This window comes from Thunnus thynnus, chromosome 2 (assembly GCF_963924715.1).
Source record: "Thunnus thynnus chromosome 2, fThuThy2.1, whole genome shotgun sequence".
In the NCBI taxonomy this organism is placed as follows: Eukaryota; Metazoa; Chordata; class Actinopteri; order Scombriformes; family Scombridae; genus Thunnus; species Thunnus thynnus.
The window spans coordinates 3,621,915-3,694,003 of record NC_089518.1 but is presented as its reverse complement, the minus strand read 5'-3'; the positions used below and the strand labels follow the sequence as shown (position 1 = coordinate 3,694,003).

General features: G+C 41.6%; 1 long non-coding RNA gene and 1 pseudogene across 1 annotated transcript; both read left to right on the top strand.

Moving 5' to 3' along the window:
* Window positions 1–16,949: 16,949 nt before the first annotated feature.
* On the top strand, window positions 16,950–22,894 carry LOC137190211 (uncharacterized). Its single transcript, XR_010930047.1, has 3 exons — window positions 16,950–19,791; window positions 20,158–20,318; window positions 20,406–22,894. It is a non-coding gene; the product is annotated as an uncharacterized lncRNA (long non-coding RNA).
* Window positions 22,895–47,648: 24,754 nt separating this feature from the next.
* On the top strand, window positions 47,649–52,948 carry LOC137190195 (uncharacterized; annotated as a pseudogene).
* Window positions 52,949–72,089: the final 19,141 nt, after the last annotated feature.

Here is a 72,089-nt window from a genome sequence, read left to right as displayed (position 1 = left end):
CCTAAAGACCTTGGAGATGGTATATTATGAAGTTGGTGACTTTTCGTGGAAAGGTGTTGCCATGACGACGCGGCGAATTTCGATGTCTCGCCATGAAATTTCAAAGCCTTATAACTTGACTCCACATGGTCTGATCTTTTCCAAATTTCATATGCTTGTTAAGAGTCCCGGTCTGAACACATTTTCAGGCCCATATTTAGTGAGAGTCATAGCGCCACCTACTGGCAACAGGAAGTATCATGCGTCGTTCTTTGTTGTATTACTCCTAGGAAATTTGGCTGATGCATCTGAAATTGACTCAGCTAAGATGTAAGACCTTGGTGATGCTACATTGGGTAGGTCATGACCCATGACCAAACGCCGTTGCCATGGCGACACATCCTTCGCCATGAAATACGATGCTGTATTTTAGGGATAAGGGATGGGTCTACAGTCACGAAACTTGGCACACATGTCTGGAGCGACACCAGCTAAAATCCTGGATAGGTCATTTGCATAGACGTGACAATATGGCTCAACAGCGCCCCCTTGAAAATTTCAAAATTGTAGCCCCGCCTTCCAGATGAACCTAGGAAAATGAAATTCGGGAGGCTAATGTATCATGTCAAGACGCACAAAAAAGCCTCTTGGAGCCATATCGTAAGTCCTACAGGAAGTCGGCCATCTTGATAAAAGTGGTCATTTTTCGCGTTTTTTTGGCCATTTCGCATACCTTGTATTTTAACGAACTCCTCCTACAGAATTCATCGTAACGACTTCAAAATCAGTGTGTGTCATCTGCACTAGTGTGTGATCAAAAGTTATCAAAAGATTTAGTTATCATTGAAGCGTGTGGCCGTGGCGTGGCGTTGAGTTTTGATGTTTCGCCATGACAGGCGAAATTGCTATAAGTTTAGTGTAAATGCTGGAGTCTACACCAAACTTTACATGTTTGATAAGACTCCCAGCCTGAACACATCTAAATAGCAATATTCAGTCAGTGATGAAAACTGGCTCCATAGCGCCCCCTACGACATTTCAATGCAGCAGCCCCTGCAGCAGGCAGAGTAGGTGATTGAGGATGTGACGTTAATCTCCCCTTGCACTGTCTGAAAACAGCCCAGGTCTGGGGACATCTATATGCCCCTGACAGAAGCTCTTCACCAGCGCCGAGCCCCGACATACGCAAGGACGCGAGGGCCCGATCATCGCTGCTTGCAGCTTTAATTATTAGGGCCCGAGCGCTGACCAGCGCGAAGCCCTCTTGTTTCCAAAGGAATTATTATTATTATTATTATTATTATTATTATTATTATTATTATTATTCTTATTATTATTATTATTATTGCGACTCTTTGACCTCAAATAACTTCTACAAACGTGTACCAAAACTCACCGAAATTGGCGTGCGCGTCAGTTCTGGTGAAAATCGCAGATTTTATGCGTCTCGCAAAAAATGCGGGGAAAAATGGCTCGACAGCGCCACCTAGAAAATTAAGAAAAGCGAGCCCCACGATACAGATGGTCGTAGAACAATGAAATTTGGTGTGCTTATATATCATGACCAGACGCACCAAAAAGTCTCTTGGAGCCATACCCTAAATCCAACAGGAAGTCGGCCATTTTGGTTCAAAGTTGCGATTTTCAGGCCAATTTTGCCGTTTTTAGCCCGCGTACTTTAACGAACTCCTCCTAGGGATTTGACCTGAGCAACTTGAAATTCGGTCAGTATCATCTACAGACCTGGGAGATGAAAAGTTATCAAAACGGTGAGTTTTCGACATTGTTGAGGGGGTGTGGTCGGGCGGCGAATTTCGATCCTTCGCCGTGAAAATTCAAACAGCCATAACTCCGGCATGCACGATCCTAAGAGACCCAAACCTTTTGTGCTTGGAAAGAGTCCCGTCCTGAACACATCCATGTGTCAATATTGGATGTAAGTCATAGCGCCACCTACTGGCAACAGGAAGTTACATGTTTTACACTTTGACGCTCTGTGGGTGGCACGGTGATGGGATCCACCTCAAATTTACTCAGAATAGCCTAAAGACCTTGGAGATGGTATATTATGAAGTTGGTGACTTTTCGTGGAAAGGTGTTGCCATGACGACGCGGCGAATTTCGATGTCTCGCCATGAAATTTCAAAGCCTTATAACTTGACTCCACATGGTCTGATCTTTTCCAAATTTCATATGCTTGTTAAGAGTCCCGGTCTGAACACATTTTCAGGCCCATATTTAGTGAGAGTCATAGCGCCACCTACTGGCAACAGGAAGTATCATGCGTCGTTCTTTGTTGTATTACTCCTAGGAAATTTGGCCGATGCATCTGAAATTGACTCAGCTAAGATGTAAGACCTTGGTGATGCTACATTGGGTAGGTCATGACCCATGACCAAACGCCGTTGCCATGGCGACACATCCTTCGCCATGAAATACGATGCTGTATTTTAGGGATAAGGGATGGGTCTACAGTCACGAAACTTGGCACACATGTCTGGAGCGACACCAGTTAAAATCCTGGATAGGTCATTTGCATAGACGTGACAATATGGCTCAACAGCGCCCCCTTGAAAATTTCAAAATTGTAGCCCCGCCTTCCAGATGAACCTAGGAAAATGAAATTCGGGAGGCTAATGTATCATGTCAAGACGCACAAAAAAGCCTCTTGGAGCCATATCGTAAGTCCTACAGGAAGTCGGCCATCTTGATAAAAGTGGTCATTTTTCGCGTTTTTTTGGCCATTTCGCATACCTTGTATTTTAACGAACTCCTCCTACAGAATTCATCGTAACGACTTCAAAATCAGTGTGTGTCATCTGCACTAGTGTGTGATCAAAAGTTATCAAAAGATTTAGTTATCATTGAAGCGTGTGGCCGTGGCGTGGCGTTGAGTTTTGATGTTTCGCCATGACAGGCGAAATTGCTATAAGTTTAGTGTAAATGCTGGAGTCTACACCAAACTTTACATGTTTGATAAGACTCCCAGCCTGAACACATCTAAATAGCAATATTCAGTCAGTGATGAAAACTGGCTCCATAGCGCCCCCTACGACATTTCAATGCAGCAGCCCCTGCAGCAGGCAGAGTAGGTGATTGAGGATGTGACGTTAATCTCCCCTTGCACTGTCTGAAAACAGCCCAGGTCTGGGGACATCTATATGCCCCTGACAGAAGCTCTTCACCAGCGCCGAGCCCCGACATACGCAAGGACGCGAGGGCCCGATCATCGCTGCTTGCAGCTTTAATTATTATTATTATTATTATTGCGACTCTTTGACCTCAAATAACTTCTACAAACGTGTACCAAAACTCACCGAAATTGGCGTGCGCGTCAGTTCTGGTGAAAATTGCAGATTTTATGCGTCTCGCAAAAAATGCGGGGAAAAATGGCTCGACAGCGCCACCTAGAAAATTAAGAAAAGCGAGCCCCACGATACAGATGGTCGTAGAACAATGAAATTTGGTGTGCTTATATATCATGACCAGACGCACCAAAAAGTCTCTTGGAGCCATACCCTAAATCCAACAGGAAGTCGGCCATTTTGGTTCAAAGTTGCCATTTTCAGGCCAATTTTGCCGTTTTTAGCCCGCGTACTTTAACGAACTCCTCCTAGGGATTTGACCTCAGCAACTTGAAATTCGGTCCATATCATCTACAGACCTGGGAGATGAAAAGTTATCAAAACGGTGAGTTTTCGACATTGTTGAGGGGGTGTGGTCGGGCGGCGAATTTCGATCCTTCGCCGTGAAAATTCAAACAGCCATAACTCCGGCATGCAGGATCCTAAGAGACCCAAACCTTTTGTGCTTGGAAAGAGTCCCGTCCTGAACACATCCATGTGTCAATATTGGATATGAGTCATAGCGCCACCTACTGGCAACAGGAAGTTACATGTTTTACACTTTGACGCTCTGTGGGTGGCACGGTGATGGGATCCACCTCAAATTTACTCAGAATAGCCTAAAGACCTTGGAGATGGTATATTATGAAGTTGGTGACTTTTCGTGGAAAGGTGTTGCCATGACGACGCGGCGAATTTCGATGTCTCGCCATGAAATTTCAAAGCCTTATAACTTGACTCCACATGGTCTGATCTTTTCCAAATTTCATATGCTTGTTAAGAGTCCCGGTCTGAACACATTTTCAGGCCCATATTTAGTGAGAGTCATAGCGCCACCTACTGGCAACAGGAAGTATCATGCGTCGTTCTTTGTTGTATTACTCCTAGGAAATTTGGCCGATGCATCTGAAATTGACTCAGCTAAGATGTAAGACCTTGGTGATGCTACATTGGGTAGGTCATGACCCATGACCAAACGCCGTTGCCATGGCGACACATCCTTCGCCATGAAATACGATGCTGTATTTTAGGGATAAGGGATGGGTCTACAGTCACGAAACTTGGCACACATGTCTGGAGCGACACCAGCTAAAATCCTGGATAGGTCATTTGCATAGACGTGACAATATGGCTCAACAGCGCCCCCTTGAAAATTTCAAAATTGTAGCCCCGCCTTCCAGATGAACCTAGGAAAATGAAATTCGGGAGGCTAATGTATCATGTCAAGACGCACAAAAAAGCCTCTTGGAGCCATATCGTAAGTCCTACAGGAAGTCGGCCATCTTGATAAAAGTGGTCATTTTTCGCGTTTTTTTGACCATTTCGCATACCTTGTATTTTAACGAACTCCTCCTACAGAATTCATGGTAACGACTTCAAAATCAGTGTGTGTCATCTACACTAGTGTGTGATCAAAAGTTATCAAAACATTTACTTAGCATTGAAGCGTGTGGCCGTGGCGTGGCGTTGAGTTTTGATGTTTCGCCATGACAGGCGAAATTGCTATAAGTTTAGTGTAAATGCTGGAGTCTACGCCAAACTTTACATGTTTGATAAGACTCCCAGCCTGAACACGTCTAAATACCAATATTCAGTCAGTGATGAAAACTGGCTCCATAGCGCCCCCTACCACATTTCAATGCAGCAGCCCCTGCAGCAGGCAGAGTAGGTGATTGAGGATGTGACGTTAATTTCCCCTTGCACTGTCTGAAAACAGCTCAGGGGTCCGTTTCACAAAGCAGGTTCAACAAACTCTGAGTCTAATCCTGAACTCTGAGTTGATCTACTCTGAGATAGAAAACTCTGAGTTTCCGGTTCCAGAACAGCTGATTTGAGTCAGTTTAATCAACTCGGAGTAGTTTCACCTGGAGTTAAGCGCGTGCACCACAACTATAAAAAGCCAGCATCAATGGAGCCCCGATTCAACGAGTCACCATGGCAACGGGGAAGAGGATGGCTGCGTTTTTCGCCCCCCTAGAACTAGACATCTTAATTCGCTCATACGACGAGTTTGAGCATGTTTTCAGAAAGAAGTGCAACACCGCTGCAGCTGCAAAAGAGAGGTGCTGCTCGGTCATTGCGTAAGTTTAAATGTAGTCCTTTGTAATCACAATAATATTACAGAGGAAAACTGCTTGAATGGTGGCCTATTAATTTATTTCATTTAGGTCCAAGCGCACTTGGCAGCAGTTTAGGATGAAATTTAAAAACATTGTTCAAACAGGTGAGACCTCGGCATAATCTCATGGGGGAACCTCATTTTGATCATGTTTTACATTGTAAAGTAAATATTAAGTGGCTGTTTGACTGTGCAGTTGTTTTATCCCCAACATAATGCTGGTTTCACACACATAAATGTCTTCTCATCTACATCATGTTCTGTTAAATAATTAATCCTATTTAAACTAACACAGACTTCTACTCAGCCAACAGAAAGAAGGCAGATGCCCGTAAAACGGGTGGTGGTCCAGCACCGCCACCTCTAACGGAGGCAGAGGAGCTGGCCCTAAGCCAGAATTTAGGAAGGCCAGTGGCTGGCTCCGACATTGTACAAAAAACTTTTGCAAACCATTTGCAAAGAAACGCAGCGCAACACACAATATCTGCTGGGATGTGAGAACATGATTACGATTGGTAATGTTGCAAATGTAAAGACGGCTTAGGTTGTGTATGTAGATGATGGACTGTGACGTGAAATGGTACCGCTCAAAAAGATAATGGCTGGAAATGCTAGAACATCTATGCGTGGTCTGATAACCATCTCTCGACGAATATTTAATTCTCTGCGCAGTAATGCTGCACCTTCATCCACGGGATCGTTATCAAAAGGACATGCCATGTTAGTGAAAAAAAGTCGCCACTTACTGTGCCTAATGGACTTCTAATATACTGACTCTGATTTTTTTTTAAATTTATTTATTTTTTTTAATGATTTCTTTAAATGACAGACGGCAGAACTAGGCTACGCCAAAACTCGCCTGCTGCCTGAATGAATGAGGAAATCAAATGGAGTGTGTGGCTCTGAAAGAGGGCGGAGACTGAGAGAAAGTCGAGGTTCATTGAGAAAAACCTGGTCCCGACCAGGTTAGTTTCATAGAGTCTGTTGCTACGGTAACTGACCGAGAGCTTAAGTTACCCCTCTCTCTGAAACAGGCTAGAGTTATCCCTCTTTCTCTGGTTTGAGTTACCTCCCTTTTTGAAACGGAAAACTCAGAGTTTCCCTCATTTCAGGGTTAACAGACTCTGAGTTTTCACTAAACCTGCTTTGTAAAACGGACCCCAGGTCTGGGGACATCTATTTGCCCGTGACAGAAGCCCTTCACCAGCGCCGAGCCCCGACATACGCAAGGACGCGAGGGCCCGATCATCGCTGCTTGCAGCTTTAATTATTATTATTATTTCAACTCTTTGACCTCAAATAACTTCTACAAACGTGTACCAAAACTCACCAAAATTGGCGTGCGCATCAGTTCTGGTGAAAATCGCAGATTTTATGGGTCTGGCAAAAAATGCGTGGAAAAATGGTTCGACAGCGCCACCCAGAAGATTAAGAAAAGCGAGCCCCACGATACAGATCATCGTAGAACAATGAAATTTGGTGTGCTTATATATCATGACCAGACGCACCAAAAACTCTCTTGGAGCCATACCGTAAATCTAACAGGAAGTCGGCCATTTTGGTTCAAAGTTGCGATTTTCAGGCCAATTTTGCTGTTTTCAGCCCGCGTACTTTAACGAACTCCTCCTAGGGATTTGATCTCAGCAACTTGAAATTCGGTCAGTATCATCTATAGACCTGGGAGATGAAAAGTTATCAAAACGGTGAGTTTTCGACATTGCTGAGGGGGTGTGGTTGGGCGGCGAATTTCGTTCCTTCGCCGTGAAAATTCAAACGGCCATAACTCCGGCATGCACGATCCTAAGAGACCCAAACCTTTTGTGCTTGGAAAGAGTCCAGTCCTGAACACATCCATGTGTCAATATTGGATCTAAGTCATAGCGCCACCTACTGGCAACAGGAAGTTACATGTTTTACACTTTGATGCTCTGTGGGTGGCACAGTGATGGGATCCACCTCAAATTTACTCAGAATAGCCTCAAGACCTTGGAGATGGTATATTATGAAGTTGGTGACTTTTCGTCGAAAGGTGTTGCCATGACGATGCGGCGAATTTCGATGTCTCGCCATGAAATTTCAAAGCTTTATAACTTGACTCCACATGGTCTGATCTTTTCCAAATTTCATATGCTTGTTAAGAGTCCCGGTCTGAACACATTGTCAGGCCCATATTTAGTGAGAGTCATAGCGCCACCTGCTGGCAACAGGAAGTATCATGCGTCGTTCTTTGTTGTATTGCTTCTAGGAAATTTGGCCGATGCACCTGAAATTGACTCAGCTAAGATGGAAGACCTTGGTGATGCCACATTTAGCAGGTCATGACCCATGACCAAACGCCGTTGCCATGGCGACACATCCTTCGCCATGAAATACGATGCTGTATTTTAGGGACAAGGGATGGGTGTACAGTCACAAAACTTGGCACACATGTCTGGAGCGACACCAGTTAAAATCCTGGATAGGTCATTTGCATAGACGTGACAATATGGCTCAACAGCGCCCCCTTGAAAATTTCAAAATTGTAGCCCCGCCTTCCAGATGAACGTAGGAAAATGAAATTCAGGAGGCTTATGTATCATGTCAAGATGCACAAAAAAGCCTCTTGGAGCCGTATTGTAAGTCCTACAGGAAGTCGGCCATCTTGATAAAAGTGGTCATTTTTCGCATTTTTTTGACCATTTCGCATACCTTGTATTTTAACGAACTCCTCCTACAGAATTCATGGTAACGACTTCAAAATCAGTGTGTGTCATCTACAGTAGTGTGTGATCAAAAGTTATCAAAAGATTTAGTTATCATTGAAGCGTGTGGCCGTGGCGTGGCATTGAGTTTTGATGTTTCGCTATGACAGGCGAAATTGATATAAGTTTAATGTAAATGCTGGAGTCTACACCAAACTTTACATGTTTGATAAGACTCCCAGCTTGAACACGTCTAAATACCAATATTCAGTCAGTGATGAAAACTGGCTCCATAGCGCCCCCTACGACATTTCAATGCAGCAGCCCCTGCAGCAGGCAGAGTAGGTGATTGAGGATGTGACGTTAATCTCCCCTTGCACTGTCTGAAAACAGCCCAGGGGTCCGTTTCACAAAGCAGGTTCAACAAACTCTGAGTCTAATCCTGAACTCTGAGTTGATCTACTCTGAGATAGAAAACTCTCAGATCGTCGTAAAACAATGAAATTTGGTGTGCTTATATATCATGACCAGACGCACCAAAAACTCTCTTGGAGCCATACCCTAAATCCAACAGGAAGTCGGTCAGTTTGGGCCATATTGTAAGTCCTACAGGAAGTCGGCCATCTTGATAAAAGTGGTCATTTTTCGCGTTTTTTTGACCATTTCGCATACCTTGTATTTCAACGAACTCCTCCTACAGAATTCATGGTAACGACTTCAAAATCGGTGTGTGTCATCTACACTAGTGTGTGATCAAAAGTTATCAAAAGATTTAGTTATCATTGAAGCGTGTGGCCGTGGCTCGGCGTTGACTTTTGATGTTTCGCCATGACAGGCGAAATTGCTATAACTTTAGTGTAAATGCTGGAGTCTACACCAAACTTTACATGTTTGATAAGACTCCCAGCCTGAACACGTCTAAATACCAATATTCAGTCAGTGATGAAAACTGGCTCCATAGCGCCCCCTACGACATTTCAATGCAGCAGCCCCTGCAGCAGGCAGAGTAGGTGATTGAGGAAGTGACGTTAATCTCCCCTTGCACTGTCTGAAAACAGCCCAGGTCTGGGGACATCTATATGCCCATGACAGAAGCCCTTCACCAGCGCCGAGCCCCGACATACGCAAGGACGCAAGGGCCCGATCATCGCTGCTTGCAGCTTTAATTATTATTATTATTATTATTATTACGGCATTTTGATCGTGAATAACTCGAATGCGCATATCCCAAAACTCCCGAAATTTGGAATGCGAGTCAGTTCTGGTGAAAATTTAAGATTTTATGTGTCTCTCAAAAAATGCGGGGAAAAATGGCTCGACAGCGCCACCTAGAAAATTAATAAAAGCGAGCCCCACGATACAGATTATCGTAGAACAATGAAATTTGGTGTGCATTTTATTATAAGTTTTTTATTTCTTTTTTATTTAAGTTAGAAATCTTTTAGTCTTATTTTTTAAGTTAAAGTTAAAGGTACTTCTTTTTGAAAGCAGTACATTAATACACATTTCAATTGTTTTGTTTAACCTGTTACTAAGTTACAGACATCTGAAAGGAGGACTGGCTGTTCAAGGTCTGCAGAGCTAACGTTTCTCAGCTACCAGAAGCACTCATCTGTCATCAGACTGCCACAACAACTGTGTTCCTGATTTTGAATATATAAACCTTGATATATTTACAATGAATATTTATCAAACACAGAAAATAAAACTACCATAGCTTTACGTTATTCGCTGGTGGTAAGTGCCCACACTTTAGGATCAGGGCAGATCATAGCTGATAGTGGACTACTGGTTGTGTATTGGAATATTAGTGGAAAATATTTGAATTGTGTGTAGTTCTGTGGTGAAACTTTAAACTATTGATGTCATAAATAGCATTGGTATTAATGTATCCTTTCTAGTGTGTCAACCTTAAATTGTAACAGCAACTATACATTGAGGCATTTTGAAATCTGTAGGAACTGAAGTAAGTTAATTTCTTCGTCCCAAGTGCTTTGGCTTACTACAAAAACAACTGAAAAGCGTTATTGAAATTTAGGTAGATCAAAATCTTAATGTCAATAGCATTGGAATTAGCACAATTCATCTTATGTACTGTGTCAGTGTTAAGCTTTTGCATTGAATATACCACAGATTTAACAAGACATTTTAAAACTTTTTTACATCGTAAATATCCTTTTGTGTACAATTAGAAATCTGTAGGAACTGAAATCTGTATTCTCAGAGTACTAGAACGATTTCTATAAAGAGGTTTCCTATATCTGTATATTCCTATATCTATATATCTTAGTCTATGCTGACTCTGATTTGTAATTTAATCTAGCCATTTTGAAACCAGTTATATCAAAGTAGTCGTTTTGAAATTGAATTGTAAAACACCTATCTTATTTTGTTCTACTTGACAAAAAAAAACCTTATTACAGACTGTAAAGGCCAATTATAATCAAAAGTTGAATCTTGCAGATTTCTACATTTGTTGTAACGAAGTGCATATTTAAAGATAACACTGTTCTTGTAAAACAGTATACCTAAGAAATAAGATTGGAGTGAAAAACTATATTAATACGAGGAAAGACCTGTGGTTCCTGAACTTGTTGCTGTTTCAGACCTCTGTAGGTTTGTACCCAAAGGTTTGTTTTGATTGGAAATATCTTCATATTTGACTACAATCAGTTTTTCTTTAGTCATCTAGTGTAAATAAGTGTAAAAGTAACAACATTGTACTCCTTGTCCCTGATTCACATAAACACACACCAAAGATACAGACCCACTCACATTGTTTGAATCAGTAAGTGTATAGAAGTAAATAAAATTTGAGAATTAATATAGATCAAATAGTGTTAAGTTTTACCTTGAATATTATAAGAGGCTTGGCCAGGATTTTCTGGAAAACGTTTTTGGTCACTGTTAATATTCTCGTTCTTTAAGTAAATTATAAATTCAATACATTTGAAACAAACCTAGGCTCTTTTGTGTGTTAATTTACTGTTCCCAAGGGTTTAGATTAGTAAAAGCAAATACAGGTTTCATCTAGCTTCTGATTCTGTTACATTAACAGTAATTGTTCAGTAATATAGTGTTCAATATCTTGATTGTGTACAATAAAAGTAAAACACTTGGATTTGTGGTTTTGGAACACAACAACAATGCCAAGAAAGACTAAGAGGTCCCAAGCTGCAAGCCTGCGCTGGCAGAGATCAAATGAGATTCACTGCTTTGAGATTCCTCAGAGCAGTGGTCAAAACGATGCATCATGTGTGCAAGAGGTATCCTATTCAGATGTTGTAAAAAGGGGATGTCACAGTGATCCGTGTGTAGCGGGACCCTCTCATGCTTACCAGGTAAACCACAGAGGTCAAAGTGATGTGCCAGGTGTACCACAGGTATCATATGCTGACACTGTAAAGATGGGATTTAACAGTGATGATCCATGTGTAGCAGGGCCTTCTCATGCATACTAGGTAAACAATACAGGTCAACACGATGGATCACGTGTAACAAAGATCTCTTATGCTGACATTGTAAAGAGAGGATGTCACAGTGATGCTTCCTGTGTAGCAGGGCCTTCACTTGCAGACAGTGTAAACCTGGGAGATCAGCCCTCTGTAACACAAGTTTGTGCATCCCGCAGCCAAGCATCTCTTAAATACAGCCAGGAATCCAGAAATCGCCAGTGTACTTGTAACTCACTAATATTTCTTGCATTCCTTCATGAGAATGAAAACATCACAAGAGCAGACCTTGACCTTGTTTTGGATAAGGGTGATGTGATAAAGAGGCCAGGAAAAGGTTTCCTAATAATATCTGTTTGGCTGCCGATGAGCTTCCTGCTGAGGTTCATGCACGCGGATGCATCTATAATGTGGACATGACACAACCTTCCAGGTACGGCACATTAGGAGGACCTTTACCAGAATCTGCACCAAGTTTCCTTGACCTAAAGGCAGGACTGAGCTGTCTGTTATCAGATGTGCAGTATGCATTGCTCATAATGACTGGGTTATGTATCACAGTATTCAGAACCACATCAGGCAGATACGGATTCTTTGATCCACACCCCAGAAGAGCTAATGGTTTGCCTGTACCCCTGAGATCACCCCGTGCTGGTACTGCTGTAATGCTGACATTCACACGTCTGAGTGATATGATTGACAGGATCATGAAGTGTCACCAAATGTTTGAAACACCGTCTACCTGTACTTATGAGTTGGTGCCTGTGGAGTTTTACAATGTGAATTCAGCCAACTTGAATGATGCTATGCCAGACACAGAGGGTCGACCTACAACTCACACTGCTGCTGTATCATGTGCTCTGTTGCATGATGCTCCTCAAAAAGAGTCAAGCCTAAGTGGTCATAAGATAAACACTCTCGTCACTGATGGCTCTAATAACATTGTACATGAAGTACCCACTGATATGGAAACTGAACCAGAACCATCAAGCCAACCATCGAAGTGAATCAGACTTATCTGCTACAATAATAAATACTGTGGCCAGTGATAATGTCTTATGCAACATCTCCTGTAAACTGTCAAAACTTGGTAAACAGCAAAGGGGAAAATATAAGAGGAGACTATTGCACTCTGAAAAGGCATCACAAAGAAAAGAGAATCAGAAAAGGAAAGAAAAGGAAAAGTATGCTTCTGATGAAACATACAAAGCAAAGAAAATATCTTACTCAAACAGGAGATATCGAAACAATTCTGAATTACAACAAAAGAAAAAAATAAATATGACCACCCGATACAGAGAAAATGTTCACTTCAGGCAGAGGCAAAAACAGTGCATGAACAACTGTTACAGAAACAATGCTGAACATAAACAGAAAAAACAGCAGTATATTACCAACCGATACAGAAGTAATGTTAACTTCAGGCAGAAGCAAACACAGCATATCACCAAGCATTACTCTCATGACCAAGCATTTGTGGTTAGACACAGACAACTAATGAGACAACAAATGCGAGACAGGTATAAGAACAATCTTGCATTTAGGAGTATGCTGAACATGAGGTGTGCAATGAAAATAAAAAGGAAATACAGACAACTGAATACACAAACACATGAGAGTGACAGAGAGGATGACAACTCTTTGATCAAGGAGGCCATATCTGTTTTCAGATCAAAAATTAAGGCCGGTCCCACTTATGTGTGCACTGTGTGTCATAAGGCTTCATCTCCAAACCAAGTACAACCCTGCACAAGGTCAAATTATATCAAAAATCCAGAGGTGGTTGCAGCATGCCTGACAGGAAAGTATGTTCATGTTTGTAGAGATGACTGCAGAAATGAACAACAGTGCAAGGTGCCTGATGAGAGGAGGAAAGCATGGATCTGTTCCACCTGCCACAAATACCTTAAAAATGGAGCCATGCCCACCCTTGCTGTAGCCAACAACTTGGAGCTTGCTGACATTCCACCTGAACTGTCTGACCTCAACATTTTGAAGAGACAGCTCATAGCCAAGTGCATACCATTTCCCAAGATTATTCCACTTCCGAAAGGCAGACAAAGAGCCATACGTGGTAATGTGGTATGTGTCCCATCTGAGGTGCAGGAAACAGTCCATGCTTTACCCAGACTGAGAAGTGAGTCTCACGTCATGAGAGTAAAACTGAAGAGGTGATTGTTTTACAGAGGTCATCAGCTGTCCCAGACCGTCACATGGTCTAAACTAGTGCAGGCATTGCATAAACTCAGACACATTCACCCACAGTATACGGATGTCACCATCAGAGATGAGGCTGAGTTATGTGACCCAACACTTCCTGATGAGGAAGATGATGATGATGACATGGATGTTACTATGGATGATGATGATTATGATGAAGATGATTTGATGGAAATTGACAGATGTGAGAGTAATGCACTGTATGAGGCAGAACATGATCCTGCAAATGAACAACAAAACAGTGACATGCTGCTTGGTGATGACAGTCAACCACAGGAGCAGAGAGATGATTCAGAACAAGAAGGTGACATGCCTAATGGTGGTTTTGCTCTCGAATCATGCCTTCAGCCACCTGATGTTGCAAAGGAGATATTGTGTTTCAGTGAAGGAATATACTCTGTTGGCCCTGCTGAAAGAAACAGTCCAGTTAGCTTTTTCAGAACACCTAAACTGGAGGCCATGGCTTTCCCTATTCAGTTCCCTACTGGCGAAAACACATTGGATGAAAAGAGACATTAAAGTAACACCCAGCGGTTATTTCAAAACAAGGCTTTTCTCTATTGATGACCATTTTGCCAGAGACACAAACTACTTGTTCTTTGCACAGTTTGTGACTGAAATACACTTGGCCAATTCAAATATGACAACACAGCTACGTAAAGGAAAAACTCTGACCCGCGATGGATGCAAAATAACCTCAGGAATGTTGCAAGATAAACGAGAGGTTGAGAAACTGGTGCGTAATAAAGATACAGTCAGATTCATGCAGCCACTGAGAGGGACACCAGCCTATTGGGAGAAAATGGCCATGATCAGACAGCTGGGAACTCCTACATTCTTTTGTACATTTTCTGCAGCTGAAATGCGTTGGCCTGAAGTAATCAAGGCAATAAAAACGCAGCAGGGGGAAGAAGTTGATTTTGAGGATCTCGACTGGTCCACAAAGTGTGACATACTGCGAAGCAATCCTGTGACGACAGTGCGCATGTTTGATAGACGTGTTGAACCATTATTCAGAGATTTACTCTTGTCCTGCACAACCCCTTGGAAAAGTTGTTGACTACTTTTACAGAGTGGAGTTTCAGCACAGAGGAAGCCCACACATACACTGCCCCTTATGGGTAGAAGGTGCACCTGTGTTTGATGAAGATGATGATCAGACTGTGTGTGATTTTGTGTCCAAATATGTCACTGCTCAACTACCTGACCCACATACACAACCTGACCTGTACAAGAAAGTCACAGAGGTGCAAATGCATAGCAAAAAACATTCGAGGACATGTTTCAAAAGTCCTGGCTCTGATTGCAGATTTGGCTTTCCCAAACCACCCTGCAGTGAGACAATAATAATGAGACCCAATGAGGATAATGATCAAACACAAGTGGAAGAAGCAAAGCAAAAGCTCAGACAGCTGAACCTGTTGTTGAATGAACCTTTCTCTACTTCCCTTAGTTTGGAGCAGCTTCTGGCTCAATGCAATTTAAAAATCAAAGAGCATGAGCAATGCTTGAGCATGATAAACAAATCTGATGCAGTGATACTGAAGCGTGATCCAAAGGACTGCTGGGTAAATGGATATAATCCCCATCTGCTTGAAGCCTGGAATGGCAATTTGGATGTAAGTTATATACTGAATGCATACGGGGCAATTACTTACATCACCAGTTACATCACGAAGAAGGAGGTAGGCCTTTCTGAGTACCTCAAAACAGTCATTCAGAACTCCAACATGGACAGTGTCAATGAATGCAATGAAATGAGGGAAATCATGCAGGCATACTCAAAAAAGAGAGCTCAGCGCTCAGGAGTGTGTAACTCGCGCATGTGGTATAAACATGAAAAAGTGTCCATGTGGTGTCATATTCATACTGACAGATGACAATGCAGTCAGAATGAGTCATCCTCTTTCATACCTGGAAAGCACTGCGCCAGAGAGTGAAAATGTGTGGATGACATCTTACACTGAGGCCTCCTCAGGCCTGAAACTGTGTTTCAGGCCTGAGGAGTTTGAGGAGATGTGCTTGGCAGATTTTGCAGCTACTTGCAGGATTGTCTATGGCGAACAGACAAAGGGCAAAAATGTTGTTCCACTGTTAAACAACATGGGATTTGTTCAAAGGAGAAGTAATGATAAGCCTGCCATAATCAGATTTTATTGACCCTCAGAGAAAAAGTATCCAGAGCAATACTATGGCACGTTGCTGAAACTTAACCTCCCTTACCGATCAGACCAGGAACTGAAAAGACAGTCTTTTCCCACATACGAGTCCTTCTACGATGGTCAAGCCTTGCACCTGAATCTGAACTAGTGAGGCTGGAGTGTATTAAAGAACTTGAGGCAAGAGAACCAGACAGTGTAAATGAACAAGAAAATGTGCCAGACTACATCCTTCAAGGTAATGCTGTTACAGAATGCAGAGCTATCAGAGAGGTCCCTGCAATACATCCTGTACTGTTACGGCAAATGTTTCAGAATCTGAACCAGAAGCCAGCCTGTGTATTCAATGCAGTTCAAGACTGGTGCATAAAGCGAGCATGTGGCCTAAATCCAGATCAGTTTTTCTTTTACATAAACAGCAGTGCTGGAACAGGGAAGTCACATCTTATCAAATGCATCCACTCAGAGGCATCTAAGATACTGTGCAAACTGCCAAGATATGCTGAGGATGCTGACATTTCAAAACCCACTGTCCTGTTGACTGCTTTCACTGGAACCGCAGCCTTTAACATCTCAGGCACAACGCTGCACTCCCTCCTCAGGCTACCGAGAAGCCTTAAACCCCCATTTCAGGGACTTGGCAACAAATTGGATGAAGTCAGATATGAGCTTTTCAACGCTGAGATCATTATCATCGATGAAGTGTCCATGGTGTCAAAGCCCCTTTTTGCCTATGTTGATGTGAGACAGATCAAAGGCAGTAAGAGACTCTTTGGAGAAATGTCAGTAATAGCTGTTGGAGACTTTTATCAGTTACCACCAGTGCGACAGGCTAAACCTCTCTGTGTGCATGACCCATTACAGATTGACTTGTGGCAGGAACACTTTCAGATGATCGGTCTGACTGAGATTATGCGTCAGAAGGATGATGTTGCCTTTGCAGAGATGTTGAACCGGATCCGTGTGAAGGAAAAGTCAGATAAGTTGTCTGTTGTCACAAGCTGTCACTGAACCAGCACTCTGCCCGACTGATGTCTTGCACAATTTTGCAACTAATAAACAAGTAGATGCGCACAACTCTGCAACATTAACCAAACTCCACTCTCACATCACTGAAATTGATGCTGATGACTGTAGAAAGGACCCACAAAATGGCAAAATGTCACGACAAGCCCAACCATTTAAAGGAGGCAGAAATGAGTTACCAGATACACTACTAGTTGCTGAAGGTGCTTGTGTTATGCTCACCAGACACATAGGAGTTTCTCAAGGATTAGTGAATGGTTCGTTTGCTACTCTGGTCAGGTTAATAACCTCTGAACAACATGGATCTGCACATGTCACTATGCTTGGGCTCAAGATGGATGATGAAACAGCTGGAAGGAATTGCAGTAACAGAGCACCAGGGGCACCTGACAATCTTGTGTACATAGAGAGAGCAGAGGAGAATCTGAAACAGAAAAGAGTGGTACGCAGACAGTTTCCCATAAAGCTGGCCTTTGCATGTACAATTCATAAGGTTCAAGGTATGACAACAACATCAGCTGCAGTCTCACTGAAGCACATTTTTGAACCTGGCATGGCTTATGTAGCTGTAAGTAGAGTGACCTCTCTCAGTGGACTGCACCTACTGGACATGGATGAGAGTAAAATGTATGCCAACCCAGAAATCACTGCAACCTTAAAGACCATGAGACAACTCAACTTCGATGAAATGATGCCTCTTCTTCATATCAAACAAACATTGAGCGGGCATGACACACTGACCATTGTTCACCATAACCCAGAAGGATTGCCATCTCATGTAAATGACATAAAGAGCCATCATGAACTGTGTCTTTCAGATGTTTCGTGCCTCACAGAAACTCACCTACAAGGCTCCTTTGTTGCTGAGAGTCTCTACTTAGAAGGCTACAACATGTTCAAATGCAACAGACACCTGTCCTACACAAATTTTCCACAAATGGCCAACAGAGGTGGTGGTGGAGTTGCTGTTTATGTGAAAAACCACTTTCAAGTGTGTGAAAAACAGTACATACATAATGTAACTGACCTTGAGTTTGTGGCTTTGAAGGCTGAAGCCCCAGTAACTTTGCAGCTGTGTACAGACCTCCAGACTACAGCTTGACATCATCCATGTCAAACCTAGGAAGCCTTTTGAACTCGTTAGAGATCATGGATTGTCACCCCATCATTGTCTGTAGCGATTTCAACGAGAATCTCTTATCCAATGCAAGTAAGCCAATACTGGAGCTGTTTCAGTCTAGGGGATATGTACAACTCATCATTGCTGCAACCACAGAGAAGAACACACTGCTGGACCTCATTTTCATCTCTCAACCACAGCATTGTCTCCATTCTGGTGTCATGAAAACCTATTACAGTTATCATAATCCTGTATACTGTGTAATGTCCTCCAGCAGTTCATAAAGAAGTCAGCTGAGTTTTAAAGATAAAGAAAAATGCAAAGGACTTGTGACCAAACAAATATTTTCAGTGCAGTGATCAATAGAAAATAGTTTATTAGAACATTGAGTAAAAAAGTACAGAAGAATTTTGTATTCATAAGTTTGATTGAATCTGAATTATTTAAAGTGCAATGACGAAATCAATTCATCAATTCATCAGTTGCTTACCCACACAAATTTTTGTTTTGTTCCTTATCATGTATGACCAAAAAGAACTATTCATTCATTCATTCATTCATTCATTCAGTATATTACAGAGTAGGGGTATCCTCTGTGCAGCCTGGCTCTCTGAGACTGTGAGGGAGGGAGGGTGGACCAGAGGATCCCCTACTCAAAACTCAATATGACTGTTGTAATGAGCCTAAGAGAAACAAACCTACAAGGCCTCCTTGTTGCTGAGAGAATATCACACTGCTGAACAACAATATCTCCATTCTGGTACAGTGATAACATGTCAGTTCTCATAATCATGTTTTCTGTTTAAGCTCCTCCATCAGGTCTTAAAAATGGCAGGTAAGACAAAAATATACTGAGCAACAGGTTGTGTTATTAGTTAACTACATGGTTCTTGGAAATTAAATTTTGTTTGGTAATCGTACATTTTGATAGAATTGGATAATACGACAGGCCACATTTTTTCCTGGTAATTATATTATTATGGGCTATATTTCCACCATATTTTGGCCTGTGCATTTATCAGGGTGGGTGTGGGTCAGGGTTGTTAGCAGCTGTATACAGCATTGTACACAGCTGCTAACATTTACTATAGCAGAAATACATCAGAAAGTATGTGTTTTAGATGTAACACATACTTTCTGATGTACATATACCTACCAGCTGAAACCCCACATTCCCACCCATTTCCTGCTATGCTCTCTAGCAGGGTGGGTGGCTTTGCCAGAGACTATAATTTTTGTAAGTTTACTTTCCCCTGGACGGGAGACACAGTTCTATTGTGTCCTCTGTGATGACACCTGCCCACCTTGGCCTCACCTCCTTCAGCACCGTGAGGACTGGCTCATAACAACCAGGACACTATGCTGCCACAGACCAGATGCTGCAGCACTGGCTTAACTGTTAATCTACACCGGACCCATCACTGCTGGATAGACATGTTCTACTTCCTGCTAGCCCTAGTCATTCTTCAAAGCAGAAGATAACACCTGCCAGCCTTCGCCTCATCTTCTCTATGGCTCTGAGACACTGGACCATCTCAACCAAACATACAACCGAAACGTCATGCTGACACAGACCAGATGCTGCAGCACCAGTTCAACAGCGGAATCAACATCGGACCATCACTGCTGGACCACATTGAGACATGTGTTCCCCCTGCCAGTGCTGAGGTTTCTTCACAGTGGAGCATAAGGTATTGGGGATTTGAATTAAAAATGTCATTTGTGCTTTCTAATGTTTTGTTTTAATTGTGTGTTCATTCATTTATTCATTTTATATTCACTCGACAGTTTTGATGACACTGTTGTTGCTCTTGACTTTAATGCTACAGCTAGGAGTATAACATTGTCATTTACATCAAGGGGAGTATTTCCTTACCACTGTCGCAAAGCGCTTGCTCATGGGGGAATTGTTGGGTCTCTCTCTCTGTAAATTAAAGAGTATGGTCCAGACCTGCTCCATGTGAAAAGTGCCCTGAGATGACTTTTGTTGTGATTTGGGGCTATATAAATAAAACTGAATTGAAATTGAATTGAACTATATCAATGTCTTTCTCCAGGTCTTCCTCCACTGTGATCCCTCCACTTCACAGTGGAGACACTCAGGACTGCAGAGAAGTAAACATGTCAGGAAGCTGAACATCATGCAGCCTTCCAAAACTTCTCTGTGTGAAATGGCACTGGACAGAATATTGTTTCTTGCCCTGCAGCAGTGTTGAAGGTATTTGATTATTGTGTTTTATGTAACTCTTGAATATGTTTTGTGTCATAGTCTTTAGTTTATTTACTTTCTGTTTTCCTTTGTCAGGACCAGCTCCATCTTCCTACCTCCACATCACCATCTGATGCTGTACACAGTTCAGTTCAGTAGAGACTAACTACTGTTGATCCTTTGGCAAGTGATCAGGTGTACTGCTGCAGGGACCCATGCACAATGCTGCAGATCGGTACTCAATCAGTTTCTTAGAGACAGTGCCTCCAACTGTGCAACATCAAGCTCCCCCCTAAACAACAAGGTAACAATTTTATTACCTTACTTCCCTCATAAAAGATCCCTCGTCAACCAAACCACCTGGTGCATGCTGTTTACATTTACAATTACAGAACACATAGACCAGATAATTGGAAGCAGTAGTTCTACAGCCACTGAAAATGTCAAAGGTCATTTCATCTTCATGTTGACACTGTCTTGATAGTTTTGGTTTGTGCCAACAATGGACAGATTTAACAAACAGCAACATGATAGAACACACTACCAAACAGTGGACAAAATGACTGTTTCTCTGAAAAACAATAACCAATTTAAAAGATTCTTTTTTGATTGTTGATATCTATCCAAACAATGTATGTTTATTTTGTATTTCATAAGAATTTATTCCTTTCCTTTTCATTTACCACATGCAAGCAAACTAATTAACCCAGAGAAGAGGACAGATTTTAGAAATATTAATCATTAGGGTGGGGTTTCAGCTGGTATCTATGTCAAAGGTCTTTCACATTTGTGTGCTTAGCCTTGGGCTAATCTAAACCTCATGGTATACACAGCAGTCATTTATATAACTCCTGTGTTAAAATTTCAGAATTTGAAATCGAAATTCAGAATATTCAGAGAAAGTCTTCACAATGCAGCACCATGGCCCAGGTCAAAAAGCCACGTCTGATGATTTGACTGGGAAACAAATGTTCCCATGCTAGTCTTGATGTCACTGTCAGTCCAGGCATACTGGACCTTTGAAGCCATTAACTAATGGGGATACCCTATTAGCCTAGGTCTAACCATGATGTGAAAAGCCTTTGATGGTATTGCTGAAGAGTAATGCAAACCATCAGAATTGTAATGTCTTTGTTATTCAGTGTCCCAGAGAGGACACTATGTATACAAATTTCTAATGTCAGTAGCTCTGTTTAGACACATTTGTCACTCTTTCTATGATAAGAATGTCTCTAGGTATGAAATATGTTAAATGGTGAATCTTGTGCAAAGTTCTTGTGCACAGTATTATTTGTGCACTGTGCCTACCATAAAACCATAAAAAAAAAACAAGAGAATGGCTGAAAGAACAATGTCTAATAAGATTCCAGTTACCTAACAATGCATATTTTGCATACACAGCACATAACTAGTGCTACTGGTGGTGAATTATATTGTTCAGCCCTGCCTTGTACAAGTATACTAAACTATACTACTTGTACAACTTATACTAAAACACTATGGATTTTGGTTGTTATTCATTTTACTGCAAGCTCTGAAGTGTTTAATAAGGCAACTCATTGAGAATCAAAGTCTGTATTTTAATTTAATTGTTTGTTTGTTTATTTTTTTGTTTGTTTGAGTTGAAATGGGGCCAATTCACAAGTGAGCACACCATTGTCTTCATGGGGTACATCATCACACATTCAAATCCTAGAAATCTTCCACAAAATTCACTTTATAAATGCTGTCTCAAAACTCACTCAGTTTTTTTTTAATTAGTAAAAGTTGACTGAGAGGGTTTAAACCTTATGCTGTATGCAAAGGTGTAGCCCCATTTCCAATTTTCAGTTCACTTCAATTACTTCCAGGTCTCTTCCATCATGCTCATTTCATATACACATAATTTAGTTCAGTTCAGTTCAAAACACTACTGTGGTTGCACTCTGAGCTTCTTAAGGTCTGGGGGCTTTTATTCTTAGGTTAGATTACTTTGCCCTGGACAGGAAATATTTAGTGGTATATTGTAAACCATTGAAATTGTAATATCTTTGTTTATTAATCTCCATCAAAGGATACAAAGTTGTACAATCTTCTAATGTCAAAAGCTCTGTTTTGACAATTTTGTCACTCTCATAGGCACTATGGATTTTGGTTTTGCAAGTACAGTTTTTATGTATTTTCTATGTTCTTTTGATAATGAAACACACTGACAATCAAAGTTTATAAGCACCATGGATTTTGGTTTTGCAAGTACCTTTGTTAAGGATTTTCTGTTCTTTTTATTTGTTTATTGGTTATTTCTTTTACTGCAAGCAAGTTTCTAATTTTCAGATGTATTCAATTAATTTAATTTCAGTTCACTTCAAGTATGTTCAATCAATTTAAATGTGATTTAATTCAGTTTTAGTTCAAAAAATTATTCATCCTTACTTTTGACAATTGAATATGCATAGACGCTGTCACTGTTACAGGGGGAAAAAATAAATGAAGTCAATCTAATGTTACACCAAAGCAATGAGTTGTGGTCACTTATACTGGGAACGGAAATCAAATGAAAGATGCTGGGTTCTCTTGTCAGAAAAGCAATTGTTTATAAATGCATAGTGACTAAAATTGTTGATGAAATATTGCAATAATGCAAATTAATAAAACACCACCATACTATTTATGTTAAATGGTTATTTACTTATTAACTGCCAACTGTCTTAAATTTATCATGCCATGGTAATCAAATTGTATTTGTACAGATGGGGATCCTGAACAAGTGTTTACTATTTTCAGCAATGCTTTGCGATTTATTGCAGTTTTCAGCATTCACATGCATTTTCCACAGGAAATGCATTTCTAGTTGTGTGATTGCTGAGAGCAATCATACATTGTTCTTCTCACTCTTTATTGTGTGCTTGCTGGAAGCAATCACACATTGTTCTTCTCACTCTATTCTTATTCCGTCTTCCGTACGTTTTTTGCCGCGTTTCAACTGCTGCATACTTTGTGCTATAAAAACCATTCAAACATCAATCTGTGCAACTCATTCAGCAGATGTGTGCTTGTATTTTTCTGAAATGTAACATGTTTCAGCGATTTTATATAATTCTTTAAAACATTAAAATTTATAATGGCGGTCTATGGGACGAACCGTCCAACTGAGTTGGAACTTTGGTCACTTTGACACTCAACTGCTTGGATGTCCCTTATCATACAGACGCCATTCAAACTGTAAAATGTTCACAAAACTTAGAACTTTCAAAGTTATCAGATTGTTTAGTGATATCTTTTGTAGGTTTTCAGCAATTTAAGCCCAAAGTCAGGGGTTTTTCAGACTTTTTAAGGTCTCACCAGTGTGTCATGTGATCAGGCACAGTGGAGAGCACAGATAATTTTAGACCAGCAATGTTTTTCTAAACTGCTGTCACTCGCACAATTTTAACTCCTAAAGCACATATCTTGCGTCAGTATGTTGCCACAAGCCTCATCTCTCTCAAAATGTGAATACATTTCACATAAGACTTATAGTTTTTGAGATCTGAACATTAATTGATAGAGAGTCTCTGTCATGTTCTCATTGACTGCAATACAGTCTGCAGGATGTGTGTCTCCTCTCACTCCAGTTTCTTAAACTTGCAGATTCTCTCTTCCTTCAAACACTTTTTACACATATCATTCATTCTCATGTTAAACTAGTCTTGCTTTCACTAATGATGTACAAATCTCTGGGCGTCAAGCTCTGGTTTGAGACAAATCCATTTTCATCATCAAAATGGAGATTTTTTCCTTTCATTTTTGTGTATGTCTGTTGGCTCAGTGGTTTAAAACACTGTTCCTTGATCAGCTTCACCTTAGATAACAAGGTTGTGTGTTTGATACCTGCTCACTGCAGTGCTCCTCATAATATTGCTCTCATTTACAAAGTTTCTTCACATCTACATCATGTATCATAATTCAATTCCACTCTATCTTACTTTAACATTATTACCTAAAATGTGGACTGATATGCTTGTTAAATACATCTTTTCCTGTGCTATACAGCATGTCTGAGTGGTCTAGTGGTTTAAGGTCATCTCACTTGTGAACTCCTTTTAGATCCAAAGGTTGTGAGTTCAAGCCTCGCTTAGTGCAGAACTCAGTAGAGATGAAGGAGTCCAGGTGATGTCGCTGAGCTGCTTTTTTGTCAATTTCATGCAATTGACAGACTAAACAGCAGAATCTGGCCTAGCATTGCTATGTGACATGTTAGTTCAGTGCATAGCATGTCTGTCTTACAATCATTAGAGTGTAGGTTCTATTCCACCCATTGTTGATTTTAATCTTGGTAGATTTTTCAATAGTGTTCAGCTTCCAGTTATGCAGTCTAAATTCGCTTTCAGCAATCACACATAATTTCTACAGAAATTGCATTTTCTAATTCTTATTATTCCGTCTTCCGTACGTTTTTTGCCGTGCTTCAACTGCTGCATACTTAGTGCTATAAAAACCATTCAACTGTCAATCTGTGCAGCTCATTCAGCAGATGTGTGCTTGTATTTTTCTGAAATGTAACATGTTTCAGTGATTTTATATAATTTTTTAAAACATTAAAATTTATAATGGCAGTCTATGGGACGAACCGTCCAACGGAGTTGGAACTTTCGTCACTTTGACACTCAACTGCTCACAAAACTTAGAACTTTCAAATTTATGAGATTGTTTAGCGATATCTTTTGTAGGTTTTCAGCAATTTAAGCCCAAAGTCAGGGGTTTGGCAGACTTTGTCAGGTCTCACCAGTGTATCATGTGATCAGGCACAGTGAAGAGCACAGATATTTTTAGACCAGAAATGTTTTTCTAAACTGCTGTCACTCCCACAATTTTAACTCCTCAAGCACATATCTCTTCTCTCTCGAAATGTAAATACATCTCATATAGGATTTATAGTTTTTGAGATCTAAACCTTAATTGATAGAGAGTCGCTGTCATGTTCTCATTGACTGCAATACAGTCTGCAGGATGTGTGTCTCCTCTCACTCCGGTTTCTTAAACTTGCAGATTCTCTCTTCCTTCAAACACTTTTACACATATCATTCATTCTCATGTTAAACCAGTCTTGCTTTCACTAATGATGTACAAATCTCTGGGCTTCAAGCTCTAGTTTGCGACAAATCCATTTTCATCATCAAAATGGAGATTTTTTCCTCTCATTTTTGTGAATGTCTGTTGGCTCAGTGGTTTAAAACACTGTTCTTTGATCAGCTTCACCTTAGATGACAAGGTTGTGTGTTTGATACCTGCTCACTGCAGTGCTCCTCATAATCTCATATACAAAGTTGCTTCACATCTTTATCATTATATTCAATTCCACTCTAGATTACCTTAACATTACTACCTAAAATGTGGATTGATATGCTTGTTAAAGACATCTTTTCAGGTGTGGCACAGCATGTCTGAGTAGTCCAGTGGTTTAAGCTCATGTCATTTCTTAAATCCTTTTAGATCCAAAGGTTGTGAGTTTGAGTCCTGCTTAGGGCAGAACTCAGTAGAGTTGAAGGATGAAGGAGTCCAGGTGATGTCAATCTGCTTAATGAGCTGAGCTGAACTGCTTTTTTGTCAATTTCATGCAATTGACAGGCTAAATACCAGAATCTGGCCTGACATTACTTTGTGACATGTTAGCTAAGTGCATAGCATGTCTGTCTTACAAACATGAGGGTGTAAATTCAATTCCACCCATTGCTGATTTTAATCTTGCTAGATTTTTCAATAGTGTGCTGTCAGCAATCACACGCAATTTCAACAGAAATAGCATTTTCTAGTTATCTTTGTTTTTATTGTTTTCTTTGTTTTTCAATTGCTAACTACTTCTGCATACTTTCAGCTACAGAAACTATTCAAATATCAAATTGTTCTGCTCTTTAAGGACATTTATGCTTGTATTCAGCTTTTTTCTAACTTTTATACTTTTTAAAATATTAACCTTTTTAAAAAAAATTCTGCCATTGAAATGCATGGATGGAATGTTCACATCTTCTTCAACCTACTCCACTTAATTTAAGCTTTAAACGGGTCACAAGACTTTCAGCTATTAAACTTCTATTTAGCATTTTGATCTTGTACAGGGTCCCTGGTTTGGTTTTCCTCCCATGTTCCATCTCTTTCAACCATGACCCGGTCTGCATGCACTGTCCCCCCTTTCTGCTCAGGTAACCTGGACAAAGCATCAGTACTTTTATTTTATGTACCTGGGTGGTATTTGATGGTACTGGAAGTTCGCCAATTGGGCCACCCATCGCTGTTCCACTGCTCCCAGCTGGACCGTCTAAAGGTGAACCAAGGGGTTGTTGTCTGTGAAGACAGTGAATTCTGCACCATAGAGATAGGCTTTGAGCTTATCGGTAACTGCCCATTTGAGGGCCAACAGCTCTAGCTTGAAAAAGCTTTAGGTCATTGCGCTCCGCTGGGTGGAGGCTACGGCTGGCATAGGTGATTCCTTGCACCTGTGCCAGCACTGCTCCCAGACCCTCAAAACTGGTATCTCTATACAGCCTAAAAGGGTGAGAGAAGTCTGCATAGGCCAAGACAGGTGCATTCAACAGGGCTCCCTTCAAATGATCAAAAGCCTGCAGGCATTCTGGGGACCAGTTAATGGGAGCTGTCTTTTTTTCTTGTACATTAGTTCCATGTGTCAGGTCATTCAATGGTGCAGTGATCTTGGAGAAAGCAGGCATGAAACAATGGTTATACCCAGCAAAATCAAGGAAAGATTTTACCTGCTTCACTGTCTGGGGTACTGGCCAGTTGCTCACTGCTGCTGTCTTTGCCGGATCCATAGCTGCTCCTTTTTCACTGATAACCTGTCCCAAGTAGGTCACCCTTCACTGGAACAGGTGGCACTTTTGGGGCTGTAGCTTCAGCCCATGCTTCAGTCCAGGACACCACTTCCGGGTGGCACACATTACTGTTGAAATCAGGGGAAAACATAACCACATCATCCAGATAGATCAACAATGAATCATTTACCAGGTTTCCCAGGCAACGTTGCGTCAGCCGTCTCATCAGGCGTCTCCGTGCCTGAGTGAATTCAATCTCCTGTAGTCCACACAGAACCTCCAGCTTCCATTCTTCTTCTTGACAAGAACAATAGGGGCTGTCCAAGGGCTCGCACTCTCCCTCACCACACCATTTTCCAGCATGTTCTGCAGCAAGGTTTGCAGTTTGGTATACAGACTTGGAGAGACAGGTCGGTACCTCTCACGACTTGGGGTGCTGAACCAGTTGGTATCTGGTGCTTCACAAAACCAGTGCAGCCAAAGTCCTCATCATGGCTTGAAAACACTTTTGTCCACCTCCGCAGCAGGCTGGTCATCTCCCTCTGTTGGTCAGGTGTCAGCCCGTCTCCCTGTAAGGACATAACAGGATGTGACTCGATATTGACTCCTTCTGGGACGCCTACCCTCCTCATCACTACCTCCACAATGTCTGGTGCCACACTGTTGAGAACCAGCTCTTGTTCTCCTTGTATATTGGCCGAGGCCACTTCTGTCATGTGGGCCAATGGCTGGCGCTGAGGGACTTCTACTGGGTAAGGGTTGGGGTTGTAGATCCTACAAGGTACTCGTCCTCCATTTGCCCCACATGCCATTCTGTGTCGCTGTCAGGGAGAGGCTCCACAATCACATTACAAGAAGGGTTACCTTCAGATACCTGTGTCCATAGGATCATCTCAGATTGGAGAGGGACAATGACTGGTTACTGTCATGGTAATTTTGCCACACCCTGGTAAGGTGTAAGGGGACCTCTGGCTGCAACCTGCTGGCACTCTGCAAATGCTTGAGCATGGACCTGTCCTGTTGCAAGAGGCATGGTGGTTTTGAAAGCTGACAGCGTCCGTTGGTTCCCCTGAGTGAGAGCAGACCATACAGTTTTAATAATGTTCATGCCAAGTATGCCCATGTCTGGTCCCAGACATTAATCATTGACAATTATTACCCCTTTTCAAGGAACATGGACACTTCCTACCATACAGTCAACCAAAGTGTAGACAACATATAGGATCTCCAGATCATTACCAGCACATCATTACCAACTCCTGCTTGATGGGTCCTGTTTGTAGACCAACTATGAACTGGTCAGCAGCAAATCATAACTCTCTTCAGTTCCATTGTCATTTCACTCTTGCCATCTGAAAAAGAGTTCCTGCAGTCATAGTATAAAAGCATTCACGCTTTCATCAGGCTGCTGTTTACAATTAAAGAAACTGGCTCGTAACTGTGCTTTTTTGGCTGGTTTGGCATACAGTGTTTGTAAGATATCCAGTACTTGCTGTCCAGTGGTTTTATCCCTTGGATTAACTAGCTGCAGCTCACACTTCGCCTCTCTTTCTAAGGTGCCCAACATAAAATCAGCTTGCTGCTGTTGACTCAGTCCTTGTGCCCTCAGCATGGCCTCCACCTTAGCCCTCCATTCTGTAAATTTGGATTTTTCACCATCAAATTTACGAATCCAAACAGCCCCCATTAACCATGGCATACCAAACTGTGCAATTATGGGTAAGTTAGTGTTACTCTGTTGAGCTGTGTCTATTTCTTAACAGTGGAGCTGGTAATCCTGCTGACAACACCAAAATAAATGTCACACAAAAGTGCAAGGTTCTGTTTTTACCAGCAATAAAGACTGTTTCCAGTGTCAAGAAATACAACACCATAGGTACACTTTAAATAATTGAATAAAAAACTAATAAAATACCATGGTAAAATATTAGATAAAATGACACAAAAATAAAAACATAGTTAATATCTGTCCTTTAAAATGGGATGCAAGATTCCAATACCACTAATGGGAATTTGTTCAGGAAGGGGGTTCCTATGGTAGTTGTCGCAATGGCTGCTCTGTTTCCAGTCCCACTGTCCTCCCTCCTCATCGAAGTTGCTGTGGCCACTGCAGAGAGGAAACAAGCACTTTCAGGTGTGGGTTCACACCAAAAAGCGGTCACACACACACACACACACACAGGGTTAGTTTGCTTTGTTAATGGACTCAGACAAAGGCATTGAGGATGAAACGCTGACCAACAACCTGGAGGCAGAGAAAGCAACTATGCAGGAATACCAGGACCGCATTCTCATGTAGAAATTGCTCAGCTATTCATAACAATGATACACTGTGCAAGAAGGAGAAGTTCACTTACCTGAAATCCTATTTGACTGGAGCAGCAGCAGGAGCTGTGGCGGGACTTGGCAATTACGATGAAGCGATAGAATAGCTTCAGAACCGCTTTGGAAGAAAGGACATTGTAGTCAGCGCACACATGTCCAAATTACTGAACCTGACTCCTGTGAAAAAATCTCCAGATATTGTAGCTCTCAGGCACCTGCACGATAAATGTGAAATACAGATCTGCAGTCTAGAATCTTAAGGGGTTCACAGTGACACATATGGCTGCCTGCTATGCCCAGTACTACTGCAGCTCATACCAGATGACATTGCATTAGTCTACACACACAAGTCAGATCCCAGCAGTCAATGGAAAGTGCTTGAACTCATCCAGTTCCTGCAAAATGAAGTCCAAAGCAGAGAGAGAGCACTTCAGCTTACCAGACCAGGTAATACTCAAAGAGACATCCTGTCATCATCAACACAGATCATTTAGTAAGCTGGCATCCATCAGTGAAAACAGACCTAAAAAATGGACTCTGCCCTCAGCAGCTGCACTGCACACCATGAATACTGTTCCTCAGACATGTGTATATTATGAAAGTCCTAACCATAAACCAGAACGTTGTCCAGACAATTCTGTGGCTGCTCGTAAAGAGAAACTGAGAAAATTGGGAAGGCCCAAAACACATAGGCATGCACTGTGCATGCCTTGACTGTATTAACAGAACAGACTGTTACTGGCAAGCAGTGTCTGCCAATTTCCAGAGGATAACAGAGACACTAGTAGCCATAAAAAGCATCTTTGGATGGGCTTTGCAAGGGCTGGTCTCAACATCCACTGTAACTGACAACACTTGCATGCACATCAGTCTAGGTGAGGACACCCAGATCTCAAAACAGCTGCACACCTTTTGGGAGATGGAGTCACTGGGCATTGTTAATGAACAAAGTCAGAGCTCAGAGGAAGCAGAGTCTCTTCAGAGCTTTGAACAGACTAAAACACAAGGATGGCCGCTACCGAGTTGAGTTACTGTGGCGATCTAACAAATCAGATCTTCCAGGCAACTTCAGAGTTGCAAAAAGACAGTTTGAAAGCCTCAAGAGGAAACAAAAAAGGGATGCAACACTATACTCAAGGTAAAATGATGTCCTACAGGATTACCTGCAGCAAGGCATCTGTGAGAATGCACCAAAAAGCACTTCAGTTGCCACATCATGCTGTTCTTCAAGAGGATAAGGTAACTATTAAACTGAGAGTAGTTTTTGATGTAACATCACGTGAGGAGGGCTGCCCATCCCTAAATGACTGTTTACTGACTGGGCCAAACCTTAACCCAAATCTGCTAGATGTGGTTATCAAATTCAGACACCACCAGATAGCATTTACTGCAGATATTACCAAGGCTTTCTTGCAGATGGCTCTAGCAGAGAAGGATAAAGATGCTGTTAGGTTTTTGTGGCTACATGGACCTCCAACCAAAGACCCAGCCCGTTCCTGTTAGCTGCAACAACAAGAAAACATATCAAACAGTGTGAAACAGAGCAGCTGAGGACAGTGGAGGCACTGAGAGAGTCTCTCAAAACAGCAAAGGCGATTCTGTCCCATGAAGACATCAACCTGCGTAAATGGGTGACTAATTCACCAGATCTGAGAGCCAAGTGGACAGAAAATGGAGTGGAGCAAGCAACTGAAACAAATACTGCTAGAAATGTCCTGAAAGTGTTAGGGTTAGTGTGGAGACCAGAGAAGGATGACTTTGTGTTTGATCTGAAGGAACTATTAGACATTTTGAAGGACAGAGAAAACACAAAGAGAAATGTGCTGTAGACATCAGCTCGTATCTTTGATCCTATTGGTTTCCTGACTCCATTCACCATATGTGTTGTTAGGCCTTGGCTACAAGTTTGGCTATCAGCAATAATTAATGATTATCAAGATAATTATTAATTATTAAAATCAATAAAATTATTAATAAGAATTAATAATAACGGTGCACCACCCTGGAGTCAGGAAAAAAGATAGTCAATTCAGTCTCAAAGTGTACTAATCTATCAATTTGGAACTTTGATTAACAATTAATTTAATAACTATAAACAAAATTACCATATCAATAGCACACACAATATTAATCTATCTAAGTGTACCTATATACATGTGTGTGTGTGTGTGTGTATGTGTGTATGTGTGTGTGTGGGGGGGGGGAAGACAATGGCAAGATGGCTGCAGTCACCTGGTGACTGAGAACATGGCATGCAGACAATGTGGCTGACAAAGAGAACCAGAGGGACAAAAGGCCAGACCCTGTGGTGTCTTGAACCACATGTGCTGCCTGAACCAAAGTTTGCAAAACTAGGTTTTAAACTTCTTAACTGCGTGGTTCTCTGTTAAAGGCCAATTGGTGTATGCTAAAGGTACCAGGTTAGGAAGAGGTTAGTTGCATGCAAGGCCTAGTTACTGGGTGTAATATGTGTTAAGCATGCTAACACTAACCTAGCGGTTTGGCTATGCAGTAACCTGACTGTGAACAACAAGGACATCACAACAATAGTTCAATGAATAACCTTAGCCAAATCAATACATGTACAGTACATTGATTAAGTTTAACATTCTTGCTTATCCGTGCTATGCTTCACTATGTTGCTAGACTATGCCCAGCTGTTACCAGTCCATGAAGAAAGAGATGCTTTGTGGTGTTCTGCTTCTTAGCTGGTGAATCCGTGAAAGAGACTGAAAGATGCAGGGTAGACGGCATTCCAGCCGTGCAGGTCAGAGGGCCCAGGTCACTCCTTTGTTTAGAGTTAGCGACAAGCTAACTCTCTTTCGTGGTTCCTGTACTTGTTAAACCAGCCAGCAGACTAGGAAAGCAGTAAGGAAACTTACTTTCTGAGTTAGTTAGTTTCTTACGTCTTCTGCTGTAAAGAAAATAGCTCTGTGTGTGTCTGCCGTGAGCAGGCCACACAGGAGAGCAGAAAGCTGCTCCAGCAGAGAGCTGCTCCAGCTGTGAAGGGAAAGAGAGCAAGGAGCTGCTCCTGCCGCAGCTGGAGGAGAAAGAGAGAGAGAGGAGGGAGCACTCTGGTTTTGTTAACCTGGATCCATGGATGGAGCTTCACACCTTAGGCATGAACATCCAGTGTCTCAGGTATTTTGGGTCTTTAAACATGTGGTCCCCTAGTGAGTCCCAACAGTGTAAAGTGTCTGTTTCAAGAACTGTGGGAGAGGGGGATCAGTTGGGATGAGCAGCTCCCTCCAGACTTGGCTGAACAATGGGATCAATGGTGTGCAGAGCTGCTGAGGCTACACCTGGTGGCCACTCCAAGATGGTGCCAAATTGAGATTCAACCAAACTCAAAGACAATCAACCTCCATGTTTACTGTGATGCTAGTGAAAAGGCATACAGTGCTGTTGCCTATCTGCAAGGACAGAATAGTGGAGGAGAAGTTGTGACAAGTTTTGTCGCATCCCAGTCAAAGATGACCCCATTAAAGAAAATGACTTTACCATGCTTGGAGCTGATGGGTGCACTGATTGGAGCAAGGTTAGGGAACAGTCTTCTCAAGCCACTGAACATGGAAAGAAATCAGCTTAACATGTGGACAGATTCAATGATTGTTCACTGGATACACAGCACAGCATTCGTGGCAAACAGAGTAACTGAAATACAAGGTCTCACAAATCCAGACTCGTGGTCTCACTGCAGTGGCAAAACCAATCCTGCTGATCTACCAACCAGAGGTCCGAGCGTCAAAACCCTCATCCACAGCCAGCTGTGGTGGAGTGGACCTGTTTCACAGTCACCAACTGATGATGCAGAGAGCGCTGATGAGGACTATGTTGCAGATGAGGTGAACACTGAGCTCAGGTCTAAATTTCAGGCTGTAGTACAGTTTACCTTCACCAAACAGCCTGAGCCACTATTAGACCTGGACAAGTACAGCAGATTGAAAACAGTGCTGAGAATAACTGCGTGGGTGAAAAGGTTCATAGCTAATGCCCGCTATAGTCAAAATACTCAGGCAGAGCTAACTGCAGTGGAGCTCAGTGCAGCAGAAGTGTACTGGGTGAAGGTGACCCAAGATCATAGCTTCAACCATGAAATCAGTCAGCTGAAATCTGGACAACAGATTAAGAGAGTCAAAAATCAAACACTTGAAACCTTTCTTGGATGAGAATAGCCTTATTAGTGTAGGACGCAGGCTACAGCACTCAGATCTTAGTTTCAGGGAGCAACACCCATGGGTGATACCTACAAAACTCTGGTGCAGATGAGGGAGAAATACTGGGTTTTAAAGGGGAAACAGCTAGTGAAGAAAACAGTTTCCCTCAGAGCCTCAACCACTTACACCCTCTCATTTCGTGGTTGGGAAAAGACTGACTTCTCTACCACCAAAGACTGTGCTTCCACCATTTCAGGTAACCAATATGAGCAGAGAGGACATGAGTCGGAGATGGAGGTATTGGCAGAGACTATTAACCAGCTTTTGGAACAGCTGGAAGAAGGACTACTTGATAGACTTGAAATCAGCTCAATTGTGAGTCACCTGTACCCACTGTGTTGAAGGTGGGAGGTGTTGTCCTGATTGGAGAGATCAACATACCCAGGCAGACCTGGAAAATGGGCAGGATAACAGAACTGTTTCCAGGGAGAGATTGACTCATTCGATCCTGCACTGTTCGTACTATTACGGCAGTTTGTTGAAGGGACCTGTTCAGTTGACATATCCTTTAGAAATAAGTTGAAGAGATGGACTGAGTAGTGATGAACAGTTGTTCATTGGGCGGGAGAATGTTGTGAATTGTTTGATTTAAGTGATTAAAATAGGCAATTCATGTTTAGTTTCATTGGTATGTTAAAAAATGTAGAATGCACTCTTTACAGTATTTACAATTAACTGTACACATCATGATAAACCTGGAAATAGTAATTATTCAATGTTTATATGGAGAATATACTAAAAATTTCTTGTTTCCAGTTAAATGGAAATTATTTAAATGGCTTTTATTTTGACGATTTCCAGGAAATTATCTGGCCTGTTGTTGTTGCTAGCTTTAGAAAGAAAAGGTGTATACTCAAGATGTCGGATGCCAGCTCCATTGTTTTCCCTGTTTTGTACGCTGCAGCATGTTCAATAAACATGCTTGGTTTGAAAGAAACCCATTCTGGTTATTGAAAAGAAACTTCCCCTGTACAACAGACATGTTAGCTTGGTATTTAGCATGTCTGACTTGCAAACATGAGGGTGTATGTTCAATTCTACCCTTAGCTCATTTTATTCTGGGTAGATTTTTCAATAGTATTCAGCATCCAGTAATGCAATCAAAATCAGCTTTCAGCAATCACACACAATTTCTACAGAAATTGCATTTTCTAGTTATTGTGTGAGAGCTGTGAAGCAGCTCGAACACTGTTATCTTCACTCTCTATTATTGTGTGAGAGCTGTGAAGCAGCTCCTACACGATTTGTCGTATCAACTTCATTTCACTTTCAAAATGTACATCTCCATAAGGATATTTGTGCTATTACTTTTCTTAAAATTTATAATGGAAAGTCTATCGGAGCAATATTTTAAAGCTCATATCTCTAAAACTAAAAGTGCTCAAGTATTCAAACTTCATTGAAAGGTGACCCATTTGCAAATACTTAACATATTGTAAAACAGGACATATAGCACCACCATATGGTCAGTTATTATATGTTTTACATTTTGGCTTATAACTCATGACTCGTGAGGCTTATCCAAACAGTTTTTGCAAAGTGTTTCCTTGGATCATACCAAGTAGACTGATATAGGCCACGCCCATTTGTGCCTAAAAAAAAAAATTCCGCCATTTTGAATTTTTTGCTTCTTTTGACACATTTTTCATCCAATGTTCATCAAATTTGGTACATACCATATTTAGAGGACCGAGAAAAAAATGTATTAATTCATTTTTCGATATCATATATCATTGTCTGGATTGTCTGTAATTGGTTGCCATACTTTTGAAGGTGTGGCCTTATGTATTTAAGAGGCCATAACTCCTCAACACTGAATTGGATTGAAACCAAATTTGGGAATGTTGTACACAACGTGACATTGCACAAGCGTGTATTACTTCATACAATTCTTCTGAAAAGGGGTGCTAAAGTAAAATTATAACCTGATATTATATATATATATATATACACATATACATATACATATATATATATATATATATATATATATATATATATATATATATATAAATTGGCACCATTTAAGGTGCCTCAGAAAGCTGAAAATGTAAACTCTATGATAGCCAAATTCTGCAAAATTGTACATGCTGAACAAGTCTGTTGTATTTTCAGCAATGCTTTGCAATTTATTTCAGCTGTCAGCATTCACACACATTTTCTGCAGGATATACACTTTCTAGAAACTTTCCCCCTTCAGCAGATGAATGAAGGAATGTGACTTTACCCGGCATCACAATGATCTGTACAATAACCACCTGCGGTTAAATACCTCAGTAGTACTAAATATAAAATTAAAGTAGAATTTAAAATATGGTCTAGTATTTTGCAAGTACTTTTTTTATTTCAGAAATTATTTTCAAAGTTTAAATCAGATTTGACTGTTATACATGCAAAAATAACTGCTGGCATTTTGGTAACAAAATAGTTATTAATTTAATCTTCATATCGCAACATGCATGTGATCATGTTAATGATCCACCAATAAATTGGGATTTTTAAGATAAAACATGAATAAAATGTAATCATAACAATCTCAATCACATGTAGCCATTGCGACTAACTGAAGGATCACTTTAGCACCTGCAGTTCAATTCTCTTGGTCTGTACCCTGCAAAGTCATCCATTGTTGCCTTTTCAGTTCTGGTCTAGTTTGTGTTCAAACTGACTTATTATAAACTAACCAAGAGGTGTAAACATGAAGTCAGGTGGACTGACAGGTAACTCATTCGTCACACAATTTTATACAGGATGCTAATGGAACCAAATTAGCAAATGTTTAGGCTGATGTGAAAGTTGTCAGTTGAACTCTGTCTGGACCAAACAAATTGCTGCAATATGTGTCTGGTGTGAAAGCAAAACAGACCACCACAGGATTTCGATATGCAATATTAGCATGAATTCAAAAGTAAAGTACTATTATGGGAACTGTCAAAGCAGTGATCTAATAAGTTATCTGTATAAGCAAATTGTTTGGTAACCATGGTACACGTCAGCATGTGAATGCAGGGAGTTTCCCTGATCCTTCAGAAAGTGTGAAAGTAAAAACGGGTCTAAAGAGCCCTGTTTTTATCTGCTCATAATTGTCCATATTCTCAAATTCTCAAGGGTTCATAAACTTTCAAGCAGCACTGCTGATGGTGGAGGATGACAGTTACTCAAAACTGTCTAATCAGTGAGTTTCATGACAGTCCATACGACTTCATATTTATAGCTTTTGGTAAGTTTGTGAAAAGTGGGTATGAAAACAGACTGGACCAGAAGTTAAAGGCAGAATACGATGTTTTTACTTAGTACGAACCGAATGATGAGCAACCTACACTTATATAGAAATTAGGGCTGGGCTTTAGGGTGATATATACAGAAACACAATCAAATTGTCACCCATCAGCAATTGTGCAGTAATGTTTATAGTGTGACATCTATACCTTTTACATAGATACTACAATGCGACGGGACTGCTGTGTAGTAAATTTAGATTTTTTATATGATTTTCGCATCAATTTAATGAAGTAACTTGATTTGTCAGGTATCCAATTTTGAATGGCCAAACTGACATTTTCTCTGGTAATTTTATTACAAATTCTGGATGTGTTTCATTTTAAGCTTCCTAGTGGTTTTCCAGGTTATCTTTATGACCATATCCATCTCATGATGTAGAATTATATTTACCATAATAACGGATCTATATTTTACTACTAATAGTTATGTAATAACAATTATACTACCCTTGTTCATTCAGGTTTTTTGGGTCTTTTTGGAAGATTGAAATTACACTTCCCTTTCACTTTACACCCTGTGGCAAACAGACAAAAACTGAAACAAAAACCCAAAACACACTGATACATACTCAAAAACATTAACAGTGTGGTTTTAATCCTTTGGTGAGTGGACCCCTGAAAGCAGATCAGGCAGTACCCACTGTGACCCTGGCTGAGGTTCTGTCATCTGGCCCCTTGCCATATGGGGGTGGTGTATGTATGTGTGTGAGTCTGTGTGTGTGTGTATGTATGCGTGTGCAGAGTCTTGTTCCACAAGCAGCTGTTCAACTATTAACACGCGCCCTCCTACACACACACCCACACACACACACATACATTCTCACTCACACATTGTGCTTTGCCCCCTGTTGCCTCGCAGCATGCTTGCTCTTCAGGTTGAGAGGTCCTGTGCTGCTGGTAAATGGCTGAGCTGCTGGTGGATTAACAGCCTGAGATGGAGAGAGAATGTATTTATGTATTTATCCCTGGCTCATAGCGAGCTGCAAGGAAAGCTCCTCAAAAGTAACCCCAATCCCTCTGCTATCAGATGGCTGAGGGATTGGCGTGGATGAATAATTCTGTTTTCAACTGAAGTTTGGCCATGATCATGAGCCCATTTCTCTCCATTTCCCAACATGTGGAGTTTGTGGCGTTGACAGGGACACTGTCATCATTCTTTGCTGTAAGAAGTCAAATCCCTGTATAAGTCTACCTTGTCTAATACATTTTCAAGTAGGGTGCCCAGGATAAAATGTGCTTGATACAGAATCAGAGTCACAATGTTTCCTCACAAGTTTTATTCATCATTCATTACCAATTCTTGTTTTCCTTAAAACTCAAACTGTTGTCAGGAGTTTCCTGTTGTAGAACCTTATAGCCTGTCTTTGTCAAGCACTATGAATAATTTCTTCAGCTTGGACAGCAGTTTGAATATATTCTCCCATTCTTTATGCTTTTGAAGATAATGTCTCACTCGTAAAAACGAAATTAAAAAAAAAAAAATCAATGGGCAGCAAATAGTAGTAGTTGTAGGGGACTGTGTGACAGTAGATCAGTGTAATTCCCCCCTGGCAGATGCAGGCCAGATTGAGCGGGAGGGATAAAGATCTTACCCAGAGCTCTGGCCACGGTCTAAACGACAAATGGCTGCCTGGTGTGTGGCGCATGTGTACAGTATGTGTGTGTGTGAGATTTTGTCTTACTGTACACTGACTGCATTACCAGCAGGCCACTTTAACAGGGTCCTACTTAGAGCTGCTGGTGCCTCTTGTAGCTGCTTAAAATCTGCCAGTTATTTAATCTGCTGTTCAACAAGTATGGTGCAAAAAGAAAACACACACACCCCACGCATATATATTCATAGGTTCAAGTCATAGGTACATTTATATTGTATAAAACTATAGAATATAAAGCTCATCAAATCTCATGCATCTTTAGTATTTAACCCCTTCATACCTGAATTTTTTGCCACTCAAGATTTTTTTTCTCCATTTCTTTCTTTCCCTTCTCTGATGTGGAAATAAGGCTGAATCACGTTTTTTTAAAATGTCTTCTCATGTCCATATAATACAATGGATGTTTAACTAAGTCAGGAAAAATGTCTTGAATACACCTTTAATGGATTTTCCTATATTTCCTATATTGTTTCATGTGTTAACATTACACATGGGAGGCTTAGGGTTAGGGTTAGGGTTAGGGTTTGGAGAAGTTTTGTTTCTCTGTTAGTTTTTTTGGTTTTTAGTATTTTAATTAAGGCCAATTGGGATTCTTATACTTTACATCAAACAGACTGTCTTGAACCCCACAGAGCAGATATCTTGGTCATGCCTACCAGCAGGTCAAACAACACATTTGGCAGACAACACAACTCTCATATGGGTCTAGAGGTTGAGTGACTTCATGGAGGCATCTCAGTTGTAGTATACATTGTGATAAATGGCACCTAATAACCTCTGTAAGTGAAAAATATTCCCTAAAAGTGAAATATTAATTAATTAACTCAACAACTTGAATATTAAATTCATATAATCCAAAATGAACATCTTTTGTATAAAACAACAGAACATGTCAGATTCAACAGACTTTATGGTTGAAATAATTCTCAAGTTCATAAACCATCAGATTATCATAAACCATCAGATAAAACTTTTATTTCTTTATGTTTTTATTTATCTTTGTATATTGTATTTTTGACTTTTTATTAATTTAATATAAAATCTTTTAGAATATGTTTTATATTAGATCTTTCAGCCTTAACATAATTTACATACATTTTACATTTTACATAACTTTTCTTCTTTTATAGGATTTACATGCTACTAAACAATGTGGCTCTAAGAGCAGACCTAGCTGGAAATGAACATTATATTGCAGTCCAATACAATGCCCTGTGCAAACTGCTGTCAGATGGAGAAGAAGGCAATTTCCTAAAAGCACTCTTTTATTTGGTTACATGTGATGTAGCTGGGTTTGATATAAATCAGATTTCTAGCTGTGAAGAAGTAGAAATCAGTAAAAAAGCTACCAGCTTTGGCCAATGAGCATGCACTGTGCAGGTCAAAGTTCCAGAAATGTTTGCCCTATGAACCGCCCAAAGCTTTTCCCAATATGAAACTACACAATTCCCATGAAAAGGAAACCTACAAATACCTACAATATAATAAAAAAGACCAAATCCAAAAAGAGGAGATAAAATAAGACAACATCTATACAAAGTGTATCTGGCATCTGCTGGGAGGCCTGATGCTTACCGGAAGTGAAAGGAGATTATGTTAAAGCCTAAATGAAGCTTTTACATTTTTTCAAATCCTGCAGGCATAATCTAATCTTATCCGTCTCAATCCAATTTTTAATGCTGGCGACACATAGGATTAAAGTAGTGCAGTGTGCTTTGTAGGCCATTTGACAGTGGAGCAGCATCTGTTGCTGATGGCTGTAAGATGTGCAGGTTAAGAGAGATCAGGGCCAGAGGAAATGTCAGGCTGGGTTTGATGTTCACGCTGGCATATCTGCAGGATTCATAGGCATGGAGAAGAAATCATTCTATATGTTAATATTTTGCTGAGGGTAGTGATAATCATTAATGCCATATGCTATTTAATTGTTATTTAAACAACAAATGTGACTAATTAAAACCCTTTTACAATAAAGTGCTTCACTGCTATATGTTTCTATCACAACCTTTAAAATGATTGTGTATATTTTAAGAGATTAATATTCTGTTCATGGCCATGAACTAGTTCATATATATGAAAACCATGAAAACTAATAATTCTATCTTCCTCTCTTACAAATCATGTTCACAGGGAGTGGTGGTAGCCAGAGCATGTGACTGAAGGTATATGTTTAAGTATGAATAATTGAAGAGTTGATATTTCTTTAAACTGACATACAACAACCTGCACAGGTGCGTCAGTCTCATCCATGATGCTTGTTGCCTTTTTGTTCTGGCTCTGGAACACAAAGATGATGTCCATGTACTGAATTCTACCTGCAAAGCTCTTATTGGCTCAGTTTTCCAATAATAAGCATGGGGGAAATAATAAGCGCTACACCAGAGCTATTTGGATCGCTGAACCATTCAGAGATACAGGTGGTGACTGAGATGTTTAGCACCAGGCATGAGTAGTGGGACATGGGATAGGTGTGTGTATTTAATTTAATTTAATTTAATTTAATTTAATTTAATTTAATTTAATTTAATTTACATACTTTTTCATCCATGTCACTGTGATAAATAATTATATTTTTTTTTGTTTTCTTTCAGTTTACTAATAGATAGATTTAGTCAGGGTAGATGTGTAAATAATGTAACAATGATTAGCTTTCAGTTTTTTGTGGTGTACGCTGGCATTGGTATTAAAATACCTCCAGAAATAGACTTTTATACATGAAATGAAATCAGCAAATTTGCATCAGAATATGGCAGCAGCTTTGAGTCTGGACCTCAGGGACTAGGGTACCAGGTCATCATGTCCAGGTCAGATTTCTCTGGAACAGATGGCTGCTTTCCTAAGTACAGAGTGTTGCTGTTTAGACGATACAATCAGGTAAATTCCTCATCATGCAAAAGGAACAGGCCAACATATCCACTAAATACTGCAGACACCACACGGTTACATATTGGACTGCTCGTTTGATGTTTTAGATGAGGCACCACAGATCATTAGAGAAATAAGACTAAGGGCCCTATTTTAACGATCTAAAGCGCATAGTGCGCATGGTGCAATTGCATTTAGGGTGTATCCAAATCCACTTTTGCTATTTTAGCGGCGGTAAAATGGTTGCTGCGCCAGGCGCATGGTTCAAAGGGGTAGTCCATAGTCTCCTAATTAATCATGGGTGTGTTTTCGGCGTAACATGCAATAAACCAATCACAGTGTCATCTCCCATTCCCTGTGCGCTTGCACCTTGGCAGATTGCTGTTATGATAGCGCATTTGCCAAGTAATAAGAAGGAGCGCTTCTCTGCAGAGGCAACAGATCTGCTCGTGCACGAAGTGAAAGCGCACGATCCATAACGAGCACACTTGCCTCTGCTCACTTGCCTGGACCCTCCTGTGGTCAGCCACAGACCCCCAGTTTAAGATCCTGTTCATTAATTTGTTGCAAATTTATCTTCGCTTGGTTTTTGAAAAGGTTTATTTTTTTAATTACAGCTTTGGTTTCTTTTAAAATCGTTTTGATCAGTCATGGGGTAACAGGTCAAATCATCAGGGTTTTAATTGCTTAAAGTATGGAAACCTGATGACTGTACTCTCAAAAAATGTTAAAGAATATTTGTTAAATATTGTTCAAAAATTAAATCATTAATTTTAATCATGTAAAGAATCATCAACACAGTTATCAGGTCTTGATCAGCTCTCCAAGGTGCTGATCCTGCTGCTGGCAGCAGCTAGAAGCTGTGCGGATTTATTTCCTTCTTTAGTTTAAGAATTGTTCCCACCGCATTTATTTCCTCATGTGTTTCTCATGTCATCATGTATTGACGCAGCAGGAAAGTCAATCTGTGTCTGATTCGTTGTTTAAATACCTACATGTGTTGCCACGATTTGGTCAAATAATTAAACAATTTAATCCGTCATCACTGTGATTAGTTAACTCTGATAAATAGTATGACTAAGCATTATGACATGTATTTTTCAAAATATGTTTATATACACAATAATAATATTTCACATTGTAATCCTTTTATTTGTTACCTTTTGCATGTTTGTGTAACAAGCAAGAGTGTATGTTGTGCACCCACCTGTGTAGGCGCACATTACTGTCTTGATAATGCGCCCTTAAAATAACAGTGAAACACTGCGCCATTGACTTTAGACCAGGTTTTTGTTGGTCAATAACGCAATCGCTCTCTGCTGCCTCAAGATAGCAATGCGCCGACAATGCGCCTGAATATACCTTACTTTTAGACCAACATGCCCGTGGGCTCACTGATGGGTGCAAGTGCCTTCGCTATTTTAACAATGTGGGCGCTGGGCGGGAAAATAACAACTGTGGCGGTCTTAAGATAACCAAGACACTTGCACTGCGCTTGGTGCCGCTTTACGCCAGGCGTAAGATAGGGCCCTAAAAATCTAAAGCCACATGAGGTTCTGGCAGAGGATGTAGTGTTATGCACCACAATATAAAACAAAATGAACTACTGTTGTTACATGTTGATCATATAGTCTAGAGATAGCACTAATATAATGTTTAGTTACACAAAATTGTGTCAAATGATTTATTCGGTTAATTCTTAATTCCTAATATTTGCAAAACAAAAATGAAATGAAAAAGTAATTTTTAAATCCAGGTTTCTTGAGAGCCCTGAACTGCAAGAAAAGCCAGGGGGCCACCGGAAAAAAGGATTCATCCTGTAGGACCATGAATATCAACAGTGAAGTTCATGGAAGTCACTGTTTATTATCCAGTCATGGAGTGCATTTTTATTCATGAGACAATTTTGTTTGTGGAATAGAGGAGAAGTCAGGAGTTTACCAATTCCATCCATCTATCCATTTTCTGCCCCTTATCCAGGTCCATGTCGAGGTAACAGCAGGCTAAGCAATTAAGGTAGCCCAATATCTATATATCACATGGCAATCTTGACAGCAGGTGTGAGATCTCTTGTTGTGGACTAAATGACAGAATTCTAGAATTAATTTTTCACTGGTCAGTATTGACTTATGACAATCAGAGACTGCAGTTCATAGATCAGCCCCTTTTCATAGATGGACAGACAAATAGATGGATGGACTGAGGGGTATAGCCATTCTCTGGCAGTGAAGACAATTTTTTGTCAGATTGTCAGTCATGGAACAAGGATCCAACATTTTAACATTCAGCAATTTTCTAAATTACATAATTGTTGATAAAATAACTCTTTTTTTATCAACTGGCCATTGTTTGACTATAGTGTTCATAGCTCAGTTGCTTTTTGTTTCCTACTCCATCACTGTGTGTGAATGAGTTATAGCCTCAAGTTCATTCAGGGTGTCATCCACTGAACTCATAGTGCTTCTGACCTGTTAAAAGTCCTGCTCCCATTAAGCATCTCTGCCTGGAACAGCTCATTCTCAATGGCCTGGTGAGCTTCAGGGTCATGCTAAAGGTGTTTATATAAGCTGTTTGAATAATGATAAGGAGACATGATGGCAGATAACAAGAGCGAGCAAATAATTGACAGAAGACAAGCAGCTGTTTGTCAGGATGCCATTAAGCCAGCAGGTTGCATAGCACCTTCAGCTAAATGCTTCAGTTTGCCCCCTATTACACGTTTAGAACAGTCCCAAAGCTTGGCCGTTACTTGTTCAAATATGAGAGCGATGTGTAAAACATGTTGAGGAAAATGCACTAAAGGTGTCCAAAGTATCAACAAAAAGCATGTTTAACACCAGAAAGGCCAGTGGACCGTGGTCACTTTAACCCCTGAATGCAGAGAGGATAAATAGTTACCTGAACTCCATATGTTGTTTTAAAAAGCCTATGAACTGTTACCTGCTGTAAATCCTTAATTTCCATGGAAATACTAAAAAAGTGCTGTTCATAGCAACCCTTTTATTATGTATACAACTAAATTGCAACAGCAAAAATGTTTTGCTAGAAACATCACGTTTTCTCTCAACATAATGAGAAAATGTTAATTAAGTATGGCAGCGTATTAGTGCCACACCAGAAAAAGAAAAACGGATGAGTATCATGTTATAATGTGAAAAGTTTATTGTTATAACAAGATGTTTTCATGTTATAAATAGATATTTTCATGTTATTATGACATACAATCTTGTTATAACGTGAAAATCATGTTTGAATGAGGAAACGGTGTGTGGAGAATGGATAAATTGAGGAATACGGCTCATTTACACCAATGGTTTTAAGTTCTACTTCATGCTTGGGTTGAGACATGGCAAGATTCTGCTTTTATTCAACACAGTGGTGATATTGTGATAAGTATGCATACACTAAGAAGGATTTTAAAATGCATGGGGCTGTACAGAAGGACGAATGAGTCTGATCCTCTGGAGGTAGCGTCATTTCTCAATGATCAGCATGACAGGTCGCTGTCTCCTGACTCCTTTTAAGAAGCACTTAAAGCTTGAGTGCGGGACTTTTGTCTCCACCTTCTGGCAGTGAGAGTTAAGGGGGGCACTTGGCTGTGATTGCCTGAGTATAAAGACATTACAATGAAGAAGGTAGGACATTTCACTTCATTTGATAATGTTAAAAGTAAAGTTACACCTTGCTGTCAGCTTCCCAACTTTTTTATAAAAGATGAGAGAAAAAGAGGGAGAGAGAGCTGAGAGCACCAGCGAGTGAGAGAGAGAGCAGCTGTGCTGGTGTGACTCCATAGCCTTCATGGCAGGACGAAATGGCAGCAGCATATGTTTTAAATGTAGATAGAGCCTCATTTCTATCCACTAACTGCTGGAGGATGGCTTAGGATGCTCGAAAACTCAAGAAAATTGGCACACACATCAGAACTGGTAAAAATTACAAACGTCTATATGACTGGGCTCCATAGTGCCCCCAAACGCAGGGCCATTTTAGAACAAAATTTCTGTGATGTTCATGAAATTGTAGGAGGACAACCACTTGTTCTTTAATTGTGTTAACTAATCTTTGATTCCTGAGAAGAACAGACAGACTTGCCTGGATTCCAAAGTTGGTAAGAACTGACCCCCGACCTGCAGATCTTACCTTTGTAACCCTCTAAATTGATTTGATTTATTGATGGGGACAGTGTGCAGTTTTAACATTAAAGATGCACTGCACCGGAGTCAGCTCAAAGCTAATTTGCGTCTGTAGTCCCCCACAATCAAAACATACAACAGCACAACAACAAACAGTACAAAGCAAAAAAAAAAAAAAAAAAAAACCCAAACAAAAACAAACAAAAAAACCAAAACAAAAAACAACAACAAGAAAACACACAGAGTATACCATACAAAATACAAAATACAAAGCTACACACAACGCACATCGCATACACCCACAATGTCAATCAGAAACTGACAATGCAAACTAGACTCAATGATCACACAGCTGATTGGTCTTTAGAAATGTTTTTAGTTTGGCCTTGAATGTATTGATAGAACTACAGTTCTTCATATCATCAGGTAAGGCATTCCATTGACCTGTGGCTTTCACAGAGAAAGCTGACTGCCCAAATACAGTGCGACGAAATGGTATGGTACAATCTTGTATAGAGGATATTCTGGAGGATCTAATAGAACTTACAAAGTTACATTGTGGAGAAGGGGCCAAACCATTTACAATTTTATAAACTAGTTGACAGCTAGTTGTTTTGATTTGGAAAATATATCCAAAGATGATGTTTTCTCTTCTGTTCTTGCTGATCAATGATATTACTTCTTCTATAGAGTCCTTTCTGAAGATTTTTGAGTGTTAATTTGTAAAATGTTCCACTTTTTGGGTCCAAGTTTGAGATGTAATTAGGAGCTCACTCCCAGTGCAGCCACTCCTCCGGAATCAAATTGCCAAAGCTCAAGAGGTTGATCAGTGATGTTCAACAGACTCAGAAAGACCTCCTAAGAAACCATATCTGATTGATAATTTGAATTATGGCCTGAAGTAAAGGCATAAACTGACCGGAGAAAGACCAAACAACTCCCACCTTGAAGGGGACACAGACTCTCTTATCTCACCACACCAAAGCCATAAACTCTAACTCACATTCCTGAGGACTTTTCTCAAGCCTCCTCTATAAATCTGAGCCAAACCTGAATTTCATGTAAATTAAATATCTAATCATTGTGCAAGTCATGTAATGTTATTTGTCATGTAAATACAAGAAGAATGGTTTAACTTTCATATTTGTGTGACTATTTGCTAAAAAGATATTAAACTTTGATGTTATTGACTTTTTACATGCAACAATACTGCACTCTAGTGACAAATGTTGATGAATGTGTATTTGTATGTAACTATGTATTTGTATTTTAAAATCACCAAGTGTTTAACTTTTGATCTATTAATGTCATAGACAATTATATTTTAGTAATTAAATTAGATAAGTAGTAGTATTGAAAGAGTGAATTTTCGGAAGTAATAGGAATGCAAAGATATAATGTTTGAAGTTTGAGTGTCAGGTTGAAGTTTTCTTGTATTATTAAACAATAGTCACATTGAATGTTTTGTCTATTGAAGTAAGAGCTGTGTTGAATTTATATCTGAATATGTTTCTTAAGGTTTAATCTAACTACATAAGTGTTAACTTTACTCATATATGGATAAGCACATTAGATAGGAAGGCACTTTAATGTTGAATGTATATTTGATTCTGAATGTTGTGTTAACCTCACAGAATTGCTGCTTTAACTCTGTCATACACTCTGTTACAGCAGGAACGTTAATCAGAAAATAACATGACATACTTGAACAATATGAAAAGAAAGTGTGTACAACTTTAATGTGAAATACTAGGTCACAGTGTCTTGATGTGTGATTTTTGCATGTAAAAACTTCATTTGAATTCATTTATTTCAGAAGACACAGGCTGTAGACACCAGCCACACCTAAAGTCCCCTGAGAACAAAGAATTGAATATCCATCAACAACAATTTCCAACGCCAACAATTTGGCGTGAAAACCTTTAAAACACACCCAAACTGCGCCAGTTTTTATCTAGAAATATAAAAGAGCCTCAAAGAGATTTCCCTTTGAGCTGGCCTCCAGAACTCTAGAAAAATTCTTAAGACATCTCTTTTAATTGTTTTTCAACCAAGTATATGCGTATTTAATCTTTTATTGAAACAAGTAAGTTTGTTTTTATTTTATTTGTAACATCAAATCTCGTGTTTCCACATACAGTATTTTAATTTTGAAGTAAACACGTACAGTATTTTACTTTGAAGTAAACGCCACTGAAGATTTGAGTGTAGTTAGATTAAATTTTATTCGGCACTCAACAAGGTTACTACAATCAACCAAAGCCTGAATCCTCAACCTAAACTCCTTAAGACGAAAAAAACGCTTGAAACTGGACCTCTGCAGTAAGCTGCAGTAAACAGAGATCACTGTTTAGGACAAGAACTTATGATTATGAGTGTGATTCTGGTGCTGACGTGCTATGGTAAGCGTATTGTGTCATTTCCAGTTGCTGACTGTGTTTACTGATAGCGTTGTTGCTGCTCTCAACTCAGTTGATTTTGCTATATTTCACATTACTGTGGGTTAATACCTGCTGTATATTTAAACTTTCGCTAGTTCTACACAAGCACTCTTAGCGCTTTCTCTCTTAGCAACTTTTCTTGCTAATCGCACAGTTGTTAGTTATTTTAGCTCTGCAGCTAGCATTAGCAGCTAACTTAAACTACGCAGTTAGCGATGGCTTCTCTCTCTCCCTCTCGTTCTCCTGCTCTCTCTTGCTCGGTGTGTCAAATGTTTAGTTATTCCTCTGCCTCCTTTAGTGAAAAAGGTACGTGTAATAAGTGTAGTTTATTTGCAGTGCTGGAGGCGAGGCTCAGTGAATTGGAAGCGTGGCTCCGCACCATGGAAAAACAATCAGTAGCTAATGTAGTTAGCCAGCCCCCAGTATCCGGTGCGGACCGACCTAGCATAGGTCCTACTCCCCCGGTAGTTCCCGAGCAGCCGGGAAGCCAGGGTGGCTGGGTGACTGTCCGAATGAAGCATAGCCCTAAGCAGAAGCCCATGGTTCACCACCAACCACTTCATGTTTCTAACAGGTTCTCCCTTCTCAGTAACACACCTGCTGAACTAACTCTGATTATTGGCAGCTCCATAGTCAGATATGTGAAGTTAGCGACACCAGCAGCCATAGTTAAATGTATTCTTGGAGCTAGAGCAGGCAACACTGAGTCAAATTTAAAACTGCTGGCTAAGAATAAACATAAATATGGTACGATTGTCATCCATGTCGGCGGTAACGACTCCTGATTACGCCAATCGGAGGTCACCAAAATGAATGTTGAGTCGGTGTGTACATTTGCAAAAACAACGTTGGACTCCTGTTGGGTCTCTGCCTAATCTGACCAGTAATGACATGTATAGTCGCATGTCACAATTCAACCGCTGGCTGTCGAGGTGGTGTCCAGCAAACAATGTGGGCTTCATAGATAATTGGCAGACTTTCTGGGGAAGACCTGGTCTGATTAGGAGAGACAGCATACATCCCACTTTGGATGGAGCTGCTCTCATATCTAGAAATATGGCTGAGTTTATTAGTAGACCAAAACCATGACAACCCAGAGTTGAGACCAGGAAGCAGAGCTGCAGTCCTACACGCTTCTCTGCGCTTTCATTAAAGCAGTTACCCACCCAAAACCACATAAAGACTGTCTGTCCCCCGACCACTTAAATCAATTAAATCTAAAGTAAACAAAAGAAGAGTCATTCATAAAAATCTAATAAAAATAAAACCACTACTGCAATAGTACAACAAAATAAGAGAATTAAATGTGGACTCTTGAACATTAGATCTCTGTCATCTAAAGCCGTATTAGTAAATGATTTAATCTCAGATCATCATATTAATTTATTTTGTCTTACTGAAACCTGGCTGTGTCATAAAGAACATGTCAGCCTAAATGAATCCACTCCCCCCAGTCATATTAATACTCACATTCCTCGAGACACTAGCCGAGGAGGTGGAGTTGCAGCTATTTTCAACTCAAGCCTAATCATCAACCCTAGACCTAAATTTAATTATAACTCATACGAAAGCCTTGTTCTTATCATCTCTCACTCAACCTGGAAAACTATACAGCCAGTTCTATTTGTTATAGTGTACTGTCCTCCTGGTCCGTACTCTGAATTCCTATCTGAATTCTCAGAGTTTTTATCAAACTTAGTCCTTAGTACAGATAAAGTAATTATAGTAGGTGATTTTAATATTCATGTGGACGTCGATAATGATAGTCTCAGCTCTGCATTGGCTTCTCTCAGTGTGTAAATAATCCCACTCACTGTCTTAACCACACCCTCGACCTTGTTCTGATTTATGGGATTGAAATTGAACATTTAATAATTTTTTCACAAAATCCTATTTTATCAGATCATTTTTGAATAACTTTTGAATTCCTATTACTGGATTACACACCATCAGACAAAAATGTCTTCACTAGATGTCTATCTGATAGTGCTGTAGCTAAATTTAAGGAAGCAATTCCATCAGTACTGAATTCAATGCCATGTCTCAATACTACAGAGGACTGTAGTATTGAGACTGTGTTAACTTTAGTCCCTCCCAAATTGATAATCTTGTTGATAGTGCTTCAGGCTCATTATGAATAACACTCAACTCCATCTCCCCCTTAAAAAGGAAGATAATAAAACATAAGAGGTTAGCTCCATGGTATAACTCCCAAACCTGCAAATTAAAGCAAACATCGCAAAAATTGGAAAGGAATTGGCGTTCCACCAAAGTGGAAGAATCTCGCTTAGTCTGGCAAGATAGTCCTTAAACATATAGGAAGCCCCTCTGTAATGCCAGAGCCGCCTATTACTCAGCATTAATAGAAGAGAATAAAACCAGCCCTAGGTTCCTTTTCAGCACTTTGGCCAGGCTGACAAAGAGTCATAACTCTATTGATCCATGTATTCCTATAGCTCTCAGTAGTAATGACTTTATGAGCTTCTTTAATGATAAAATTCTAACTATTAGAGGCAAAATTCACCACCTCCTGCCCTCAACAGGCACCGATTTCTCCCCAAACACAGGCACCTTAGAAACAGCTGTAAATCCTGACATATATTTGGACTGTTTCGACTCTAGTCGACTTTTCTGAACTAACTTCAATGATTTGTTCAGCTGAACCATCAACCTGTCTCTTAGACCCCATCCCAACTAGATTGCTTAAGGAAGCCTTACCCTTAGTTAGCACTTCTTCACTAGATATGATCAATCTGTCTTTAGTAACAGGCTATGTACCACAGTCCTTTAAAGTAGCTGTAATTAAACCTCTTCTTAAGAAGCCTTCTCTTGATTCAGGCATTTTAGCCAACTATAGACCTATATCTAATCTTCCCTTTCTCTCTAAGATCCTTGAGAAAGCAGTCTCTAATCAGTTATGTGACTTTCTACATAACAATAGTTAATTTTAGGATTTTCAGTCAGGATTTAGAGCGCATCATAGCACAGAGACAGCACTGGTGAAAGTCACAAATTACCTCCTAATTGCATCGGACAAAGGATTTGTCTCCATACTTGTCTTGTTAGATCTTAGTGCCGCATTTGACGATATTGACCATCAAATCATTTTGCAGAGACTGGAACATTTAATTGGCATTAAAAGAACTGCATTAAGCTGGTTTCAGTCCTATTTATCGGACCGATTTCAGTTTGTACATGTTAATGATGAATCCTCCATGAAGGCAAAAGTTAGACATGGAGTTCCACAAGGTTCTGTACTTGGACCAATGCTATTCACCTTGTATATGCTTCCCTTAGGGAATATTATTAGGACACACTCCATAAATTTTCATTGTTATGCAGATGATACGCAATTATATTTATCGATGAAGCCTGATGAAGCCAATCAGTCAAACAAACTCAAAGCATGCCTTAAGGACATAAAGACCTGGATGACCTGCAATTTTCTACTACTAAACTCAGATAAAACTGAAGTTATTGTGCTTGGCCCTAAACACCTTAGAAACACATTATCTAATGATATAGCTACTCTGGATGGCATTACCCTGGCCTCCAGCACCACCGTAAGGAATCTGGGAGTTATCTTTGATCAGGATATGTCTTTTAACTTCCACATAAATCAAATTTCAAAGACTGCCTTTTTTCACTTATGTAATATCGCAAAAATCAGGCACATCATGTTCCAGAAAGATGCAGAAAAACTAGCCCACGCATTTGTTGCTTCTAGGCTGGATTATTGCAATACCTTATTATCAGGCTGCCCTAACAAGTCTCTAAAGACTCTCCAGCTGGTCCAGAATGCAGCTGCACGTGTACTGACTAAAACTAGAAAAAGAGATCACATTTCTCCTATTTTAGCTTCGCTACTGATAGAAAAATTCATGTATTAGTTAAGTAGATATGGTCATATGTATGTATGTATTTGGCGGCAGGGCCTTGAGGGGAACACTATAATAGACATATGGACATCATGGTCATCATGTGAAAGTGAGAGCTCTGTAAAGCTTTGTCTGGGGCTGTTAGAAGGAATCTGTAAACAACTAGAGGTGCCTCCCAGGGCATCAAGGCCGTCAATATATACTAGTGTCTTTCCTTTGTCTTGTCAGAATTCTCCACGGAGACTCTCCGTACTCTCCGTGTCTACAATATATGTTTGGTTTGGATTAAAGAGACGCTTGACTTCAACCAACCTCGGTCTATTTGGTAATTTTTACCTATCAGCTACATTGGCTTCCTGTAAAATCTAGAACAGAATTTAAAATCCTTCTCCTAATTTACGAAGCCCTTAATGGTCAGGCACCATCATATCTTGAAATGCTCATAGTACTGTATTACCCCACTAGAACACTGCGCTCCCAGAATGCAGGCTCACTGGTGGTTCCTACAGTCTTTAAAAGTAGAATGGGAGGCAGAGCCTTCAGCTATCGGGCTCCTCTCTTGTGGAACCATCTTCCAGATTCGGTCTGGGGTGCAGACACCCTCTCTATGTTTAAGAGTAGGCTTAAAACTTTCCTTTTTGATAAAGCCTATAGTTAGGGCCGATCAGGCTCACCTTGGATCAGTCAAGGTGCTGCTATAGGCCTAGACTGCTGGGGGACTTTCCATGATGCACTGAGCTCCTCTCTCCTCCTCCTCCTCCTCTCCATCTGTATGCATTCATGTAACATCAATGCATGTCATTAACTTTGCTTCTTCCTTGGAGTTTTTTGTGCTTTCTCATCTCGCAGGAAACCCTGGGTTGCAGGCCGAGCCTTCGCGGTCCTTTACAGTCCTGTTGGCATCCTTCCCTGGCTGTTCTAAGAGGAGTTGTTCCTTACCGCTGTCGCCAAGTGCTTGCTCATGGGGGCATTGTTGGGTCTCTGTAAATTAAAGAGTATGGTCTTGACCTGCTCTATGTGAAAAGTGCCCTGAGATGACTTTTGTTGCGATTTGGCGCTATATAAATAAAAACTGATTGATTGATTGATTGATTGAATGATTCATTGATTAAGTTGAACAAGGGTTAGTGCTTCCTCTTGGTACTAACAAATCCTAACCAAAAAATGAGGTGGTGCTCCCAGTATCGAGGTAATTAAATAGTAAAGTATTAATACTCCTACAAATTTTGGTGGGTTCAACGCTCTCATCAATGTCGAAATAGTACATATTTTAACATTTTTTTCACCCCATAGGAAGTCAGCCATTTTGGATTTTGTGTGTCAGTTTTCATTTCACAAACATGTTTGAGGCCTTTAGGATGAACAAAATTCCACGAAACTTTGCACCTATGTTGGTAAATATTTCAGTTAGTATTGTGATTGGGCTTGGGCGAGGCTCTTTGGCTCTATAGTGCCCCCTACTTACTTTTAGCATATTTGAGGTGCTAAAACTAACAAAACTTTGGACATCCATCAGAAGTGTCTTAACTTGATATCTGATGTGGGTCTAGTTTGGGTGTGGCAAAATGGCTCGAAGGCACCCCCTAGAAAATTTTAATGTCAAAGCCCCCACCTTAAAATTTGACATAGATATACAAAATTCAGTGGGCAGATGTACCATCTCCAAACTTAAAAAAAAGCCTCTTGGAGTGATACTCTATGTTCAACAGGAAGGCAGCCATTTTGAATCTACTTTGCTATTTTTTTTTGCAAGGTTAAGCCATTTACAGGTGTTGTACTTTAACAAATTCCTCCTAGAGATTTAACCTGAGTGATTTCAAATTTGGTAGTGTTGGGACGGGCAGTAGTGCATTTGGTTATTAGCAATAATTTATAATTACCATAGATAATTATGAATTATGAAATCAATATATTGTTAACCTTAATCAATAATTCGGATAATTAACTAATTATAACAATTAATAGAATTATTAATATGAATAATATAATATAATATGAATTAACAAATAAGGGGCACCACCCGGAAAATGGGACCAATAGCCAAACAAGGTAGTCTCATAAATGGGAGTTCACCTAGAATGTTAATATCTGAGAGATATCAGCATTTGAGGGTGAACAAAGAAGGGTGAATTCGAGCTCTAACTCCTTCAATCAGCCACTTTTCACAATGTTACACACAATAATGACAGAAGAACTTATCATTAAAGATATAACAGTGTTTATTAAATTTAGCAGAATTAAAAAAGTTAACAAATGCTTCATTCAATAAACAACTATCCTAAAATCTAATCCTACCAAACAAAACACAAACAGCTATGTACAGGGTTGGACACATGCAGGGGAATGCATGTGTGTGTGTGTGTGTGCGCGTGTGCGACAAGATGGTGACGGGGCCTGATGTGATGACATCGTCGGTCTGCGATGCGGACGTGACTATGGGAGGAAGTCACGTGGCGCGAGAACCGGATGGCAGAAGTATGGCGGTGTCTTGGTTAGACAGAAGCAAGATGGCGCCACCTAGTGGTCGGCCAATTCTGTGAAAAACACGTGTCTGATATAAGGAAAGACAGAGCAAAGATTTGTCTGACGTTATCTGACCATCAGATGTGCAAAAGATGCTGGTGCGTGTATGTGTGTGCGCGCGCGTGTATGTGTTAGTCAGAAGAGAGGGAAGAAGGAGAGAAAGTGATCGTTAGAGGAAGAGAGGCAGTTCCTTTGTCCACAGACAGCGTGTGTATGGACGGCAGTCTGTAATGCACGTTGTCTGGTTTCTCACCGACAAAGCAACTTACTTTCTCACTCACAATGGCACAAACACAGCAGTAGTCCTGAGCGGGACAAACACAAAACAGTCTAGCGTGGTGAACACAACTAAACAGGCAGCAAACTTAAAATACTCCTAAGAGTAAAGCAGGAAAAATGGTCTTGGCGGTCCGTCAACAAAACAACAAACAATAGCAATAAAGCTAAAAGCTAAATGCTAAACAACAGCAACTGATGCTGATAGGAACACACAACTAACACTGCCTCTGCCCAGACTTATGCCTCTTATTTGGTCGCTTCAGAAAGCGAGCAGGGTGTGTGTGTAGTCTGTCTTTATGTCCAGCTTAGTCCTTGGCTCAGATGCAGACGATGGCCGTTCTTGCACGGTCGGCGAAAAGCACGGCAGTTGGCTCTCAGCGGCGTGGCGGAGAGAACAGCAGAGTCGACTCGGTGAAAAAGAGCAGAGCGTTTCTTCCTTCTCGAGGGTATTTGAGGACGCTGGTTGCAGCAGCGATCTCTCTCGAATCCGGGAATGTGTTCGGGTGTAGACGGGCGAAGTCTCGTCTCGTCCGGCGAGGGGAGTCTTGATGAGGGGGAAACACATGCGTGGGGTACCCCCTTTAGTCAAGCTGACTCACAGAGGAACAGAAGTTACCCCTAGCTCAGTGACATGGGAAAGGCGTGTGCTTCAGGGCTGTGTCATCAGGACGCTCCGCTGTGCAGGAGCGTCTCCGCCAATGAGAGACTGTATGTTGACTGTTCCCTGCTGAAGTGTGAAAATCGCAAAGCATCCTTGGAAATGGAGTTTGCAATGGACTCCCATTGTCTGTAAGCAGCATTTTGGCGCTATTCCTTTGTCTCGGGGGAAACAAAGGAAAAAAGCACCTTGTGGTCAGGCCTCACAGGTTACATGTAGGCCCTCTCTGTGTGACCTCATGGTTTGAGGCCCAACAGTAGGTGTTATCTAAAAACCTTTGTGATGCTAAATTACAAAGCATTTTAGTTTTCATGGAATACCTTTGGCATGGCGTGCTGATTAATTTTGCCCAAAACATGTTTGGGACATTAAACAGGAAGTTGTTGTAACTTGACTTTACATTGTCCAATCTGCCCCAAATTTCTCATGCAAGATAGGAGTCGAGGCCTGAACACATCCACATGTCAATATTGAATCAAAGTCATAACACCACCTAATGGCAACAGGAAGTCATGCTTATGTGACAAACATCATCTGTAACTACACATAAACACATAATATACAGCAACATCATACGTGGTTTACACATAATATACAGCAACATGAAATTAATTAATGGGTGTTCTCTAGTGCCACATAGTGTACACAGGAAGTTATAGTTATCTCCTGCATGCAATGTCCAATATTCATGAAAATGTATATCCTTGTCATTTGCTTTCTGGTTAATGTATTGTTGCATTAATATTTCACCCATGTAGTATTGTCTACAGGCAATAGGAAGTGAAGCCTAAATGACACATAGTTCATCAAATGTGTATACACAATTTCCAATATGTCATCTCCAGCATCATATATTGCACACAGGAAATATTTTACTGATTTACATAGTGTCCGATAATCCTCAGAATTCAGAGCCATGTTGACCTACCTCCAGTGTCAATACCACGGCTACCACTCCCTCTGACACGCACAAGTTGCAAGGGCCCACTCATCGCTGCTTGCAGTTGTAATTTATTTCTGTGTTTTCGTTTTACATTTCTTTATACATTTCTGCTTCATTAAACAAATGAGGGCACTGTCGTTCTAAGTGTGTCATGGGGTCAACTTTTTGCCTATTTGTTGATACATGCTCCCACATGAAGTCCACTTTCCTAGCAAAAAAAGCAGCAGTTAGTTTTCATGCAGGTGAAGAGACGGACTTCACTACTGCCTCTGTGAAGGAAGAACACGGTTGTGTGTGGGCTCATTTTACACAGGAGGGTTATGTTATTTGCAATATGATAAAGTTCAGGATGGGACGTAGAAGCCAGGACCGTGTGAGGCTCATAGCTGGTGCGGTTCCTCTGCCTCCAGCAGCAGTGCTGCACCAACCACAGATCAGACATTCAGCTCCACAAAGACATGTTCTGGTAAGTCCTTGTTTCTAATGTTTTTAACTTCAAAATCAGTCAGCATGCTGGCTTGAATCGAGAAGTGATGTCTGATGTGTGTTTATTGTCGTTAGTGTAACTAACCTGTAAAACCACCAGCTGATGAGGGATAATGCTAGTATTAGTCAGCTAACATTGTTAGCATCCTATCCCATCCAGATGCGGTCACTGTTTGACACGGCATGACGTTAATTATTAATTTTGGTTATCTAACACAGGATCCTCACAGGAAAAGCTTTTAAATTACTAACTAACGGGAGACTTTTATTGTGAAGAATTTACAGGAAGTAAAAACGTGTTCCTCACTGACTTAGTGGAGCTTTGTTAGCAGCGCTAAAAATCGGTCGAAACAATATTTGGAGCTATTCAGTGATTTAGATCAGTTAGAAATAACGCAGGGAGGACGAGTACAAGCAGAAACAGCCACAGTGAGATGTTTTATGAAGAGCTGCAGACAACCAGCACACCTCCAACAGGTAAACTTCACTATTTTACTTTGCTGTGCTGTGTAATGGCGTCATGGTTTGGCATAACTACTCCCGGAGCGGAGCAGCGAACTTGCACGCTATGCACGTAGCAGATGTCCATATAAAGAAATCCGTCACAAACTGACGTCAGCTCGGGCTGAGAGTAGTAAAAACCGTTGGAAACCGAGTGTTCAGAGCAGTCTGAAGCCAGGGCTTTTTGCTCACAGGGATTACTGCTACATATGTTTACCTCATTATTTGACACGTCGGCCACTTTTAACATGAACATCCGACATTGTGACATTATATATATGTCTGAAAATAAGGAAAAGCATAATACGTCCCCTTTAATGATTGACAATCACCATATTCTACAGCAGCATAGTGTATACATGATGTTGCACTGTTATGTAAAATAAGAGTTACTCTCAAAAAGGATAGATGCATATTTGCAGTTTCAAGCTTTCTGTGTAACTTTGAAACCATCCTCAGGGGCAGCTAGAGGTGTCAGGAAACAGCTAATAAATACCAGGTGTGCAAGCTGACTGCTCAGCAGCATCTTATGATGTCTCAACATCATGTAAACAACTTCAGTTCATTAGATATCCCACATCTTTAAATAGGGTTGTGTCCAGAAAGAACAAATAATTTCTTTAATGCCTGGCATGTTGGTAAAAATTGTATCCTGATGTTTGTAGTTTAGTGTAAGTGGCTGTTTTTTATGTCTGACATTTTATTTTCAACATAATGTTTCTGTTCTGAAACAGGTCCAGGGAGATGTTGGATGCAGGCATGAAGGAGAGGGAGTGGAGAACCTGAAGCTGTGGAGGCCAGCCATGATCAACCAGTTTTCAATTTCACCTCATTTTGATATTTGCTCATCTAAGTCTGTGTGAAATGTATTTGTATTTATTTATTTATTGAGACAGTGTACAGTTTTTAAGATAAAAGATGCACATGACATACACCCACAATGTCAATTAGAAATTAATAATATAAACTTGTCAAATTAAAAGCAAGACTATCTGTGCTAATGAGAAGACCATAGATGAAGTTTGGACTCAGAGCTGGTCACAGAGCTTGTTGGTCTTCAGTAGATTTTTTAATTTGGCCTTGAATACATTGATTGAACTTTTGTTCTTCATATCATCAGGCAGGGCATTCCACTGAGTTGTGGCTTTCACAGAGAAAGCTGATTGCCCAAATGCAGTGCGACGAAATGGTATGGTAAAATCTTGTATAGAGGATATTCTGGAGGATCTAATAGAACTTACTGAGTGAGTGTACACAAAGTCACATAGTGGAGGAGGAGCCAACCATTTAAAATTTTATAAACTAGGCACAAATTTGAGAATAATCTAAAATTGTCAAAGCTCAGTAAATTATATTTCTCTGGTACTCTACAGTGATGGAAATGCATTGGCTTTTTGCCCAGAGCTTTTAGAGTTTGTTTGTATAAGGACTCAAGAGCTGTTTCTCCAGCCTGCCCCCAATATGTGATGCAATAAGACATATGGGAAAGAATCATAGCATGCATAAATATCTTGGCTGCATCCAAAGAGAGACAGTTTCTAATATGTCTAAAAGTTGTACTTTATGGTTTTAACTGTTTTTTAAACATGTTTCCCAACGTTCAAATTTGGATCCAGTGTCACACCAAGATATTTAAAATCAGTGACTATGTCAATCCTTTCACTTTTTCTACATTTATGTGAGTTACCTGGACCCTCTTCACTCATATATGTGTGTTTTGACACACATTTCTGATTTATTAAGCTCTAGGGTGGTCTTTGTGTTAACAAATGTTTGCATCATCAACCATGTGTTTGTGCATGCAGACTACAAAGTAAAGAAATGTCCTAAATAATATAATAAATGTCATGTGTCCCTATATTTGGCAGGTGTGGGACCTCCACTGGTAGGCTGATGCATAAACTCGCCCTATGACTGTACTAGGATAACCTGGAAAGAGCCAGGGGGAAACTAGCAGCTGGTAAGTACAGAGTTTTGTGAGAGGTAATGAGAAACACACATTGTCTTATTAATCCCAATGCTGATTTAAACTTATGTTAACCAAGTATGTTTTATATGCCTTGTTCAATTCATAAGTGATATCGAAAGGTCATGTCCTTTGCTTGCCACTGTCGCTGTTAACAGGACGAGTTATGCAACAATAGGTAGAAGTAAAAGTTCACTGTTTTCTGAGTATTGTGTCTGCAGGTGCATAAGCGCGCCTGCCAAGGATGTGGTTAGATAGGTGGATTAAGAGCATATAGAAAACCAGATTGAACCAGACTATGGGGGACAAAAATAACTTTAAGCGTGGGGGGTGAATTGGGGTAAAAAGTGAAGAAGGAAGAAAGCTCCTTTTCCAAGAAATGATAGACAAAGAGCCAATTGGGGTCCAAACAATAGATACACCCAGGAAAGGGGGTGAAAACGAGGTATAAAATGCTCTGGCACGTAGACAAAAGCTCAGAACACAGGGCGCTTTGCCAAATGCAGGTTTTTCTGTAAAGTGTTCTCCGAAGATCTTTGATAAATAAATTCTGCTGCTACAAAGACATTACTCGACTGTGGTTTCGTTCTTCTCACATCAACCAACTCGGGGAGGGTGCCTGAAAGGTTCCCTCAACAATTTGGGGGCTCGTCCGGGATGTGAGAAAACGTTTTGATTTGGACAAATTGATCTCAAGAGTTTATCTGCAAGGACAGAGGTCGACCTCAAAAGAAAAGGTAAGCAGAAACCTGTTTATAAACAAATTCTGTAAATTGGATTAAAACCAAATTACTTTGTCTGAACAGAGTATATTCTGAGATTGTCAAATTCACAGTTTGAGTAAAACAAAGTGAACCAAATAATTAGGAGTGATGCGTTTAAAGTCGCTTACGTGAAAAGCGTATAAAAGCAACACAAGGGAAAAGGAAAAGGGGGGTTTGTATGCGTTTAAAGTCGCGAGTGGTCGAAAGCAACAGTCAAGTACTAGAACCCACCAAACTTGAATTCGGAGTAAGGGTGTTTTTTCGCACATATGTGAAATTCGTATGAAGTCCAACGCATGATAGTGGCGAATCCTGCTATAATCCTGCTGGCGAATCCTGACAAGGTTATAGTGTCGGATCCATGGAAAAGGACTGACGCTGGGTGTGATAGTGTCCCGGGGAAGTGGCGCCCTCTAAATCTATCTATTGAACATTTAAAACGAAAAGAAAAGTTTGGTATCATAAAAATTAATCACTTTGTTTAAAGTCTTATAGATCGGTGTTACTGGAAACAAAGAAGAGCAACAGTCAAGTACTAGAACCCACCAAAACTTGAATTCGGAGTAAGGGTGTTTTTGCGCACATATGTGAAATTCGTATGAAGTCCAACGCATGATAGTGGCGAATCCTGCTATAATCCTGCTGGCGAATCCTGACAAGGTTATAGTGTCGGATCCATGGAAAAGGACTGACGCTGGGTGTGATAGTGTCCCGGGGAAGTGGCGCCCTCTAAATCTATCTATTGAACATTTAAAACGAAAAGAAAAGTTTGGTATCATAAAAATTAATCACTTTGTTTAAAGTCTTATAGATCGGTGTTACTGGAAACAAAGAAGAACTGGAAGAAGAAAAAGAGTAAGGAAAACAACTCCCGGGAGGTAAAGTATCAAACACTAACACAAACTTAGAGGGTGGGAATTGTTTCAGTGTCCTGACGAAAACTGTATAAAACAGAAACTGTTGAGTCACGGAAACCTAACGGTGATAACAAAGTGACAAGAAACAGGAAAACTGAGTCACGGAAACCTAACGGTGACAACGAAAGTGGCTGGTTTTCGTCACAAGGGTCAGTTGCTCGGAACGAATGTGTCATACAAACTGACTGGCTGAAACAATTAGGAACATTGAATGGACGGAGAATTTGATAGAGAAGTAGGTGATGATGGGTGGGGTACACCAAACTGGAAACCATTGTTAGTACAGGTTCAAAGAATGGTAGAAACCGAGGAAGGACTACACTCTCCAAAAGAGAAAGAGAAAAAGAAAAGAGAAACCTGGGAAGAACTAAAAGTGTTGTTAAAAAATAAAGGTAGAGACGGTACAGAAAAGGAGCTATTGGGGAAGCTAATGTGGGAAAAAGAAAAGGAGTATGAGGCAGAAATAAAACAGGCGGAGGAGGAAGAAGAGAAGGCAAGCATAATACAGAAGGGTAAGTGGAGGAAGATAAGGAAAGCATTAGAGGAGCAGAAAAGGCAGTGGATGAAGAGAGCTCTGAACTGGCAGGGCATAAGACATCAAATGAGAGAAAAAACGGAAAAGGAGGACAGGCAGTTAGAGAAGGAGGAGTCAAAAGGGGGCCGTCCCCCTGTCAGCCCCCCTCCTTATTCCCCCACTCAGTCAACAGCACCTCCCCCGGAGGGAGGAGGGTGCTCATCTCTTTACCCCGTACTAAACATAGAAACAGGAAAGGTTTATATTAGGACTCCAGCAGAGGCACCCCGACACACCACAGGGAGAGGAGGTGAATAATGAGGAGATAGCAGACAATAGAAGTGAGACCACCGAAATGTCCGAGCGAGCCACCGTGAAAGATTATATAGGACATATGGCAGATCTTCCTTTTCAGGGAAGAAAAGAGAGGGCTCAGAGTACCCCATATTTGAGTAAGAGCAGACTGTGTCAGGGAAATGGAGAAGTAACGTTCCAACTAGAGGGTGAATGGCGTGAAGATGAGAGCCCAGGGGAAGTGAGTGGTACACTGACAGGCACATGGCGGGGAGATGGGAAAGAGATACAGGAAAGACTAGCACAACGCCTTGACATCCTATCATAACAAATAGAGATAGAGAGCAAGTTAGAAGCCATACGAGAGGACATGGAGAAGACAAGGGAACAGATTGAGGTACACAGCCGCAAAACATCGCTTAGGCCGCACCCTAAACAAACCTAGCGTCTTGCGATGCCTTTGATTACAGCAGGGAACGGAGGGCAGAAGTACAGACCATTTGGATTAGGGGACGTGCAGGCTATGTGGATAAGATGCCACCCATCTCAGAGGGAGGAGGCAGATGGTTAGGGAAATTGGATAGCTTGACCGCAGGACAGATGATGGCGCTAGGGGATTTCCGAGCGGTTGCCTGCAGATGCATGAGTAGCGCAGACGAAAAAGAAATAGAGCAGGAAGCTAAAACGCACCGTTTGGATGACAATACTCCATTCCTACACGTAGTTGATGACATAGGACAAGCATTGAGGAACAACTACCCCCTGCCAAACACTGCTGCAGTTCCAAAGATGAAGTGGGATGGTGAACAAAACCCCAGAGAATATTTGGATAAATGTAAAGATATGTGGACCCAACAGACAGGATGTCACCCAGGTAAACCAGGAGTTCAGCAGGAGTGGTATCGACGGGCGATATTAGAAGGAATTCCTGAGACAGTAAAAAGCGCCATGAAAGATAACCCTGACATAGCGGGGTGCGACTCCCACACCTGGGAGAAACATCTCATACATCATTTGACCAGAGCGCTAGACAAAGTTCAGGAAGAGAAGGCCACCATTAAAGATCTGCAGTCCCAGCTCCTTAAGCTTCAGCTAGGGGAGGCCAGACAGAAAGTTAACGAGGCAAAAAAGAAGGATGTGAAAAATAACAAGGTTATGGTGACAGCGGCCACGTCAGACACACCTGATCTCTTCCCTATTCCACCGTGGGAAAGAGAACCAACACGTAGGGAAAGATAAGGGCGGGACCCGCCACCTAATTGGCTCTCCTCTGTGATGTATCAGGGGGGATATGGACGGGGGTCGAGCAGGGGACGCGGGGGTTTCGGGAGAGGCGGATTCAGCGGCGGCCCGCGCCAACAGAGGGAAGAGGGATGCTACATCTGTGGGGACCCCAATCATTGGTGCAAATCATGTCCCCTCAAACAAGGATGGCAGTCCGGTGGACCACACCCTCCACAGGGACCCCCTAGAGGCAGGGGATACCAAGGTCCAACTGGGTCTGGGCGAGATGGCCCAGCAAGGCAGATGGCCGTCACCAGGGGAAGAGACCCATGGGACGGTTGGGTCAACCAGGATTGACACACCCCACAAGAAGACCTGAACAGCACGGTCACGGCGGAACCGATGCTGCTCGTCCGGGTCGAACGACAAGATCTGCCATTCCTGGTCGACACAGGGGCCACATGCTCCACCATGAACACTTCCAGACCAGGAACATTATCGGACAAGACAACAACTGTCATGGGTTTTTCTGGGGAATCACAGACTCTGCCATACACCAAACCCCTCACCACGACAGTGGGGAGACAGACTGTAAAACACCCATTTGTATTCTCTCTCCCACTGTGCCTGTCAACTTACTGGGGAGAGATCTGCTCATCAAACCTGGTGCCTCCATTCTCTGCAGCCCGGATGGGCTGAGGGTCACACTGCCGGATGGCATGACACTGCATTGCAATGCAGGAACAGGACAGGGGCAATATCTCATAAGCCCCGTAGAGGAGCAACAAGCCGAGATTTATTGGGGACGGCTACTCCCCGACACACCTGAACACAAAGGCATCCTCTCTGCCTTCATGGCGTGGAAACCCTGGATCGCTTCTCTTGAGCCTTACGTGCCTCCCCTCGACCCCCCACATGTCACCCTGTTCTATGACAGAAACCAGACAGAATGGTACCAAGAACAATTTCAGGAGCAGTTAGCAGGACAGGAATGTCAAATAGACACTTTTGATTTGTATATAGCGCCAGAGGGTGTAGCTGCAGCAGTGCACCTCAACGCGGAGCAGAAGCCATGGTACAGGATGGATGATGAAGCCGTTCCACACGTCTCTCTAGCGCTTCACCCTGAACATGAGGCTAGGGAGCTGGGGGGCATGGTCAAAAGAGCTGTGCAGTCTACAGATTGGCAGAACACCCAAATACCCTCGGTTAGTTTTTCACAATCTAGCAACACATACAGTATAAAAGTCACCGCTGTCGATCATTGTCTGTTAGAGGCGACGCAAATCTCTAGACATCATGGCAGGGAAAGAACAGACCATCCGGATGCGGCAGGTGTAATTGAAGCCATGCCATCACACTTGTGGGCTCAGGGGCCAACGGATGTTGGGTTTGTGAGTTGTCAACCTATCACATTCTCTGTTAAAACACTCAAACCTATCTGGATTAACCAATACCCCCATAAACCACAAGCTGAGGAGGGCATTGCTGATACCATAAAAGAATTATGGTCCCAGGGAGTGTTAGAGCTCTCCTCCTCAGAGTGGAACACTCCAATTCTGCCAGTTGAAAAGAAAGGGACAGGTAAATACCATATGGCGCATGACCTCAGAGCAATCAATAACATCCTGTTGACACCGACCGTCCCAGTACCTAACCTCTATGTCGCTTTAACTAACCTGTCCCCTGAACACTCCTGGTTCACCTGCATCGACTTAGGTAATGCGTTCTTTTGTCTTCCCCTAGCTGAGGAATGTAGAGACATTTTCTTGTTCACGTACAAAGGACAACAGCTCAGGTACACCAGATTACCACAGGGGTTCGCTCTCTCGCCTGGTTTGTTTAATCAGGTGCTCAAAGACGTATTACTCACCTGTCCACTGCCGGAAAGTGTAACACTCGTGCAGTACGTTGACGACCTCCTGTTAACCGCACCAACCGCCCTCTCCTGTTTGGAGGCCACGCGTGTATTGCTTCTTCATTTGGCACAGCATGGGTTCAAAGTCAGTAGAGCTAAACTACAGGTGGTCAGGAAACAGGTCTCTTTCTTAGGCCGAGTTATTTCACAACAGGGTGCAGGCCTGTCACCCTCGCATCGTGCCAACATACTTCACCACCCACAGCCTCGTACAGTCAAAGACATGCTGTCGTTCCTTGGTCTGACTGGATACAGCAGAAATTACATCTCAAATTACACAGGGCTTACGCAGCCCTTGCGAAACACTATAAAAGAGGCTGGGATGCGTAACCTCTCAGCTCACATAAATTGGACATTGGAAGCTGAAAAAGCATTCATCAACCTCAAACAGTCTCTAGCAGCTGCAACAGATTTGGCGACACCAGATTACACTGCACCATTCCATTTGGATGTTTCTGGAACAGGGAAAGTTGTAAACGGCGTCCTGTTCCAGAAAAAAGGGGGAGGTAGACAGGTATTAATGTACGCAAGTGTCATGCTAGACAACATGGAACAAAGACATCCCACATGCACACAATACGCGGCCAGATTGGCAAAACTGATTCAAAAGACAGCTCACATAGTGATGGGACACGGTCTACAAGTACTGACAACACATGACGTAGTAGCATACGTCAATTCACAAGCATTCACCCTCACATCGCTGCACCAGCAAAAACTAAGCAGAATACTCGACGCCCCAAACATCACGTACACTCATGAAGGCATCAATATGGCAGACAGAATAGGGACTGGAGAACCACACAGGTGTACAGAGAGGGTCTGGGTAGAGCTTAAACCTAGAACAGACCTGCAGGCGGAAGCCATAGAAGGGGGAAGGAACTACTACACAGACGGGTGTTGTTATAAAGATGAAAAAGAGGGACTCAAAGCAGCGTACGCGGTAGTGGAGGAGCAGGAAGGAGGGTTTCAGGTGAGAGTAGCAGGGAGGCTGCAAGGACAACAGTCAGCACAAAGAGCAGAAATTAGCGCTGATCGAAGCTCTGAAAGCAGGGGAGGGAGACATTGTAAATATTTATACAGATTCAGCATATGCAACAGGAGCTGTGCATGTAGAACTAGGACAGTGGCTGAGAGCAGGGTTCCTGACAGCCACCAACAAACCAATAAAGCATGAAGAAGAGATGAGAGAACTAGTGGAAGCCTTAATGTTACCATCTCAGGTGGCGGTGATCAAGTGCAAAGGCCATGACACCAGTAGAAGCCAGGTAGCACGAGGAAACACAGCAGCAGACAGGGCTGCAAAGGAGGCCGCGGGATATACTGACAGGGCAATGTTAGTAAGAACAGAAGACGAGGAAAGGTTAGACATGAGCCTAGAAAATGTCTCCAAGATGCAGAGGCAAGCCTCGCCACAAGAGAAAATTATGTGGGAAGCGAGGGGGGCGGTAGAGAAAGATGGGGTATGGAGAAGCACTGACGGAAGGTTAATTCTGCCCCCCGGTACGAGGAGCACCGCCCTAGAGGAAGCCCATGGGGTAGGTCATGTAGGAGTAGCTCAGATGATGAGAAATCTGAAACAGTGGTGGCACCCATTCATGAAGGAAATGGCAAAAGAAATGATACAGACATGCGAAGTGTGTAGCAGACACAACCCCAGAACCACCATTAAACCAGAAGCAGGAAGGTACCCTCTGATTACTCAGGCAGGTAAAGAGATCGTTATCGACTATACAGACATGATTGAAGCGCACAAAGGCTATCGGTATGTACTCGTGTGTGGACGCTTATACAGGTTGGCCAGAGGCAATTCCCACAAAAAGAGAGGACAGCCAATCAGTAGTGCAGTTCTTGATCAATCAATACATACCAAGACACGGGTTTCCCGAAAAGATAAGATCCGATAATGGGACCCACTTCAAAAACCAAGACCTACAAAAGGTAGAAAGACTGCTGGGGCTAAAACACGCTTTCGGTACGGTCTACCACCCCCCGTCTCAGGGAAAGGTAGAGCGAATGAATCGGACTGTAAAAACACGGTTGGCCAAAATATGTGAACAGACAAAACTCAACTGGGTTGATGCCCTGCCACTAGCCTTAATGTCCATCAGAGCATCAGTTAACCAGGGGACGGGACACACACCATTTGAGCTACAGACCGGTAGGATGTTTCCAGGTCCTGGGGAGAGAATGATAGGAGTAGCAGAAACTGAGAACATGATACCTGCCAGGGCCTACTTTTATGATCTCCAAGCTTTGCTTTCAGAATACTCCACCCAGGCCCTTCGGAGGCATCGGGGCCAAGAGAGAGCAGAAGTGGTGCCCACAGCCGACTGGGTTCGTTTGAGAGTCATCAAGCGGAAGTGGTCAGAGCCGAGGTGGACTGGCCCATATCGAGTCAGAGAGAGAACATCCCACGCGGTCCGCTTGCAAGGTAAAGGAGACACCTGGTTCCACTGGAGCCAGTGCACAGCAGCAGAGGAGCCTAGGAGGTCACAGAGACAGGTCCAGGGGGACCTGTTGAACCAGAGCTCAGGACCGGCTGGTCCTGAGACCGAGCTTTCCAAGAAAGGGGCAGAATAATCCCCTGGAAAGCTCATTGGGGACGTAGGGCAGTCTACCCCTATGTCCTGAAGAGGAGAGATCACGCACCCTCCAACCAACGATAGGAAAAAGAACTATATGCAGCTTGTACCGAGACGAGTGACAGAAAGAGCCCTGACCATAACAAACTACCAGGAAAAGTTTGAAACGGCCAGAGACATTCCCCCCCCCCAACACCTTTACATCTTCATTTGATTTATCAGTACTATCATCATTTAGGCCTCCCCTTCCTTAACCCTTTATCAAGTGGAGAAGTCCCGGGAGCATATCGATTGGACGAGATCAAATGGTGCAAAGAAGTTGCCACATTTAGTGTGGGAAGTCTAATGCTAAATGCTGTCACGATCCTGTGCGACGCAGAAGTGACAGGGTTCTTAGTTGGGTCAAATAGAAACGAGGGGCTTCCCCCAAGGATAGTCTCAGCAACACTTAGCTTTTGGTGCATCTGGCACCAAGCGAGGGTTATCTGCTCAAATTGGCCAGTGGAGCAGGTAGAGGAATTGTTCTGTAATAGATTTAGCGCTACTGTGTTTCATTCACAGCCACAGCCGGGCACGTTCATCATACGGTTAAGACCAGAAGGGGGTAAAGCGGTGGCGGTCCGCAAAGGAAGTTGGAATGAATGAGTGTGCTTTGAATTTGCTTATTATTGCTTGGAGTATTGTGTGTGTTGTGTTTTTGGGAGCGATCATTCATAGCTGGTACAGGTTTGCCGCTTATAAGTAAAAAAGAATAACCAGATAAAATGCAAATGTATGGGAAGTGGAGATTTTTAGCAGTGGTGGCCACGGCATCGGTACTGATAGTTGCAGGCGTCAATTTGTGGGAAAAACACCAGGACTCCGCGACCGAAAAAGAGAAAAGAAATGTTAAATCAGACTATTGTTTGAAGCGTTATGGAGGCATAGAGCTGGATTATGTCGAAGGTGAATCCACCACGTATCAGTTTGATCTGTGCGACGTTATGGCATGCAAAGGTAAGGACACTTCATGGAGGGGATATGACGTGTATGTTTGTGCCACGCCAGTAGTACAGGCGGATTGCGCGGCGCAGAGACCACCATGCGGATGGACAGGGTGCATGAGTTTTTGCTCGAACTGGGGCCAGGTGGTAGGGTATTCAGGGCACTGGGATCCACAGTACACGTATGGGCCTAAAGATAAAGCAAAGTTGATTAGCCTAACCAGGGGTCAACTGAATAACGACGGCAAAGGCGCTAACCCCTTATTACTCACGATACAACAGCTCACAGGAGGATTCTTTGCAGATGGTCACTCTAGCTCGCGGGTGTTGTACCTGATGTTAGGAGTGGAGGTGGCAGGCAGCGACCCACAGACACCCATAAAGGTCAATTTCTTGCAACCCACAACTAACCTACCTCACGTAGCTGTCACCCCCACTCCAGGGACTATCTTACCTTTCCCCGCCGAGAAAATCAAAGATCAGGCAGTAGTGCAGACCGACTACCAAAGACTATCGCCCCTAGACGTTATTCAAATGGCAACGGGATACACCGACGAAAATTTATGGTTAAAATGGGTAATTCAAAACACCAAAGAACAGATGAATAGCGATTGCGTATCTTGCGCAGCTGCTCGACCTCACCTGGTGACCGCCCCAGCACCACTTCACCCGGAAGACACCTGGGGGTACGAGTGCATGGTAGGACTTACTCGAGCAGCTATGCCACCGAATTGTTCCACCCTCGCGAGCATATATCCGCCCATACATAATCAGACTCAAACAGGACCGTTCAAATCCCAGAAGGGCGACGGGGATACACATGCTTCAATTTCTCGGCAACGAACCCTTCGTACCAGCTGGGAAAAATCCCTGCCGACTGGTGCAACCATACCAAAGACGGTTCCAAAATAGGACAGTGGGCACGTAGTGGACTTTATTACTATTGTGGATCTCAACGTCTTCTGGCAAGAGTACCCTCACAAAGTAGCGGAGGGTGCGCGATGGTTCATTTGCGTTCACCACTGATCATGATAGGACAGAAACGGGTTCCTGCGTTCCCTCGGGCCGAAATTTCGAGTACCCTGACTCTTAGGAGGCGTCGGCACCTTATGAAACGAAGCACAAGTATGGCAGAACATTTCGATCTCTCCTCGGGTTCGCCGACGTACATGGACGCGATAGGAGTCCCCAGGGGAGTGCCCAATGAGTATAAATTGGCCGACCAAATCAAAGCCGGATTCGAAAACATGCCCATAATAGGCGCTCTGTTCCCCGTCACTCCCAGTAAGAACGTGGACCGCATAAATTATGTTCATTACAATGTTCTCAGATTGGCTAACCTCACTCGTGACGCCGTAGAAGGTCTGGCCGAACAATTGGCACCAACTTCATTCATGGCAGTGCAAAATCGTATGGCACTAGACATGGTCTTGGCAGAAAAAGGGGGCGTGTGTTCTATGTTCGGAGATATGTGTTGTACTTTCATCCCTAATAACACTGCTCCAGATGGGAAAGTAACTAAAGCGTTGGAAGGATTGCGAACCCTCTCGGACACCATGCACGAGCACTCAGGGATCGATAATCCGTTAGAAGGTTGGATGCAGTCAATTTTCGGTCAGTGGAAGGGTCTGATACTGTCGGTACTGATGTCGTTGGCTACGTTTGTTGCCATCTTGGTCACCTGTGGATGTTGTTGTATACCATGTATTCGCTCGCTCTGTCTGCGTCTCATTACCTCCACCATTGAAGGTAAGGCACCCCCTCCACCGCCTTACCAAATGCCACTCCTTGAGGGGAGTCCCTTGGGGCTAAAAGATTTGGAAGGCCCATATGGGGCAGATGAGTGATCTCTTTAGTAGAGATCAAAAGGGGGAATTGTGAGAGGTAATGAGAAACACACATTGTCTTATTAATCCCAATGCTGATTTAAACTTATGTTAACCAAGTATGTTTTATATGCCTTGTTCAATTCATAAGTGATATCGAAAGGTCATGTCCTTTTCTTGCCACTGTTGCTGTTAACAGGACGAGTTATGCAACAATAGGTAGAAGTAAAAGTTCACTGTTTTCTGAGTATTGTGTCTGCAGGTGCATAAGCGCGCCTGCCAAGGATGTGGTTAGATAGGTGGATTAAGAGCATATAGAAAACCAGATTGAACCAGACTATGGGGGACAAAAATAACTTTAAGCGTGGGGGGTGAATTGGGGTAAAAAGTGAAGAAGGAAGAAAGCTCCTTTTCCAAGAAATGATAGACAAAGAGCCAATTGGGGTCCAAACAATAGATACACCCAGAAAAGGGGGTGAAAACGAGGTATAAAATGCTCTGGCATGTAGACAAAAGCTCAGAACACAGGGCGCTTTGCCAAATGCAGGTTTTTCTGTAAAGTGTTCTCCGAAGATCTTCGATAAATAAATTCTGCTGCTACAAAGACATTACTCGACTGTGGTTTCGTGCTACAAAGACATTACTCGACTGTGGTTTCGTTCTTCTCACATCAACCAACTCGGGGAGGGTGCCTGAAAGGTTCCCTCAACAGTTTATAATTTAGACAGTGACACATTTAGGTCGTTTTGGCTCCGGCATATTTGATTTGAAATGAAACATTCATTTAAACTAAAGTGCTGACTTTGTTTTAAATACTTTTGTGTTCACCTTTATATTGGGTAAACAGTTAAGCAACTGTAGTAATTGGAGCCGGGGAGTTTTTTATGACCCAGCAGTGGGATGTTCTCAACTGGCATCATTTACCTGACCTCAGTCCAGCTGAGCAAGTGTGTCAGTCACCAAAAATATACTGATTTGGCAGAGAATCACCAGGGGAGATATTTCAATCAGTAGAGACAAGTGAATGAAGCAAAAAGAATTGTTTATTATACTGATGATACTGATGATTAAGTTGAGGATTTTGAATCGAGGGACATCAGTAGTGAGTAACAGCAAGATAAATCCCCCCCCCCCCCCCCATGGAGTCCAGACTCTGGTGGTGGTGGTGGTGGCTGATGACTTCTGAGACTGATAAGGCTGATGAGGTTGATGAAGTGATGCACTGATGAATCTGTGAAGACTGGGCAGTGAAGTGATGGGGAGGTGACGGGGCATACAAAATGGCAGCATGAAAGCACTAAGGCAGAGAGGCTGCAAGATGATCAGCTGACACTGAAGGTGTGTCACCATGCTATCATTTAGATGTGACCAGCTGATGTGAACGGCTGATGTCTCAATTGATGGCCCCAGGCAATGACAACAAGGAAATTATGAGTGAGCATGGTGAGGGATGGGAATGATAGATGGTTTGAGATATAAAACTACAGACCTGAACATGCAAAAGACTTGCTGGTGGAATTTGCTTTCGGTACAGCATGGTGAGTAAGCTGAATTCAACAGTGTCAGTAACATCAAACATAACAGATATCAATATCATATCAGACGTATGACTAGCACAACAGACAATATTCATAAATTAACAAACAAAATTCACAGACAATGTTTACAGGATTGACAAATCTCTCTAACTTTACTACGAAGACTGGTTTTCACAGTGAAACATACACTCACCAAGCACTTTATTAGGAACACCTGTGCAATGCAATCTAATGTCATCCCATGGAACAGATCTGCCATAATAACTTCCACAATGCCTATA